This window comes from Mchenga conophoros, linkage group LG5 (genome assembly GCF_057382185.1).
Source record: "Mchenga conophoros isolate Kocher_MC1m ecotype Shallow Benthic linkage group LG5, M_conophoros_male_GT1.1, whole genome shotgun sequence".
In the NCBI taxonomy this organism is placed as follows: domain Eukaryota; kingdom Metazoa; phylum Chordata; class Actinopteri; order Cichliformes; family Cichlidae; genus Mchenga; species Mchenga conophoros.
This window is the reverse complement of record NC_140530.1, coordinates 340,890-412,978: the sequence shown is the minus strand read 5'-3', so window position 1 is coordinate 412,978 and position 72,089 is coordinate 340,890.

The following is a 72,089-nucleotide window of genomic DNA, read 5'->3' as shown; positions in this document are numbered from 1 at the left end:
GAACATTCCGGAACCTTGGTGCATTCCGGAACTCTGAATTCCGGAACCTTGGTGCAATCCGGAACTCTGAACATTCCGGAACATTGGTGCATTCCGGAACTCTGAACATTCCGGAACTCTTAACATTCCGGAACATTGGTGCATTCCGGAACCTTGGTGCATTCCGGAACTCTGAACATTCCGGAACCTTTGTGCATTCCGGAACCTTGGTGCATTCCGGAACTCTGAACATTCCGGAACCTTGGTGCATTCCGGAACTCCAAACATTCCGGAACTCTGAACATTCCGGAATTCCGAACATTCCGGAACCTTGGTGCATTCCGGAACTCTGAACATTCCGGAACCTTGGTGCATTCCGGAACTCTGAACATTCCGGAACTCTGAACATTCCGGAACCTTGGTGCATTCCGGAACCTTGGTGCATTCCGGAACTCTGAACATTCCGGAACTCTGAACATTCCGGAATTCTGAAAATTCTGGAACCTTGCTGCATTCCGGAACTCTGAATTCCGGAACCTTGGTGCATTCCGGAACTCCAAACATTCCGGAACTCTGAACATTCCGGAATTCCGAACATTCCGGAACCTTGGTGCATTCCGGAACTCTGAACATTCCGGAATTCCGAACATTCCGGAACCTTGGTGCATTCCGGAACTCTGAACATTCCGGAACCTTGGTGCATTCCGGAACTCTGAACATTCCGGAACCTTGGTACATTCCGGAACCTTGGTGCATTCCGGAACTCTGAACATTCCGGAATTCCGAACATTCCGGAACCTTGGTGCATTCCGGAACTCTGAACATTCCGGAACTCTGAACATTCCGGAACCTTGGTGCATTCCGGAACTCTGAACATTCCGGAACCTTGGTGCATTCCGGAACTCCAAACATTCCGGAACTCTGAACATTCCGGAATTCCGAACATTCCGGAACCTTGGTGCATTCCGGAACTCTGAACATTCCGGAATTCCGAACATTCCGGAACCTTGGTGCATTCCGGAACTCTGAACATTCCGGAACCTTGGTGCATTCCGGAACTCTGAACATTCCAGAACTCTGAACATTCCGGAATTCTGAAAATTCCGGAACCTTGCTGCATTCCGGAACTCTGAACATTCCAGAACCTTGGTGCATTCCGGAACTCTGAACATTCCGGAATTCCGAACATTCCGGAACCTTGGTGCATTCCGGAACTCTGAACATTCCGGAATTCCGAACATTCCGGAACCTTGGTGCATTCCGGAACTCTGAACATTCCGGAATTCCGAACATTCCGGAACCTTGGTGCATTCCGGAACTCTGAACATTCCGGAACCTTGGTGCATTCCGGAACTCTGAACATTCCGGAACTCTGAACATTCCGGAACCTTGGTGCATTCCGGAACTCTGAACATTCCGGAACCTTGGTACATTCCGGAACCTTGGTGCATTCCGGAACTCTGAACATTCCGGAATTCCGAACATTCCGGAACCTTGGTGCATTCCGGAACTCTGAACATTCCGGAACTCTGAACATTCCGGAACCTTGGTGCATTCCGGAACTCCAAACATTCCGGAACTCTGAACATTCCGGAATTCCGAACATTCCGGAACCTTGGTGCATTCCGGAACTCTGAACATTCCGGAACTCTGAACATTCCGGAACTCTGAACATTCCGGAATTCCGAACATTCCGGAACCTTTGTGCATTCCGGAACTCTGAACATTCCGGAATTCCGAACATTCCGGAACCTTGGTGCATTCCGGAACTCTGAACATTCCGGAACCTTGGTACATTCCGGAATTCCGAACATTCCGGAACCTTGGTGCATTCCGGAACTCTGAACATTCCGGAACTCTGAACATTCCGGAATTCTGAAAATTCCGGAACCTTGGTACATTCCGGAATTCCGAACATTCCGGAACCTTGGTGCATTCCGGAACCTTGGTGCATTCCGGAACTCTGAACATTCCTTAACCTTTGTGCATTCCGGAACCTTGGTGCATTCCGGAACTCTGAACATTCCGGAACCTTGGTGCATTCCGGAACTCCAAACATTCCGGAACTCTGAACATTCCGGAATTCCGAACATTCCGGAACCTTGGTGCATTCCGGAACTCTGAACATTCCGGAATTCCGAACATTCCGGAACCTTGGTGCATTCCGGAACTCTGAACATTCCGGAACCTTGGTGCATTCCGGAACTCTGAACATTCCGGAACTCTGAACATTCCGGAATTCTGAAAATTCCGGAACCTTGCTGCATTCCGGAACTCTGAACATTCCAGAACCTTGGTGCATTCCGGAACTCTGAACATTCCGGAATTCCGAACATTCCGGAACCTTGGTGCATTCCGGAACTCTGAACATTCCGGAATTCCGAACATTCCGGAACCTTGGTACATTCCGGAATTCCGAACATTCCGGAACCTTGGTGCATTCCGGAATTCCGAACATTCCGGAACCTTTGTGCATTCCGGAACTCTGAACATTCCGGAACTCTGAACATTCCGGAACCTTTGTGCATTCCGGAACCTTGGTGCATTCCGGAACTCTGAACATTCTGGAACCTTGGTGCATTCCGGAACTCTGAACATTCCGGAATTCCGAAAATTCCGGAACCTTGGTGCATTCCGGAACTCTGAACATTCCGGAATTCCGAACATTCCGGAACCTTGGTGCATTCCGGAACTCTGAACATTCCGGAATTCCGAACATTCCGGAACCTTGGTGCATTCCGGAACTCTGAACATTCCGGAACCTTGGTGCATTCCGGAACTCTGAACATTCCGGAACTCTGAACATTCCGGAACCTTGGTGCATTCCGGAACTCTGAACATTCCGGAACCTTGGTACATTCCGGAACCTTGGTGCATTCCGGAACTCTGAACATTCCGGAATTCCGAACATTCCGGAACCTTGGTGCATTCCGGAACTCTGAACATTCCGGAACTCTGAACATTCCGGAACCTTGGTACATTCCGGAATTCCGAACATTCCGGAACCTTGGTGCATTCCGGAATTCCGAACATTCCGGAACCTTGGTGCATTCCGGAACTCTGAACATTCCGGAACTCTGAACATTCCGGAACTCTGAACATTCCGGAATTCCGAACATTCCGGAACCTTTGTGCATTCCGGAACTCTGAATTCCGGAACCTTGGTGCAATCCGGAACTCTGAACATTCCGGAACCTTGGTGCATTCCGGAACTCTGAACATTCCGGAACCTTGGTGCATTCCGGAACTCTGAACATTCCGGAACTCTGAACATTCCGGAACTCTGAACATTCCGGAATTCCGAACATTCCGGAACCTTGGTGCATTCCGGAACTCTGAATTCCGGAACCTTGGTGCAATCCGGAACTCTGAACATTCCGGAACATTGGTGCATTCCGGAACTCTGAACATTCCGGAACTCTTAACATTCCGGAACATTGGTGCATTCCGGAACCTTGGTGCATTCCGGAACTCTGAACATTCCGGAACCTTTGTGCATTCCGGAACCTTGGTGCATTCCGGAACTCTGAACATTCCGGAACCTTGGTGCATTCCGGAACTCTGAACATTCCGGAACCTTGGTGCATTCCGGAACTCTGAACATTCCGGAACCTTGGTACATTCCGGAACCTTGGTGCATTCCGGAACTCTGAACATTCCGGAATTCCGAACATTCCGGAACCTTGGTGCATTCCGGAACTCTGAACATTCCGGAACTCTGAACATTCCGGAACCTTGGTACATTCCGGAATTCCGAAAATTCCGGAACCTTGGTGCATTCCGGAATTCCGAACATTCCGGAACCTTGGTGCATTCCGGAACTCTGAACATTCCGGAACTCTGAACATTCCGGAACTCTGAACATTCCGGAATTCCGAACATTCCGGAACCTTTGTGCATTCCGGAACTCTGAATTCCGGAACCTTGGTGCAATCCGGAACTCTGAACATTCCGGAACCTTGGTGCATTCCGGAACTCTGAACATTCCGGAACCTTGGTGCATTCCGGAACTCTGAACATTCCGGAACTCTGAACATTCCGGAACTCTGAACATTCCGGAATTCCGAACATTCCGGAACCTTGGTGCATTCCGGAACTCTGAATTCCGGAACCTTGGTGCAATCCGGAACTCTGAACATTCCGGAACATTGGTGCATTCCGGAACTCTGAACATTCCGGAACTCTTAACATTCCGGAACATTGGTGCATTCCGGAACCTTGGTGCATTCCGGAACTCTGAACATTCCGGAACCTTTGTGCATTCCGGAACCTTGGTGCATTCCGGAACTCTGAACATTCCGGAACCTTGGTGCATTCCGGAACTCCAAACATTCCGGAACTCTGAACATTCCGGAATTCCGAACATTCCGGAACCTTGGTGCATTCCGGAACTCTGAACATTCCGGAACCTTGGTGCATTCCGGAACTCTGAACATTCCGGAACTCTGAACATTCCGGAACCTTGGTGCATTCCGGAACTCTGAACATTCCGGAACCTTGGTGCATTCCGGAACTCTGAACATTCCGGAATTCCGAACATTCCGGAACCTTGGTGCATTCCGGAACTCTGAACATTCCGGAACCTTGGTGCATTCCGGAACTCTGAACATTCCGGAACTCTGAACATTCCGGAACCTTGGTGCATTCCGGAACTCTGAACATTCCGGAACCTTGGTGCATTCCGGAACTCTGAACATTCCGGAACTCTGAACATTCCGGAACCTTGGTGCATTCCGGAACTCTGAACATTCCGGAACCTTGGTACATTCCGGAACCTTGGTGCATTCCGGAACTCTGAACATTCCGGAATTCCGAACATTCCGGAACCTTGGTGCATTCCGGAACTCTGAACATTCCGGAACTCTGAACATTCCGGAACCTTGGTGCATTCCGGAACTCTGAACATTCCGGAACTCTGAACATTCCGGAACCTTGGTGCATTCCGGAACTCTGAACATTCCGGAACCTTTGTGCATTCCGGAACCTTGGTGCATTCCGGAACTCTGAACATTCCGGAACCTTGGTGCATTCCGGAACTCTGAATTCCGGAACCTTGGTGCATTCCGGAACTCCAAACATTCCGGAACTCTGAACATTCCGGAATTCCGAACATTCCGGAACCTTGGTGCATTCCGGAACTCTGAACATTCCGGAACTCTGAACATTCCGGAACTCTGAACATTCCGGAATTCCGAACATTCCGGAACCTTTGTGCATTCCGGAACTCTGAACATTCCGGAATTCCGAACATTCCGGAACCTTGGTGCATTCCGGAACTCTGAACATTCCGGAACCTTGGTACATTCCGGAATTCCGAACATTCCGGAACCTTGGTGCATTCCGGAACTCTGAACATTCCGGAACTCTGAACATTCCGGAATTCTGAAAATTCCGGAACCTTGGTACATTCCGGAAATCCGAACATTCCGGAACCTTGGTGCATTCCGGAACCTTGGTGCATTCCGGAACTCTGAACATTCCGGAACCTTTGTGCATTCCGGAACCTTGGTGCATTCCGGAACTCTGAACATTCCGGAACCTTGGTGCATTCCGAAACTCCAAACATTCCGGAACTCTGAACATTCCGGAATTCCGAACATTCCGGAACCTTGGTGCATTCCGGAACTCTGAACATTCCGGAACCTTGGTGCATTCCGGAACTCTGAACATTCCGGAACCTTGGTGCATTCCGGAACTCTGAACATTCCGGAACTCTGAACATTCCGGAATTCCGAACATTCCGGAACCTTGGTGCATTCCGGAACTCTGAACATTCCGGAATTCCGAACATTCCGGAACTTTGGTGCATTCCGGAACTCTGAACATTCCGGAACTCTGAACATTCCGGAACCTTGGTACATTCCGGAATTCCGAACATTCCGGAACCTTGGTGCATTCCGGAATTCCGAACATTCCGGAACCTTGGTGCATTCCGGAACTCTGAACATTCCGGAACTCTGAACATTCCGGAACTCTGAACATTCCGGAACCTTTGTGCATTCCGGAACCTTGGTGCATTCCGGAACTCTGAATTCCGGAACCTTGGTGCAATCCGGAACTCTGAACATTCCGGAACCTTGGTGCATTCCGGAACTCTGAACATTCCGGAACCTTGGTGCATTCCGGAACTCTGAACATTCCGGAACTCTGAACATTCCGGAATTCCGAACATTCCGGAACCTTGGTGCATTCCGGAACTCTGAATTCCGGAACCTTGGTGCAATCCGGAACTCTGAACATTCCGGAACATTGGTGCATTCCGGAACTCTGAACATTCCGGAACCTTGGTGCATTCCGGAACTCCAAACATTCCGGAACTCTGAACATTCCGGAATTCCGAACATTCCGGAACCTTGGTGCATTCCGGAACTCTGAACATTCCGGAATTCCGAACATTCCGGAACCTTGGTGCATTCCGGAACTCTGAACATTCCGGAACCTTGGTGCATTCCGGAACTCTGAACATTCCGGAACTCTGAACATTCCGGAATTCTGAAAATTCCGGAACCTTGCTGCATTCCGGAACTCTGAACATTCCAGAACCTTGGTGCATTCCGGAACTCTGAACATTCCGGAATTCCGAACATTCCGGAACCTTGGTGCATTCCGGAACTCTGAACATTCCGGAATTCCGAACATTCCGGAACCTTGGTACATTCCGGAATTCCGAACATTCCGGAACCTTGGTGCATTCCGGAATTCCGAACATTCCGGAACCTTTGTGCATTCCGGAACTCTGAACATTCCGGAACTCTGAACATTCCGGAACCTTTGTGCATTCCGGAACCTTGGTGCATTCCGGAACTCTGAACATTCTGGAACCTTGGTGCATTCCGGAACTCTGAACATTCCGGAATTCCGAAAATTCCGGAACCTTGGTGCATTCCGGAACTCTGAACATTCCGGAATTCCGAACATTCCGGAACCTTGGTGCATTCCGGAACTCTGAACATTCCGGAATTCCGAACATTCCGGAACCTTGGTGCATTCCGGAACTCTGAACATTCCGGAACCTTGGTGCATTCCGGAACTCTGAACATTCCGGAACTCTGAACATTCCGGAACCTTGGTGCATTCCGGAACTCTGAACATTCCGGAACCTTGGTACATTCCGGAACCTTGGTGCATTCCGGAACTCTGAACATTCCGGAATTCCGAACATTCCGGAACCTTGGTGCATTCCGGAACTCTGAACATTCCGGAACTCTGAACATTCCGGAACCTTGGTACATTCCGGAATTCCGAACATTCCGGAACCTTGGTGCATTCCGGAATTCCGAACATTCCGGAACCTTGGTGCATTCCGGAACTCTGAACATTCCGGAACTCTGAACATTCCGGAACTCTGAACATTCCGGAATTCCGAACATTCCGGAACCTTTGTGCATTCCGGAACTCTGAATTCCGGAACCTTGGTGCAATCCGGAACTCTGAACATTCCGGAACCTTGGTGCATTCCGGAACTCTGAACATTCCGGAACCTTGGTGCATTCCGGAACTCTGAACATTCCGGAACTCTGAACATTCCGGAACTCTGAACATTCCGGAATTCCGAACATTCCGGAACCTTGGTGCATTCCGGAACTCTGAATTCCGGAACCTTGGTGCAATCCGGAACTCTGAACATTCCGGAACATTGGTGCATTCCGGAACTCTGAACATTCCGGAACTCTTAACATTCCGGAACATTGGTGCATTCCGGAACCTTGGTGCATTCCGGAACTCTGAACATTCCGGAACCTTTGTGCATTCCGGAACCTTGGTGCATTCCGGAACTCTGAACATTCCGGAACCTTGGTGCATTCCGGAACTCCAAACATTCCGGAACTCTGAACATTCCGGAATTCCGAACATTCCGGAACCTTGGTGCATTCCGGAACTCTGAACATTCCGGAACCTTGGTGCATTCCGGAACTCTGAACATTCCGGAACTCTGAACATTCCGGAACCTTGGTGCATTCCGGAACTCTGAACATTCCGGAACCTTGGTGCATTCCGGAACTCTGAACATTCCGGAATTCCGAACATTCCGGAACCTTGGTGCATTCCGGAACTCTGAACATTCCGGAACCTTGGTGCATTCCGGAACTCTGAACATTCCGGAACTCTGAACATTCCGGAACCTTGGTGCATTCCGGAACTCTGAACATTCCGGAACCTTGGTGCATTCCGGAACTCTGAACATTCCGGAACTCTGAACATTCCGGAACCTTGGTGCATTCCGGAACTCTGAACATTCCGGAACCTTGGTACATTCCGGAACCTTGGTGCATTCCGGAACTCTGAACATTCCGGAATTCCGAACATTCCGGAACCTTGGTGCATTCCGGAACTCTGAACATTCCGGAACTCTGAACATTCCGGAACCTTGGTGCATTCCGGAACTCTGAACATTCCGGAACTCTGAACATTCCGGAACCTTGGTGCATTCCGGAACTCTGAACATTCCGGAACCTTTGTGCATTCCGGAACCTTGGTGCATTCCGGAACTCTGAACATTCCGGAACCTTGGTGCATTCCGGAACTCTGAATTCCGGAACCTTGGTGCATTCCGGAACTCCAAACATTCCGGAACTCTGAACATTCCGGAATTCCGAACATTCCGGAACCTTGGTGCATTCCGGAACTCTGAACATTCCGGAACTCTGAACATTCCGGAACTCTGAACATTCCGGAATTCCGAACATTCCGGAACCTTTGTGCATTCCGGAACTCTGAACATTCCGGAATTCCGAACATTCCGGAACCTTGGTGCATTCCGGAACTCTGAACATTCCGGAACCTTGGTACATTCCGGAATTCCGAACATTCCGGAACCTTGGTGCATTCCGGAACTCTGAACATTCCGGAACTCTGAACATTCCGGAATTCTGAAAATTCCGGAACCTTGGTACATTCCGGAAATCCGAACATTCCGGAACCTTGGTGCATTCCGGAACCTTGGTGCATTCCGGAACTCTGAACATTCCGGAACCTTTGTGCATTCCGGAACCTTGGTGCATTCCGGAACTCTGAACATTCCGGAACCTTGGTGCATTCCGAAACTCCAAACATTCCGGAACTCTGAACATTCCGGAATTCCGAACATTCCGGAACCTTGGTGCATTCCGGAACTCTGAACATTCCGGAACCTTGGTGCATTCCGGAACTCTGAACATTCCGGAACCTTGGTGCATTCCGGAACTCTGAACATTCCGGAACTCTTAACATTCCGGAATTCCGAACATTCCGGAACCTTGGTGCATTCCGGAACTCTGAACATTCCGGAATTCCGAACATTCCGGAACTTTGGTGCATTCCGGAACTCTGAACATTCCGGAACTCTGAACATTCCGGAACCTTGGTACATTCCGGAATTCCGAACATTCCGGAACCTTGGTGCATTCCGGAATTCCGAACATTCCGGAACCTTGGTGCATTCCGGAACTCTGAACATTCCGGAACTCTGAACATTCCGGAACTCTGAACATTCCGGAACCTTTGTGCATTCCGGAACCTTGGTGCATTCCGGAACTCTGAACATTCTGGAACCTTGGTGCATTCCGGAACTCTTAACATTCCGGAACCTTGGTGCATTCCGGAACTCTGAATTCCGGAACCTTGGTGCAATCCGGAACTCTGAACATTCCGGAACCTTGGTGCATTCCGGAACTCTGAACATTCCGGAACCTTGGTGCATTCCGGAACTCTGAACATTCCGGAACTCTGAACATTCCGGAATTCCGAACATTCCGGAACCTTGGTGCATTCCGGAACTCTGAATTCCGGAACCTTGGTGCAATCCGGAACTCTGAACATTCCGGAACATTGGTGCATTCCGGAACTCTGAACATTCCGGAATTCTGAACATTCCGGAACCTTGGTGCATTCCGGAACTCTTAACATTCCGGAACCTTGGTGCATTCCGGAACTCTGAACATTCCGGAATTCCGAACATTCCGGAACCTTGGTGCATTCCGGAACTCTGAACATTCTGGAACTCTGAACATTCCGGAATTCCGAACATTCCGGAACCTTGGTGCATTCTGGAACCTTGGTGCATTCCGGAACTCCGAACATTCCGGAACCTTGGTGCATTCCGGAACTCTGAACATTCCGGAATTCCGAACATTCCGGAACCTTGGTGCATTCCGGAATTCTGAACATTCCGGAACCTTGGTGCATTCCGGAACTCTGAACATTCCGGAAATCTTAACATTCCGGAACATTGGTGCATTCCGGAACCTTGGTGCATTCCGGAACTCTGAACATTCCGGAACCTTTGTGCATTCCGGAACCTTGGTGCATTCCGGAACTCTGAACATTCCGGAACCTTGGTGCATTCCGGAACTCCAAACATTCCGGAACTCTGAACATTCCGGAATTCCGAACATTCCGGAACCTTGGTGCATTCCGGAACTCTGAACATTCCGGAATTCCGAACATTCCGGAACCTTGGTGCATTCCGGAACTCTGAACATTCCGGAACCTTGGTGCATTCCGGAACTCTGAACATTCCGGAACTCTGAACATTCCGGAACCTTGGTGCATTCCGGAACTCTGAACATTCCGGAACCTTGGTGCATTCCGGAACTCTGAACATTCCGGAACCTTGGTGCATTCCGGAACTCTGAACATTCCGGAACTCTGAACATTCCGGAACCTTGGTGCATTCCGGAACTCTGAACATTCCGGAACCTTGGTACATTCCGGAACCTTGGTGCATTCCGGAACTCTGAACATTCCGGAATTCCGAACATTCCGGAACCTTGGTGCATTCCGGAACTCTGAACATTCCGGAACTCTGAACATTCCGGACCCTTGGTGCATTCCGGAACTCTGAACATTCCGGAACCTTGGTGCATTCCGGAACTCTGAACATTCCGGAACTCTGAACATTCCGGAACCTTGGTGCATTCCGGAACTCTGAATTCCGGAACCTTGGTGCATTCCGGAACTCCAAACATTCCGGAACTCTGAACATTCCGGAACTCTGAACATTCCGGAACCTTGGTGCATTCCGGAACTCTGAACATTCCGGAACTCTGAACATTCCGGAACTCTGAACATTCCGGAATTCCGAACATTCCGGAACCTTTGTGCATTCCGGAACTCTGAACATTCCGGAATTCCGAACATTCCGGAACCTTGGTGCATTCCGGAACTCTGAACATTCCGGAACCTTGGTACATTCCGGAATTCCGAACATTCCGGAACCTTGGTGCATTCCGGAACTCTGAACATTCCGGAACTCTGAACATTCCGGAATTCTGAAAATTCCGGAACCTTGGTACATTCCGGAATTCCAAACATTCCGGAACCTTGGTGCATTCCGGAACCTTGGTGCATTCCGGAACTCTGAACATTCCGGAACCTTGGTGCATTCCGGAACTCTGAACATTCCGGAATTCCGAACATTCCGGAACCTTGGTGCATTCCGGAACTCTGAACATTCCGGAACTCTGAACATTCCGGAACCTTGGTGCATTCCGGAACTCTGAACATTCCGGAACTCTGAACATTCCGGAACCTTGGTGCATTCCGGAACTCTGAACATTCCGGAACCTTTGTGCATTCCGGAACCTTGGTGCATTCCGGAACTCTGAACATTCCGGAACCTTGGTGCATTCCGGAACTCTGAATTCCGGAACCTTGGTGCATTCCGGAACTCCAAACATTCCGGAACTCTGAACATTCCGGAATTCCGAACATTCCGGAACCTTGGTGCATTCCGGAACTCTGAACATTCCGGAACTCTGAACATTCCGGAACTCTGAACATTCCGGAATTCCGAACATTCCGGAACCTTTGTGCATTCCGGAACTCTGAACATTCCGGAATTCCGAACATTCCGGAACCTTGGTGCATTCCGGAACTCTGAACATTCCGGAACCTTGGTACATTCCGGAATTCCGAACATTCCGGAACCTTGGTGCATTCCGGAACCTTGGTGCATTCCGGAACTCTGAACATTCCGGAACCTTTGTGCATTCCGGAACCTTGGTGCATTCCGGAACTCTGAACATTCCGGAACCTTGGTGCATTCCGAAACTCCAAACATTCCGGAACTCTGAACATTCCGGAATTCCGAACATTCCGGAACCTTGGTGCATTCCGGAACTCTGAACATTCCGGAATTCCGAACATTCCGGAACCTTGGTGCATTCCGGAACTCTGAACATTCCGGAACCTTGGTGCATTCCGGAACTCTGAACATTCCGGAACTCTGAACATTCCGGAATTCCGAACATTCCGGAACCTTGGTGCATTCCGGAACTCTGAACATTCCGGAATTCCGAACATTCCGGAACTTTGGTGCATTCCGGAACTCTGAACATTCCGGAACTCTGAACATTCCGGAACCTTGGTACATTCCGGAATTCCGAACATTCCGGAACCTTGGTGCATTCCGGAATTCCGAACATTCCGGAACCTTGGTGCATTCCGGAACTCTGAACATTCCGGAACTCTGAACATTCCGGAACTCTGAACATTCCGGAACCTTTGTGCATTCCGGAACCTTGGTGCATTCCGGAACTCTGAACATTCTGGAACCTTGGTGCATTCCGGAACTCTTAACATTCCGGAACCTTGGTGCATTCCGGAACTCTGAACATTCCGGAACTCTGAACATTCCGGAATTCCGAACATTCCGGAACCTTTGTGCATTCCGGAACTCTGAATTCCGGAACCTTGGTGCAATCCGGAACTCTGAACATTCCGGAACCTTGGTGCATTCCGGAACTCTGAACATTCCGGAACCTTGGTGCATTCCGGAACTCTGAACATTCCGGAACTCTGAACATTCCGGAACTCTGAACATTCCGGAATTCCGAACATTCCGGAACCTTGGTGCATTCCGGAACTCTGAATTCCGGAACCTTGGTGCAATCCGGAACTCTGAACATTCCGGAACATTGGTGCATTCCGGAACTCTGAACATTCCGGAATTCCGAACATTCCGGAACCTTGGTGCATTCCGGAATTCTGAACATTCCGGAACCTTGGTGCATTCCGGAACTCTGAACATTCCGGAATTCCGAACATTCCGGAACCTTGGTGCATTCCGGAACTCTGAACATTCCGGAACCTTGGTACATTCCGGAATTCCGAACATTCCGGAACCTTGGTGCATTCCGGAACTCTGAACATTCCGGAACTCTGAACATTCCGAAATTCTGAAAATTCCGGAACCTTGGTACATTCCGGAATTCCGAACATTCCGGAACATTGGTGCATTCCGGAACCTTGGTGCATTCCGGAACTCTGAACATTCCGGAACCTTTGTGCATTCCGGAACTCCAAACATTCCGGAACTCTGAACATTCCGGAATTCCGAACATTCCGGAACCTTGGTGCATTCCGGAACTCTGAACATTCCGGAATTCCGAACATTCCGGAACCTTGGTGCATTCCGGAACTCTGAACATTCCGGAACCTTGGTGCATTCCGGAACTCTGAACATTCCGGAACCTTGGTGCATTCCGGAACTCTGAACATTCCGGAACTCTGAACATTCCGGAATTCTGAAAATTCTGGAACCTTGCTGCATTCCGGAACTCTGAATTCCGGAACCTTGGTGCATTCCGGAACTCCAAACATTCCGGAACTCTGAACATTTCGGAATTCCGAACATTCCGGAACCTTGGTGCATTCCGGAACTCTGAACATTCCGGAATTCCGAACATTCCGGAACCTTTGTGCATTCCGGAACTCCAAACATTCCGGAACTCTGAACATTCCGGAATTCCGAACATTCCGGAACCTTGGTGCATTCCGGAACTCTGAACATTCCGGAATTCCGAACATTCCGGAACCTTGGTGCATTCCGGAACTCTGAACATTCCGGAACCTTGGTGCATTCCGGAACTCTGAACATTCCGGAACCTTGGTGCATTCCGGAACTCTGAACATTCCGGAATTCCGAACATTCCGGAACCTTGGTGCATTCCGGAACCTTGGTGCATTCCGGAACTCCGAACATTCCGGAACCTTGGTGCATTCCGGAACTCTGAACATTCCGGAATTCCGAACATTCCGGAACCTTGGTGCATTCCGGAATTCTGAACATTCCGGAACCTTGGTGCATTCCGGAACTCTGAACATTCCGGAATTCCGAACATTCCGGAACCTTGGTGCATTCCGGAACTCTGAACATTCCGGAACCTTGGTACATTCCGGAATTCCGAACATTCCGGAACCTTGGTGCATTCCGGAACTCTGAACATTCCGGAACTCTGAACATTCCGAAATTCTGAAAATTCCGGAACCTTGGTACATTCCGGAATTCCGAACATTCCGGAACATTGGTGCATTCCGGAACCTTGGTGCATTCCGGAACTCTGAACATTCCGGAACCTTTGTGCATTCCGGAACTCCAAACATTCCGGAACTCTGAACATTCCGGAATTCCGAACATTCCGGAACCTTGGTGCATTCCGGAACTCTGAACATTCCGGAATTCCGAACATTCCGGAACCTTGGTGCATTCCGGAACTCTGAACATTCCGGAACCTTGGTGCATTCCGGAACTCTGAACATTCCGGAACCTTGGTGCATTCCGGAACTCTGAACATTCCGGAACTCTGAACATTCCGGAATTCTGAAAATTCTGGAACCTTGCTGCATTCCGGAACTCTGAATTCCGGAACCTTGGTGCATTCCGGAACTCCAAACATTCCGGAACTCTGAACATTTCGGAATTCCGAACATTCCGGAACCTTGGTGCATTCCGGAACTCTGAACATTCCGGAATTCCGAACATTCCGGAACCTTGGTGCATTCCGGAACTCTGAACATTCCGGAACCTTGGTGCATTCCGGAACTCTGAACATTCCGGAACTCTGAACATTCCGGAATTCTGGAAATTCTGGAACCTTGCTGCATTCCGGAACTCTGAATTCCGGAACCTTGGTGCATTCCGGAACTCTGAACATTCCGGAATTCCGAACATTCCGGAACCTTGGTGCATTCCGGAATTCTGAACATTCCGGAACCTTGGTGCATTCCGGAACTCTGAACATTCCGGAATTCCGAACATTCCGGAACCTTGGTGCATTCCGGAACTCTGAACATTCCGGAACCTTGGTACATTCCGGAATTCCGAACATTCCGGAACCTTGGTGCATTCCGGAACTCTGAACATTCCGGAACTCTGAACATTCCGAAATTCTGAAAATTCCGGAACCTTGGTACATTCCGGAATTCCGAACATTCCGGAACATTGGTGCATTCCGGAACCTTGGTGCATTCCGGAACTCTGAACATTCCGGAACCTTTGTGCATTCCGGAACTCCAAACATTCCGGAACTCTGAACATTCCGGAATTCCGAACATTCCGGAACCTTGGTGCATTCCGGAACTCTGAACATTCCGGAATTCCGAACATTCCGGAACCTTGGTGCATTCCGGAACTCTGAACATTCCGGAACCTTGGTGCATTCCGGAACTCTGAACATTCCGGAACCTTGGTGCATTCCGGAACTCTGAACATTCCGGAATTCCGAACATTCCGGAACCTTGGTGCATTCCGGAACTCTGAACATTCCGGAACTCTGAACATTCCGGAACCTTGGTGCATTCCGGAACTCTGAACATTCCGGAACCTTGGTACATTCCGGAACCTTGGTGCATTCCGGAACTCTGAACATTCCGGAACTCTGAACATTCCGGAACCTTGGTGCATTCCGGAACTCTGAACATTCCGGAACCTTGGTGCATTCCGGAATTCCGAACATTCCGGAACCTTGGTGCATTCCGGAACCTTGGTGCATTCCGGAACTCTGAACATTCCGGAACTCTGAACATTCCGGAACCTTTGTGCATTCCGGAACCTTGGTGCATTCCGGAACTCTGAACATTCCGGAACCTTGTTGCATTCCGGAACTCTGAATTCCGGAACCTTGGTGCATTCCGGAACTCCAAACATTCCGGAACTCTGAACATTCCGGAATTCCGAACATTCCGGAACCTTGGTGCATTCTGGAACTCTGAACATTCCGGAACTCTGAACATTCCGGAACTCTGAACATTCCGGAATTCCGAACATTCCGGAACCTTTGTGCATTCCGGACCTCTGAACATTCCGGAATTCCGAACATTCCGGAACCTTGGTGCATTCCGGAACTCCGAACATTCCGGAACCTTGGTACATTCCGGAATTCCGAACATTCCGGAACCTTGGTGCATTCCGGAACTCTGAACATTCCGGAACTCTGAACATTCCGGAATTCTGAAAATTCCGGAACCTTGGTACATTCCGGAATTCCGAACATTCCGGAACCTTGGTGCATTCCGGAACCTTGGTGCATTCCGGAACTCTGAACATTCCGGAACCTTTGTGCATTCCGGAACCTTGGTGCATTCCGGAACTCTGAACATTCCGGAACCTTGGTGCATTCCGGAACTCCAAACATTCCGGAACTCTGAACATTCCGGAATTCCGAACATTCCGGAACCTTGGTGCATTCCGGAACTCTGAACATTCCGGAATTCCGAACATTCCGGAACCTTGGTGCATTCCGGAACTCTGAACATTCCGGAACCTTGGTGTATTCCGGAACTCTGAACATTCCGGAACTCTGAACATTCCGGAACCTTGGTGCATTCCGGAACTCTGAACATTCCGGAACCTTGGTGCATTCCGGAACTCTGAACATTCCGGAACTCTGAACATTCCGGAATTCTGAAAATTCTGGAACCTTGCTGCATTCCGGAACTCTGAATTCCGGAACCTTGGTGCATTCCGGAACTCCAAACATTCCGGAACTCTGAACATTCCGGAACCTTTGTGCATTCCGGAACTCTGAATTCCGGAACCTTGGTGCAATCCGGAACTCTGAACATTCCGGAACCTTGGTGCATTCCGGAACTCTGAACATTCCGGAACCTTGGTGCATTCCGGAACTCTGAACATTCCGGAACTCTGAACATTCCGGAACTCTGAACATTCCGGAATTCCGAACATTCCGGAACCTTGGTGCATTCCGGAACTCTGAATTCCGGAACCTTGGTGCAATCCGGAACTCTGAACATTCCGGAACATTGGTGCATTCCGGAACTCTGAACATTCCGGAATTCTGAACATTCCGGAACCTTGGTGCATTCCGGAACTCTTAACATTCCGGAACCTTGGTGCATTCCGGAACTCTGAACATTCCGGAATTCCGAACATTCCGGAACCTTGGTGCATTCCGGAACTCTGAACATTCCGGAACTCTGAACATTCCGGAATTCCGAACATTCCGGAACCTTGGTGCATTCCGGAACCTTGGTGCATTCCGGAACTCCGAACATTCCGGAACCTTGGTGCATTCCGGAACTCTGAACATTCCGGAATTCCGAACATTCCGGAAACTTGGTGCATTCCGGAATTCTGAACATTCCGGAACCTTGGTGCATTCCGGAACTCTGAACATTCCGGAACCTTGGTGCATTCCGCAACTCTGAACATTCCGGAACTCTGAACATTCCGGAATTCCGAACATTCCGGAACCTTTGTGCATTCCGGAACTCTGAACATTCCGGAATTCCGAACATTCCGGAACCTTGGTGCATTCCGGAACTCTGAACATTCCGGAACCTTGGTACATTCCGGAATTCCGAACATTCCGGAACCTTGGTGCATTCCGGAACTCTGAACATTCCGGAACTCTGAACATTCCGAAATTCTGAAAATTCCGGAACCTTGGTACATTCCGGAATTCCGAACATTCCGGAACATTGGTGCATTCCGGAACCTTGGTGCATTCCGGAACTCTGAACATTCCGGAACCTTTGTGCATTCCGGAACTCCAAACATTCCGGAACTCTGAACATTCCGGAATTCCGAACATTCCGGAACCTTGGTGCATTCCGGAACTCTGAACATTCCGGAATTCCGAACATTCCGGAACCTTGGTGCATTCCGGAACTCTGAACATTCCGGAACCTTTGTGCATTCCGGAACTCCAAACATTCCGGAACTCTGAACATTCCGGAATTCCGAACATTCCGGAACCTTGGTGCATTCCGGAACTCTGAACATTCCGGAATTCCGAACATTCCGGAACCTTGGTGCATTCCGGAACTCTGAACATTCCGGAACCTTGGTGCATTCCGGAACTCTGAACATTCCGGAACCTTGGTGCATTCCGGAACTCTGAACATTCCGGAACTCTGAACATTCCGGAATTCTGAAAATTCTGGAACCTTGCTGCATTCCGGAACTCTGAATTCCGGAACCTTGGTGCATTCCGGAACTCCAAACATTCCGGAACTCTGAACATTCCGGAATTCCGAACATTCCGGAACCTTGGTGCATTCCGGAACTCTGAACATTCCGGAATTCCGAACATTCCGGAACCTTGGTGCATTCCGGAACTCTGAACATTCCGGAACCTTGGTGCATTCCGGAACTCTGAACATTCCGGAACTCTGAACATTCCGGAATTCTGAAAATTCTGGAACCTTGCTGCATTCCGGAACTCTGAATTCCGGAACCTTGGTGCATTCCAGAACTCCAAACATTCCGGAACTCTGAACATTTCGGAATTCCGAACATTCCGGAACCTTGGTGCATTCCGGAACTCTGAACATTCCGGAATTCCGAACATTCCGGAACCTTGGTGCATTCCGGAACTCTGAACATTCCGGAACCTTGGTGCATTACGGAACTCTGAACATTCCGGAACTCTGAACATTCCGGAACCTTGGTGCATTCCGGAACTCTGAACATTCCGGAACCTTGGTACATTCCGGAACCTTGGTGCATTCCGGAACTCTGAACATTCCGGAATTCCGAACATTCCGGAACCTTGGTGCATTCCGGAACTCTGAACATTCCGGAACTCTGAACATTCCGGAACCTTGGTGCATTCCGGAACTCTGAACATTCCGGAACCTTGGTGCATTCCGGAATTCCGAACATTCCGGAACCTTGGTGCATTCCGGAACCTTGGTGCATTCCGGAACTCTGAACATTCCGGAACTCTGAACATTCCGGAACCTTTGTGCATTCCGGAACCTTGGTGCATTCCGGAACTCTGAACATTCCGGAACCTTGTTGCATTCCGGAACTCTGAATTCCGGAACCTTGGTGCATTCCGGAACTCCAAACATTCCGGAACTCTGAACATTCCGGAATTCCGAACATTCCGGAACCTTGGTGCATTCCGGAACTCTGAACATTCCGGAACTCTGAACATTCCGGAACTCTGAACATTCCGGAATTCTGAAAATTCTGGAACCTTGCTGCATTCCGGAACTCTGAATTCCGGAACCTTGGTGCATTCCGGAACTCCAAACATTCCGGAACTCTGAACATTCTGGAATTCCGAACATTCCGGAACCTTGGTGCATTCCGGAACTCTGAACATTCCGGAACCTTGGTGCATTCCGGAACTCTGAACATTCCGGAACTCTGAACATTCCGGAACTCTGAACATTCCGGAATTCTGAAAATTCTGGAACCTTGCTGCATTCCGGAACTCTGAATTCCGGAACCTTGGTGCATTCCGGAACTCCAAACATTCCGGAACTCTGAACATTCTGGAATTCCGAACATTCCGGAACCTTGGTGCATTCCGGAACTCTGAACATTCCGGAACCTTGGTGCATTCGGGAACTCTGAACATTCCGGAACTCTGAACATTCCGGAACCTTGGTGCATTCCGGAACTCTGAACATTCCGGAACCTTGGTACATTCCGGAACCTTGGTGCATTCCGGAACTCTGAACATTCCGAAATTCCGAACATTCCGGAACCTTGGTGCATTCCGGAACTCTGAACATTCCGGAATTCCGAACATTCCGGAACCTTGGTGCATTCCGGAACTCTGAACATTCCGGAATGCACCAAGGTTCGGGAATGTTCAGAGTTCCGGAATGTTCAGAGTTCCGGAATGCACCAAGGTTCCGGAATGAACCAAGGTTCCAGAATGTTCGGAATTCCGGAATGTACCAAGGTTCCGGAATGCACAAAGGTTCCGGAATGTTCAGAGTTCCGGAATGTTCAGAGTTCCGGAATGCACCAAGGTTCCGGAATGTTTGGAATTCCGGAATGTTCAGAGTTCCGGAATGTTTAGAGTTCCGGAATGCACCAAGGTTCCGGAATGTTCAGAATTACGGAATGCACCAAGGTTCCGGAATGCACAAAGGTTCCGGAATGTTAAGAGTTCCGGAATGCACCAAGGTTCCGGAATGTTCGGAATTCCGGAATGTTCAGAGTTCCGGAATGCACCAAGGTTCCGGAATGTTCGGAATTCCGGAATGTTCAGAGTTCCGGAATGTTCAGAGTTCCGGAATGCACCAAGGTTCCGGAATGTTCAGAATTCCGGAATGCACAAAGGTTCCGGAATGTTCAGAGTTCCGGAATGCACCAAGGTTCCGGAATGCACAAAGGTTCCGGAATGTTCAGAGTTCCGGAATGTTCAGAGTTCCGGAATGCACCAAGGTTCCGGAATGTTCAGAGTTCCGGAATGCACCAAGGTTCCGGAACGTTCGGAATTCCGGAATGTTCAGAGTTCCAGAATGCACCAAGGTTCCGGAATGTTCGGATTTCCGGAATGTTCAGAGTTCCGGAATATTTGGAGTTCCGGAATGCACAAAGGTTCCGGAATGTTCAGAGTTCCGGAATGCACCAAGGTTCCGGAATGTTCGGAATTCCGGAATGTCCAGAGTTCCGGAATGCACCAAGGTTCGGGAATGTTCAGAGTTCCGGAATGCACCAAGGTTCCGGAACGTTCGGAATTCCGGAATGCACCAAGGTTCCGGAATGTTCGGAATTCCGGAATGCACCAAGGTTCCGGAATGCACCAAGGTTCCGGACTGTTCAGAGTTCCGGAATGTTCAGAGTTCCGGAATGCACCAAGGTTACGGAATGTTCGGAATTCCGGAATGTACCAAGGTTCCGGAATGTTCAGAGTTCCGGAATGTACCAAGGTTCCGGAATGTTCAGAGTTCCGGAATGCACCAAGGTTCCGGAATGCACAAAGGTTCCGGAATGTTAAGAGTTCCGGAATGCACCAAGGTTCCGGAATGTTCAGAATTCCGGAATGCACCAAGGTTCCGGAATGCACCAAGGTTCCGGAATGTTCGGAATTCCGGAATGCACCAAGGTTCCGGAACGTTCGGAATTCCGGAATGTTCAGAGTTCCAGAATGCACCAAGGTTCCGGAATGTTCAGAGTTCCGGAATGCACCAAGGTTCCGGAATGTTCGGAATTCCGGAATGTTCAGAGTTCCGGAATGTTTGGAGTTCCGGAATGCACCAAGGTTCCGGAATGTTCGGAATTCCGGAATGTACCAAGTTTCCGGAATGTTCAGAGTTCCGGAATGCACCAAGGTTCCGGAATGCACCAAGGTTCCGGAATGCGCAAAGGTTCCGGAATGTTCAGAATTCCGGAATGTTCAGAGTTCCGGAATGTTCAGAGTTCCGGAATGCACCAAGGTTCCGGAATGTTCAGAATTCCGGAATGCACAAAGGTTCCGGAATGTTCAGAGTTCCGGAATGCACCAAGGTTCCGGAATGCACAAAGGTTCCGGAATGCACCAAGGTTCCGGAATGTTCGGAATTCCGGAATGTTCAGAGTTCCGGAATGTTCAGAGTTCCGGAATGTACCAAGGTTCCGGAATGTTCGGAATTCCGGAATGTTAAGAGTTCCGGAATGCACCAAGGTTCCGGAATGTTCAGAGTTTCGGAATGCACCAAGGTTCCGGAATGTTCAGAATTCCGGAATGCACCAAGGTTCCGGAATGCACCAAGGTTTCGGAATGCACCAAGGTTCCGGAATGTTCGGAATTCCGGAATGTTCAGAGTTCCGGAATGTTTAGAGTTCCGGAATGCACCAAGGTTCCGGAATGTTCAGAATTCCGGAATGCACCAAGGTTCCGGAATGCACCAAGGTTCCGGAATGTTCGGAATTCCGGAATGTTCAGAGTTCCGGAATGTTCAGAGTTCCGGAATGCACCAAGGTTCCGGAACGTTCGGAATTCCGGAATGCACCAATGTTCCGGAATGTTCGGAATTCCGGAATGCACCAAGGTTCCGGAATGCACCAAGGTTCCGGAATGTTCGGAATTCCGGAATGTTCAGAGTTCCTGAATGCACCAAGGTTTCGGAATGTTCGGAATTCCGGAATGTTCAGAGTTCCGGAATGCACCAAGGTTCCGGAATGCACAAAGGTTCCGGAATGTTCAGAGTTCCGGAATGCACCAAGGTTCCAGAATGTTCAGAGTTCCGGAATGCACCTGTACATTTCTATTCTGTTGTTTTGATTCAAATTCCATTGTTTTTATTGAAAATCTGTTTTGTACATTCTACTTCCGTTTTTCATTCAAACTCTTTTCTGTATATTCTAATTCTGTTGTTTTCATTCAAAGTCTGTTCTGTACATTCTAATTCCGTTGTTTTCATTCAAACTTTGTTCTGTACATTCTAATTCCGTTGTTTTCATTCAAACTCTGTTTTGTACATTCTACTTCCGTTTTTCATTCAAACTCTGTTCTGTATATTCTAATTCTGTTGTTTTCATTCAAACTCTGTTCTGTATATTCTAATTCTGTTGTTTTCATTCAAACTCTGTTCTGTACATTCTAATTCCGTTGTTTTCATTCAAACTCTGTTCTGTACATTCTAATTCTCTTGTTCTCATTCTAATTCCATTTTTTTCATTCAAACTCTGTTCTGTATATTCTAATTCTGTTGTTTTCATTCAAAGTCTGTTCTGTACATTCTAATTCCGTTGTTTTCATTCAAACTCTGTTCTGTACATTCTAATTCCGTTGTTTTCATTCAAACTCTGTTCTGTACATTCTATTTCCGTTGTTTTCATTCAAACTCTGTTCTGTACATTCTAATTCCTTTGATATCATTCAAACTCTGTTCTGTACATTTTAATTCCGTTGTTTTCATTTAAAGTCGGTTCTGTACATTCTAATTCTCTTGTTTTCATTCAAATTCTGTTCTGTACATTCTAATTCCGTTGTTTTCATTCAAACTCTGTTCTCTACATTCTAATTCTGTTGTTTTCATTCAAATTCCATTGTTTTGATTCAAATTCAGTTCTGTTCATTCTGATTCTGTTGTTTTCATTCAAACTCTGTTCTGTACATTCTAATTCTGTTGTTTTGATTCAAATTCCATTGTTTTTCCATTGAACTGAATTTGAATCAAAACAATGGAATTTGAATGAAAACAACAGAATTAGAATGAAAACAATGGACTATTAATACATTCTAATTCCGTTGTTGTCATTCAAACTCTGTTCTGTACATTTCAATTCAGTTTTTTTTATTCTAATTCCATTGTTTTCATTCAAACTCTGTTTTGTACATTCTTATTCCGTTTTTTTCATTCAAACTCTGTTCTGTACATTTCTATTCTGTTGTTTTGATTCAAATTCCATTGTTTTTATTCAAACTCTGTTTTGTACATTCTACTTCCGTTTTTCATTCAAACTCTTTTCTGTATATTCTAATTCCGTTGTTTTCATTCAAACTCTGTTCTGTATATTCTAATTCCCTTGTTTTCATTCAAACTCTGTTCTGTACATTCTAATTCCGTTGTTTTCATTCAAAGTCTGTTCTGTACATTCTAATTCCGTTTTTTTTCATTCAAACTCTGTTCTGTATGTTCTAATTCCCTTGTTTTCATTCAAACTCTGTTCTGTACATTCTAATTCCGTTGTTTTCATTCAAATTCCATTGTTTTGATTCAAATTCAGTTCTGTTCATTCTAATTCTGTTGTTTTGATTCAAATTCCATTGTTTTTCCATTGAACTGAATTTGAATCAAAACAATGGAATTTGAATGAAATCAATGGACTATTAATACATTCTAATTCCGTTGTTGTCATTCAAACTCTGTTCTGTACGTTCTAATTCCGTTTTTTTCATTCAAACTCTGTTCTGTACATTTCTATTCTGTTGTTTTGATTCAAATTCCATTGTTTTTATTCAAACTCTGTTTTGTACATTCTACTTCCGTTTTTCATTCAAACTCTGTTCTGTATATTCTAATTCTGTTGTTTTCATTCAAAGTCTGTTCTGTACATTCTAATTCCGTTGTTTTCATTCAAACTCTGTTCTGTACATTCTAATTCCGTTGTTTTCATTCAAACTCTATTCTGTACATTCTAATTCCGTTGTTTTCATTCAAACTCTGTTCTGTATATTTCAATTCTGTTTTTTTTTATTCTAATTCCGTTGTTTTCATTCAAACTCTGTTTTGTACATTCTAATTCCGTTTTTTTCATTCAAACTCTGTTCTGTACATTTCTATTCTGTTGTTTTGATTCAAATTCCATTGTTTTTATTGAAACTCTGTTTTGTACATTCTACTTCCGTTTTTCATTCAAACTCTTTTCTGTATATTCTAATTCTGTTGTTTTCATTCAAAGTCTGTTCTGTACATTCTAATTCCGTTGTTTTCATTCAAACTCTGTTCTGTACATTCTAATTCCGTTGTTTTCATTCAAACTCTATTCTGTACATTCAAATTCTGTTGTTTACATTCAAACTCTGTTCTGTACATTCTAATTCCGTTGTTTTCATTCAAACTCTGTTCTGTACATTCTAATTCCGTTGTTTTCATTCAAAGTCTGTTTTGTACATTCTAATTCCGTTTTTTTCATTCAAACTCTTTTCTGTATATTCTAATTCTGTTGTTTTCATTCAAAGTCTGTTCTGTACATTCTAATTCCGTTGTTTTCATTCAAACTCTGTTCTGTACATTTCTATTCTGTTGTTTTGATTCAAATTCCATTGTTTTTATTCAAACTCTGCTTTGTACATTCTACTTCCGTTTTTCATTCAAACTCTTTTCTGTATATTCTAATTCTGTTGTTTTCATTCAAAGTCTGTTCTGTACATTCTAATTCCGTTGTTTTCATTCAAACTCTGTTCTGTACATTCTAATTCCGTTGTTTTCATTCAAACTCTATTCTGTACATTCTAATTCTGTTGTTTACATTCAAACTCTGTTCTGTACATTCTAATTCCGTTGTTTTCATTCAAACTCTGTTCTGTACATTTCAATTCTGTTTTTTTTTATTCTAATTCCGTTGTTTTCATTCAAACTCTGTTTTGTACATTCTAATTCCGTTTTTTTCATTCAAACTCTGTTCTGTATATTCTAATTCTGTTGTTTTCATTCAAAGTCTGTTCTGTACATTCTAATTCCGTTGTTTTCATTCAAACTCTGTTCTGTATATTCTAATTCCCTTGTTTTCATTCAAACTCTGTTCTGTACATTCTAATTCCGTTGTTTTCATTCAAACTCTGTTCTGTACATTCTAATTCCGTTTTTTTTCATTCAAACTCTGTTCTGTATGTTCTATTTCCCTTGTTTTAATTCAAACTCTGTTCTGTACATTCTAATTCTTTTGTTTTCATTCAAATTCCATTGTTTTGATTCAAATTCAGTTCTGTTCATTCTAATTCTGTTGTTTTGATTCAAATTTCATTGTTTTTCCATTGAACTGAATTTGAATCAAAACAATGGAATTTGAATGAAAACAATGGACTATTAATACATTCTAATTCCGTTGTTGTCATTCAAACTCTGTTCTGTACATTTCAATTCAGTTTTTTTTATTCTAATTCCATTGTTTTCATTCAAACTCTGTTCTGTACATTCTAATTCTGTTTTTTTCATTCAAACTCTGTTCTGTACATTCTTATTCCGTTTTTTTCATTCAAACTCTGTTCTGTACATTTCTATTCTGTTGTTTTGATTCAAATTCCATTGTTTTTATTCAAACTCTGTTTTGTACATTCTACTTCCGTTTTTCATTCAAACTCTTTTCTGTATATTCTAATTCTGTTGTTTTCATTCAAAGTCTGTTCTGTACATTCTAATTCCGTTGTTTTCATTCAAACTCTGTTCTGTACATTTCTATTCTGTTGTTTTGATTCAAATTCCATTGTTTTTATTCAAACTCTGTTTTGTACATTCTACTTCCGTTTGTCATTCAAACTCTTTTCTGTATATTCTAATTCTGTTGTTCTCATTCAAAGTCTGTTCTGTACATTCTAATTCCGTTGTTTTCATTCAAACTCTGTTCTGTACATTCTAATTCCGTTGTTTTCATTCAAACTCTATTCTGTACATTCAAATTCTGTTGTTTACATTCAAACTCTGTTCTGTACATTCTAATTCCGTTGTTTTCATTCAAACTCTGTTCTGTACATTCTAATTCCGTTGTTTTCATTCAAACTCTATTCTGTACATTCAAATTCTGTTGTTTTCATTCAAATTCCATTGTTTTGATTCAAATTCAGTTCTGTTCATTCTAATTCTGTTGTTTTGATTCAAATTCCATTGTTTTTCCATTGAACTGAATTTGAATCAAAACAATGGAATTTGAATGAAAACAACAGAATTAGAATGAAAACAATGGACTATTAATACATTCTAATTCCGTTGTTGTTATTCAAACATTGTTCTGTACATTTCAATTCAGTTTTTTTTATTCTAATTCCATTGTTTTCATTCAAACTCTGTTCTGTACATTCTAATTCTGTTTTTTTCATTCAAACTCTGTTCTGTACATTCTAATTCCGTTGTTTTCATTCAAACTCTGTTCTGTACATTCTAATTCCGTTGTTTTCATTCAAACTCTATTCTGTACATTCTAATTCCGTTGTTTTCATTCAAACTCTGTTCTGTACATTTCAATTCTGTTTTTTTTTATTCTAATTCCGTTTTTTTCATTCAAACTCTGTTCTGTACATTTCTATTCTGTTGTTTTGATTCAAATTCCATTGTTTTTATTGAAACTCTGTTTTGTACATTCTACTTCCGTTTTTCATTCAAACTCTTTTCTGTATATTCTAATTCTGTTGTTTTCATTCAAAGTCTGTTCTGTACATTCTAATTCCGTTGTTTTCATTCAACCTCTGTTCTGTACATTCTAATTCCGTTGTTTTCATTCAAACTCTATTCTGTACATTCTAATTCCGTTGTTTTCATTCAAACTCTGTTCTGTACATTTCAATTCTGTTTTTTTTATTCTAATTCCGTTGTTTTCATTCAAACTCTGTTTTGTACATTCTAATTCCGTTTTTTTCATTCAAACTCTGTTCTGTATATTCTAATTCTGTTGTTTTCATTCAAACTCTGTTCTGTACATTCTAATTCCGTTGTTTTCATTCAAACTCTATTCTGTACATTCAAATTCTGTTGTTTTCATTCAAATTCCATTGTTTTGATTCAAATTCAGTTCTGTTCATTCTAATTCTGTTGTTTTGATTCAAATTCCATTGTTTTTCCATTGAACTGAATTTGAATCAAAACAATGGAATTTGAATGAAAACAACAGAATTAGAATGAAAACAATGGACTATTAATACATTCTAATTCCGTTGTTGTTATTCAAACATTGTTCTGTACATTTCAATTCAGTTTTTTTTATTCTAATTCCATTGTTTTCATTCAAACTCTGTTCTGTACATTCTAATTCTGTTTTTTTCATTCAAACTCTGTTCTGTACATTCTAATTCCGTTGTTTTCATTCAAACTCTGTTCTGTACATTCTAATTCCGTTGTTTTCATTCAAACTCTATTCTGTACATTCTAATTCCGTTGTTTTCATTCAAACTCTGTTCTGTACATTTCAATTCTGTTTTTTTTTTATTCTAATTCCGTTGTTTTCATTCAAACTCTGTTTTGTACATTCTAATTCCGTTTTTTTCATTCAAACTCTGTTCTGTACATTTCTATTCTGTTGTTTTGATTCAAATTCCATTGTTTTTATTGAAACTCTGTTTTGTACATTCTACTTCCGTTTTTCATTCAAACTCTTTTCTGTATATTCTAATTCTGTTGTTTTCATTCAAAGTCTGTTCTGTACATTCTAATTCCGTTGTTTTCATTCAACCTCTGTTCTTTACATTCTAATTCCGTTGTTTTCATTCAAACTCTATTCTGTACATTCAAATTCTGTTGTTTACATTCAAACTCTGTTATGTACATTCTAATTCCGTTGTTTTCATTCAAACTCTGTTCTGTACATTTCAATTCTGTTTTTTTTATTCTAATTCCGTTGTTTTCATTCAAACGCTGTTTTGTACATTCTAATTCCGTTTTTTTCATTCAAACTCTGTTCTGTATATTCTAATTCTGTTGTTTTCATTCAAAGTCTGTTCTGTACATTCTAATTCCATTGTTTTCATTCAAACTCTGTTTTGTACATTCTTATTCCGTTTTTTTCATTCAAAGTCTGTTCTGTACATTTCTATTCTGTTGTTTTGATTCAAATTCCATTGTTTTTATTCAAACTCTGTTTTGTACATTCTACTTCCGTTTTTCATTCAAACTCTGTTCTGTATATTCTAATTCTGTTGTTTTCATTCAAAGTCTGTTCTGTACATTCTAATTCCATTGTTTTCATTCAAACTCTGTTCTGTACATTTCTATTCTGTTGTTTTGATTCAAATTCCATTGTTTTTATTGAAACTCTGTTTTGTACATTCTACTTCCGTTTTTCATTCAAACTCTTTTCTGTATATTCTAATTCTGTTGTTTTCATTCAAAGTCTGTTCTGTACATTCTAATTCCGTTGTTTTCATTCAACCTCTGTTCTGTACATTCTAATTCCGTTGTTTTCATTCAAACTCTATTCTGTACATTCAAATTCTGTTGTTTACATTCAAACTCTGTTCTGTACATTCTAATTCCGTTGTTTTCATTCAAACTCTGTTCTGTACATTTCAATTCTGTTTTTTTTATTCTAATTCCGTTGTTTTCATTCAAACGCTGTTTTGTACATTCTAATTCCGTTTTTTTCATTCAAACTCTGTTCTGTATATTCTAATTCTGTTGTTTTCATTCAAAGTCTGTTCTGTACATTCTAATTCCATTGTTTTCATTCAAACTCTGTTTTGTACATTCTTATTCCGTTTTTTTCATTCAAAGTCTGTTCTGTACATTTCTATTCTGTTGTTTTGATTCAAATTCCATTGTTTTTATTCAAACTCTGTTTTGTACATTCTACTTCCGTTTTTCATTCAAACTCTGTTCTGTATATTCTAATTCTGTTGTTTTCATTCAAAGTCTGTTCTGTACATTCTAATTCCATTGTTTTCATTCAAACTCTGTTCTGTACATTTCTATTCTGTTGTTTTGATTCAAATTCCATTGTTTTTATTCAAACTCTGTTTTGTACATTCTACTTCCGTTTTTCATTCAAACTCTTTTCTGTATATTCTAATTCTGTTGTTTTCATTCAAAGTCTGTTCTGTACATTCTAATTCCGTTGTTTTCATTCAACCTCTGTTCTGTACATTCTAATTCCGTTGTTTTCATTCAAACTCTATTCTGTACATTCAAATTCTGTTGTTTACATTCAAACTCTGTTCTGTACATTCTAATTCCGTTGTTTTCATTCAAACTCTGTTCTGTACATTTCAATTCTGTTTTTTTTTATTCTAATTCCGTTTTTTTCATTCAAACTCTGTTCTGTATATTCTAATTCTGTTGTTTTCATTCAAAGTCTGTTCTGTACATTCTAATTCCATTGTTTTCATTCAAACTCTGTTTTGTACATTCTTATTCCGTTTTTTTCATTCAAACTCTGTTCTGTACATTTCTATTCTGTTGTTTTGATTCAAATTCCATTGTTTTTATTCAAACTCTGTTTTGTACATTCTACTTCCGTTTTTCATTCAAACTCTGTTCTGTATATTCTAATTCTGTTGTTTTCATTCAAAGTCTGTTCTGTACATTCTAATTCCATTGTTTTCATTCAAACTCTGTTCTGTACATTTCTATTCTGTTGTTTTGATTCAAATTCCATTGTTTTTATTCAAACTCTGTTTTGTACATTCTACTTCCGTTTTTCATTCAAACTCTTTTCTGTATATTCTAATTCTGTTGTTTTCATTCAAACTCTGTTCTGTATATTCTAATTCCCTTGTTTTCATTCAAACTCTGTTCTGTACATTCTAATTCCGTTGTTTTCATTCAAACTCTGTTCTGTACATTCTAATTCCGTTTTTTTTCATTCAAACTCTGTTCTGTATGTTCTATTTCCCTTGTTTTAATTCAAACTCTGTTCTGTACATTCTAATTCTGTTGTTTTCATTCAAATTCCATTGTTTTGATTCAAATTCAGTTCTGTTCATTCTAATTCTGTTGTTTTGATTCAAATTCCATTGTTTTTCCATTGAACTGAATTTGAATCAAAACAATGGAATTTGAATGAAAACAACAGAATTAGAATGAAAACAATGGACTATTAATACATTCTAATTCCGTTGTTGTCATTCAAACTCTATTCTGTACATTTCAATTCAGTTTTTTTTATTCAAACTCTGTTCTGTACATTCTAATTCTGTTTTTTTCATTCAAACTCTGTTCTGTACATTCTAATTCCGTTTTTTTCATTCAAACTCTGTTCTGTACATTTCTATTCTGTTGTTTTGATTCAAATTCCATTGTTTTTATTCAAACTCTGTTTTGTACATTCTACTTCAGTTTTTCATTCAAACCCTGTTCTCTATATTCCAGTTCTGTTGTTTTCATTCAAAGTCTGTTCTGTACATTCTAATTCCGTTGTTTTCATTCAAACTCTATTCTGTACATTCTAATTCCGTTGTTTTCATTCAAATTCTGTTCTGTACATTCTAATTCCGTTGTTTTCGTTCAAATTCCATTGTTTTGATTCAAATTCAGTTCTGTTCATTCTAATTCTGTTGTTTTGATTCAAATTCCATTGTTTTTCCATTGAACTGAATTTGAATCAAAACAATGGAATTTGAATGAAAACAATGGACTATTAATACATTCTAATTCCGTTGTTGTCATTCAAACTCTGTTCTGTACATTTCAATTCAGTTTTTTTTATTCTAATTCCATTGTTTTCATTCAAACTCTGTTCTGTACATTCTAATTCTGTTTTTTTCATTCAAACTCTGTTCTGTACATTCTTATTCCGTTTTTTTCATTCAAACTCTGTTCTGTACATTCTAATTCCGTTGTTTTCATTCAAACTCTATTCTGTACATTCAAATTCTGTTGTTTTCATTCAAACTCTGTTCTGTACATTCAAATTCTGTTGTTTTCATTCAAACTCTGTTCTGTACATTCTAATTCTGTTTTTTTCATTCAAACTCTGTTCTGTATATTCTAATTCTGTTGTTTTCATTCAAAGTCTGTTCTGTACATTCTAATTCCATTGTTTTCATTCAAACTCTGTTCTGTACATTCTAATTCTCTTGTTCTCATTCTAATTCCATTTTTTTCATTCAAACTCTGTTCTGTATATTCTAATTCTGTTGTTTTCATTCAAACTCTGTTCTGTACTTTCTAATACCGTTGTTTTCATTCAAACTCTGTTCTGTACATTCTAATTCTCTTGTTCTCATTCTAATTCCATTTTTTTCATTCAAACTCTGTTCTGTATATTCTAATTCTGTTGTTTTCATTCAAAGTCTGTTCTGTACATTCTAATTCCGTTGTTTTCATTCAAACTCTGTTCTGTACATTCTAATTCCGTTGTTTTCATTCAAACTCTGTTCTGTACATTCTATTTCCGTTGTTTTCATTCAAACTCTGTTCTGTACATTCTAATTCATTTGATATCATTCAAACTCTGTTCTGTACATTTTAATTCCGTTGTTTTCATTTAAAGTCGGTTCTGTACATTCTAATTCTCTTGTTTTCATTCAAATTCTGTTCTGTACATTCTAATTCCGTTGTTTTCATTCAAACTCTGTTCTCTACATTCTAATTCTGTTGTTTTCATTCAAATTCCATTGTTTTGATTCAAATTCAGTTCTGTTCATTCTGATTCTGTTGTTTTCATTCAAACTCTGTTCTGTACATTCTAATTCTGTTGTTTTGATTCAAATTCCATTGTTTTTCCATTGAACTGAATTTGAATCAAAACAATGGATTTTGAATGAAAACAACAGAATTAGAATGAAAACAATGGACTATTAATACATTCTAATTCCGTTGTTGTCATTCAAACTCTGTTCTGTACATTCTAATTCCGTTTTTTTCATTCAAACTCTGTTCTGTACATTTCTATTCTGTTGTTTTGATTCAAATTCCATTGTTTTTATTCAAACTCTGTTTTGTACATTCTACTTCCGTTTTTCATTCAAACTCTGTTCTGTATATTCTAATTCTGTTGTTTTCATTCAAAGTCTGTTCTGTACATTCTAATTCCGTTGTTTTCATTCAAACTCTGTTCTGTACATTCTAATTCCGTTGTTTTCATTCAAACTCTATTCTGTACATTCTAATTCCGTTGTTTTCATTCAAACTCTGTTCTGTATATTTCAATTCTGTTTTTTTTATTCTAATTCCGTTGTTTTCATTCAAACTCTGTTTTGTACATTCTAATTCCGTTTTTTTCATTCAAACTCTGTTCTGTACATTTCTATTCTGTTGTTTTGATTCAAATTCCATTGTTTTTATTGAAACTCTGTTTTGTACATTCTACTTCCGTTTTTCATTCAAACTCTTTTCTGTATATTCTAATTCTGTTGTTTTCATTCAAAGTCTGTTCTGTACATTCTAATTCCGTTGTTTTCATTCAAACTCTGTTCTGTACATTCTAATTCCGTTGTTTTCATTCAAACTCTATTCTGTACATTCAAATTCTGTTGTTTACATTCAAACTCTGTTCTGTACATTCTAATTCCGTTGTTTTCATTCAAACTCTGTTCTGTACATTCTAATTCCGTTGTTTTCATTCAAAGTCTGTTTTGTACATTCTAATTCCGTTTTTTTCATTCAAACTCTTTTCTGTATATTCTAATTCTGTTGTTTTCATTCAAAGTCTGTTCTGTACATTCTAATTCCGTTGTTTTCATTCAAACTCTGTTCTGTACATTTCTATTCTGTTGTTTTGATTCAAATTCCATTGTTTTTATTCAAACTCTGTTTTGTACATTCTACTTCCGTTTTTCATTCAAACTCTTTTCTGTATATTCTAATTCTGTTGTTTTCATTCAAAGTCTGTTCTGTACATTCTAATTCCGTTGTTTTCATTCAAACTCTGTTCTGTACATTCTAATTCCGTTGTTTTCATTCAAACTCTATTCTGTACATTCTAATTCTGTTTTTTACATTCAAACTCTGTTCTGTACATTCTAATTCCGTTGTTTTCATTCAAACTCTGTTCTGTACATTTCAATTCTGTTTTTTTTTATTCTAATTCCGTTGTTTTCATTCAAACTCTGTTTTGTACATTCTAATTCCGTTTTTTTCATTCAAACTCTGTTCTGTACATTTCTATTCTGTTGTTTTGATTCAAATTCCATTGTTTTTATTCAAACTCTGTTCTGTATATTCTAATTCTGTTGTTTTCATTCAAAGTCTGTTCTGTACATTCTTATTCCGTTTTTTTCATTCAAACTCTGTTCTGTACATTTCTATTCTGTTGTTTTGATTCAAATTCCATTGTTTTTATTCAAACTCTGTTTTGTACATTCTACTTCCGTTTTTCATTCAAACTCTTTTCTGTATATTCTAATTCTGTTGTTTTCATTCAAAGTCTGTTCTGTACATTCTAATTCCGTTGTTTTCATTCAAACTCTGTTCTGTATATTCTAATTCCCTTGTTTTCATTCAAACTCTGTTCTGTACATTCTAATTCCGTTGTTTTCATTCAAACTCTGTTCTGTACATTCTAATTCCGTTTTTTTTCATTCAAACTCTGTTCTGTATGTTCTATTTCCCTTGTTTTAATTCAAACTCTGTTCTGTACATTCTAATTCTTTTGTTTTCATTCAAATTCCATTGTTTTGATTCAAATTCTGTTCTGTTCATTCTAATTCTGTTGTTTTGATTCAAATTCCATTGTTTTTCCATTGAACTGAATTTGAATCAAAACAATGGAATTTGAATGAAAACAACAGAATTAGAATGAAAACAATGGACTATTAATACATTCTAATTCCGTTGTTGTTATTCAAACATTGTTCTGTACATTTCAATTCAGTTTTTTTTATTCTAATTCCATTGTTTTCATTCAAACTCTGTTCTGTACATTCTAATTCTGTTTTTTTCATTCAAACTCTGTTCTGTACATTCTAATTCCGTTGTTTTCATTCAAACTCTGTTCTGTACATTCTAATTCCGTTGTTTTCATTCAAACTCTATTCTGTACATTCTAATTCCGTTGTTTTCATTCAAACTCTGTTCTGTACATTTCAATTCTGTTTTTTTTTTATTCTAATTCCGTTGTTTTCATTCAAACTCTGTTTTGTACATTCTACTTCCGTTTTTCATTCAAACTCTTTTCTGTATATTCTAATTCTGTTGTTTTCATTCAAAGTCTGTTCTGTACATTCTAATTCCGTTGTTTACATTCAAACTCTGTTCTGTACATTCTAATTCCGTTGTTTTCATTCAAACTCTGTTCTGTACATTTCAATTCTGTTTTTTTTTATTCTAATTCCGTTGTTTTCATTCAAACTCTGTTTTGTACATTCTAATTCCGTTTTTTTCATTCAAACTCTGTTCTGTATATTCTAATTCTGTTGTTTTCATTCAAAGTCTGTTCTGTACATTCTAATTCCATTGTTTTCATTCAAACTCTGTTTTGTACATTCTTATTCCGTTTTTTTCATTCAAACTCTGTTCTGTACATTTCTATTCTGTTGTTTTGATTCAAATTCCATTGTTTTTATTCAAACTCTGTTTTGTACATTCTACTTCCGTTTTTCATTCAAACTCTGTTCTGTATATTCTAATTCTGTTGTTTTCATTCAAAGTCTGTTCTGTACATTCTAATTCCATTGTTTTCATTCAAACTCTGTTCTGTACATTTCTATTCTGTTGTTTTGATTCAAATTCCATTGTTTTTATTCAAACTCTGTTTTGTACATTCTACTTCCGTTTTTCATTCAAACTCTTTTCTGTATATTCTAATTCTGTTGTTTTCATTCAAAGTCTGTTCTGTACATTCTAATTCCGTTGTTTTCATTCAAACTCTGTTCTGTATATTCTAATTCCCTTGTTTTCATTCAAAGTCTGTTCTGTACATTCTAATTCCGTTGTTTTCATTCAAACTCTGTTCTGTACATTCTAATTCCGTTTTTTTTCATTCAAACTCTGTTCTGTATGTTCTATTTCCCTTGTTTTAATTCAAACTCTGTTCTGTACATTCTAATTCTGTTGTTTTCATTCAAATTCCATTGTTTTGATTCAAATTCAGTTCTGTTCATTCTAATTCTGTTGTTTTGATTCAAATTCCATTGTTTTTCCATTGAACTGAATTTGAATCAAAACAATGGAATTTGAATGAAAACAATGGACTATTAATACATTCTAATTCCGTTGTTGTCATTCAAACTCTGTTCTGTACATTTCAATTCAGTTTTTTTTATTCTAATTCCATTGTTTTCATTCAAACTCTGTTCTGTATATTCTAATTCCCTTGTTTTCATTCAAACTCTGTTCTGTATATTCTAATTCTGTTGTTTTCATTCAAAGTCTGTTCTGTACATTCTAATTCCGTAGTTTTCATTCAAACTCTGTTCTGTATATTCTAATTCCCTTGTTTTCATTCAAACTCTGTTCTGTACATTCTAATTCCGTTGTTTTCATTCAAACTCTGTTCTGTATATTCTAATTCCCTTGTTTTCATTCAAACTCTGTTCTGTACATTCTAATTCCGTTTTTTTTCATTCAAACTCTGTTCTGTATGTTCTATTTCCCTTGTTTTAATTCAAACTCTGTTCTGTACATTCTAATTCTGTTGTTTTCATTCAAATTCCATTGTTTTGATTCAAATTCAGTTCTGTTCATTCTAATTCTGTTGTTTTGATTCAAATTCCATTGTTTTTCCATTGAACTGAATTTGAATCAAAACAATGGAATTTGAATGAAAACAATGGACTATTAATACATTCTAATTCCGTTGTTGTCATTCAAACTCTGTTCTGTACATTTCAATTCAGTTTTTTTTATTCTAATTCCATTGTTTTCATTCAAACTCTGTTCTGTATATTCTAATTCCCTTGTTTTCATTCAAACTCTGTTCTGTATATTCTAATTCTGTTGTTTTCATTCAAAGTCTGTTCTGTACATTCTAATTCCGTAGTTTTCATTCAAATTCTGTTCTGTATATTCTAATTCCCTTGTTTTCATTCAAACTCTGTTCTGTACATTCTAATTCCGTTGTTTTCATTCAAACTCTGTTCTGTATATTCTAATTCCCTTGTTTTCATTCAAACTCTGTTCTGTACATTCTAATTCCGTTGTTTTCATTCAAACTCTGTTCTGTACATTCTAATTCCGTTTTTTTTTCATTCAAACTCTGTTCTGTATGTTCTATTTCCCTTGTTTTAATTCAAACTCTGTTCTGTACATTCTAATTCTGTTGTTTTCATTCAAATTCCATTGTTTTGATTCAAATTCAGTTCTGTTCATTCTAATTCTGTTGTTTTGATTCAAATTCCATTGTTTTTCCATTGAACTGAATTTGAATCAAAACAATGGAATTTGAATGAAAACAACAGAATTAGAATGAAAACAATGGACTATTAATACATTCTAATTCCGTTGTTGTCATTCAAACTCTATTCTGTACATTTCAATTCAGTTTTTTTTATTCAAATTCCATTGTTTTCATTCAAACTCTGTTCTGTACATTCTAATTCTGTTTTTTTCATTCAAACTCTGTTCTGTACATTCTAATTCCGTTTTTTTCATTCAAACTCTGTTCTGTACATTTCTATTCTGTTGTTTTGATTCAAATTCCATTGTTTTTATTCAAACTCTGTTTTGTACATTCTACTTCAGTTTTTCATTCAAACCCTGTTCTCTATATTCCAGTTCTGTTGTTTTCATTCAAAGTCTGTTCTGTACATTCTAATTCCGTTGTTTTCATTCAAACTCTATTCTGTACATTCTAATTCCGTTGTTTTCATTCAAATTCTGTTCTGTACATTCTAATTCCGTTGTTTTCGTTCAAATTCCATTGTTTTGATTCAAATTCAGTTCTGTTCATTCTAATTCTGTTGTTTTGATTCAAATTCCATTGTTTTTCCATTGAACTGAATTTGAATCAAAACAATGGAATTTGAATGAAAACAACAGAATTAGAATGAAAACAATGGACTATTAATACATTCTAATTCCGTTGTTGTTATTCAAACATTGTTCTGTACATTTCAATTCAGTTTTTTTTATTCTAATTCCATTGTTTTCATTCAAACTCTGTTCTGTACATTCTAATTCTGTTTTTTTCATTCAAACTCTGTTCTGTACATTCTAATTCCGTTGTTTTCATTCAAACTCTGTTCTGTACATTCTAATTCCGTTGTTTTCATTCAAACTCTATTCTGTACATTCTAATTCCGTTGTTTTCATTCAAACTCTGTTCTGTACATTTCAATTCTGTTTTTTTTTTATTCTAATTCCGTTGTTTTCATTCAAACTCTGTTTTGTACATTCTAATTCCGTTTTTTTCATTCAAACTCTGTTCTGTATATTCTAATTCTGTTGTTTTCATTCAAAGTCTGTTCTGTACATTCTAATTCCATTGTTTTCATTCAAACTCTGTTTTGTACATTCTTATTCCGTTTTTTTCATTCAAACTCTGTTCTGTACATTTCTATTCTGTTGTTTTGATTCAAATTCCATTGTTTTTATTCAAACTCTGTTTTGTACATTCTACTTCCGTTTTTCATTCAAACTCTGTTCTGTATATTCTAATTCTGTTGTTTTCATTCAAAGTCTGTTCTGTACATTCTAATTCCATTGTTTTCATTCAAACTCTGTTCTGTACATTTCTATTCTGTTGTTTTGATTCAAATTCCATTGTTTTTATTCAAACTCTGTTTTGTACATTCTACTTCCGTTTTTCATTCAAACTCTTTTCTGTATATTCTAATTCTGTTGTTTTCATTCAAAGTCTGTTCTGTACATTCTAATTCCGTTGTTTTCATTCAAACTCTGTTCTGTATATTCTAATTCCCTTGTTTTCATTCAAACTCTGTTCTGTACATTCTAATTCCGTTGTTTTCATTCAAACTCTGTTCTGTACATTCTAATTCTGTTTTTTTCATTCAAACTCTGTTCTGTACATTCTAATTCCGTTTTTTTCATTCAAACTCTGTTCTGTACATTTCTATTCTGTTGTTTTGATTCAAATTCCATTGTTTTTATTCAAACTCTGTTTTGTACATTCTACTTCAGTTTTTCATTCAAACCCTGTTCTCTATATTCCAGTTCTGTTGTTTTCATTCAAAGTCTGTTCTGTACATTCTAATTCCGTTGTTTTCATTCAAACTCTATTCTGTACATTCTAATTCCGTTGTTTTCATTCAAATTCTGTTCTGTACATTCTAATTCCGTTGTTTTCGTTCAAATTCCATTGTTTTTCCATTGAACTGAATTTGAATCAAAACAATGGAATTTGAATGAAAACAACAGAATTAGAATGAAAACAATGGACTATTAATACATTCTAATTCCGTTGTTGTTATTCAAACATTGTTCTGTACATTTCAATTCAGTTTTTTTTATTCTAATTCCATTGTTTTCATTCAAACTCTGTTCTGTACATTCTAATTCTGTTTTTTTCATTCAAACTCTGTTCTGTACATTCTAATTCCGTTGTTTTCATTCAAACTCTGTTCTGTACATTCTAATTCCGTTGTTTTCATTCAAACTCTATTCTGTACATTCTAATTCCGTTGTTTTCATTCAAACTCTGTTCTGTACATTTCAATTCTGTTTTTTTTTTTATTCTAATTCCGTTGTTTTCATTCAAACTCTGTTTTGTACATTCTAATTCCGTTTTTTTCATTCAAACTCTGTTCTGTATATTCTAATTCTGTTGTTTTCATTCAAAGTCTGTTCTGTACATTCTAATTCCATTGTTTTCATTCAAACTCTGTTTTGTACATTCTTATTCCGTTTTTTTCATTCAAACTCTGTTCTGTACATTTCTATTCTGTTGTTTTGATTCAAATTCCATTGTTTTTATTCAAACTCTGTTTTGTACATTCTACTTCCGTTTTTCATTCAAACTCTGTTCTGTATATTCTAATTCTGTTGTTTTCATTCAAAGTCTGTTCTGTACATTCTAATTCCGTTGTTTTCATTCAAACTCTGTTCTGTATATTCTAATTCCCTTGTTTTCATTCAAACTCTGTTCTGTACATTCTAATTCCGTTGTTTTCATTCAAACTCTGTTCTGTACATTCTAATTCCGTTTTTTTTCATTCAAACTCTGTTCTGTATGTTCTATTTCCCTTGTTTTAATTAAAACTCTGTTCTGTACATTCTAATTCTGTTGTTTTCATTCAAATTCCATTGTTTTGATTCAAATTCAGTTCTGTTCATTCTAATTCTGTTGTTTTGATTCAAATTCCATTGTTTTTCCATTGAACTGAATTTGAATCAAAACAATGGAATTTGAATGAAAACAATGGACTATTAATACATTCTAATTCCGTTGTTGTCATTCAAACTCTGTTCTGTACATTTCAATTCAGTTTTTTTTATTCTAATTCCATTGTTTTCATTCAAACTCTGTTCTGTACATTCTAATTCTGTTTTTTTCATTCAAACTCTGTTCTGTACATTCTAATTCCGTTTTTTTCATTCAAACTCTGTTCTGTACATTTCTATTCTGTTGTTTTGATTCAAATTCCATTGTTTTTATTCAAACTCTGTTTTGTACATTCTACTTCAGTTTTTCATTCAAACTCTGTTCTCTATATTCTAATTCTGTTGTTTTCATTCAAAGTCTGTTCTGTACATTCTAATTCCGTTGTTTTGATTCAAACTCTATTCTGTACATTCTAATTCCGTTGTTTTCATTCAAATTCTGTTCTGTACATTCTAATTCCGTTGTTTTCATTCAAATTCCATTGTTTTGATTCAAATTCAGTTCTGTTCATTCTAATTCTGTTGTTTTGATTCAAATTCCATTGTTTTTCCATTGAACTGAATTTGAATCAAAACAATGGAATTTGAATGAAAACAACAGAATTAGAATGAAAACAATGGACTATTAATACATTCTAATTCCGTTGTTGTTATTCAAACTCTGTTCTGTACATTTCAATTCAGTTTTTTTTATTCTAATTCCATTGTTTTCATTCAAACTCTGTTCTGTACATTCTAATTCTGTTGTTTTCATTCAAAGTCTGTTCTGTACATTCTAATTCCGTTGTTTTCATTCAAACTCTGTTCTGTACATTCTAATTCCGTTGTTTTCATTCAAACTCTATTCTGTACATTCTAATTCCGTTGTTTTCATTCAAACTCTGTTCTGTACATTTCAATTCTGTTTTTTTTTTATTCTAATTCCGTTGTTTTCATTCAAACTCTGTTTTGTACATTCTAATTCCGTTGTTTACATTCAAACTCTGTTCTGTACATTTCTATTCTGTTGTTTTGATTCAAATTCCATTGTTTTTATTCAAACTCTGTTTTGTACATTCTACTTCAGTTTTTCATTCAAACTCTGTTCTGTATATTCTAATTCCATTGTTTTCATTCAAACTCTGTTCTGTACATTCTAATTCCGTTTTTTTCATTCAAACTCTGTTCTGTACATTTCTATTCTGTTGTTTTGATTCAAATTCCATTGTTTTTATTCAAACTCTGTTTTGTACATTCTACTTCCGTTTTTCATTCAAACTCTTTTCTGTATATTCTAATTCTGTTGTTTTCATTCAAAGTCTGTTCTGTACATTCTAATTCCGTTGTTTTCATTCAAACTCTGTTCTGTATATTCTAATTCCCTTGTTTTCATTCAAACTCTGTTCTGTACATTCTAATTCCGTTGTTTTCATTCAAAGTCTGTTCTGTACATTCTAATTCCGTTTTTTTTCATTCAAACTCTGTTCTGTATGTTCTAATTCCCTTGTTTTCATTCAAAGTCTGTTCTGTACATTCTAATTCCGTTGTTTTCATTCAAATTCCATTGTTTTGATTCAAATTCAGTTCTGTACATTCTAATTCCGTTGTTTTCATTCAAATTCCATTGTTTTGATTCAAATTCAGTTCAATGGAAAAACAATGGAATTTGAATCAAAACAACAGAATTAGAATGAACAGAACTGAATTTGAATCAAAACAATGGAATTTGAATGAAAACAAAAGAATTAGAATGTACAGAACAGAGTTTGAATTAAAACAAGGGAAATAGAACATACAGAACAGAGTTTGAATGAAAAAAAACGGAATTAGAATGTACAGAACAGAGTTTGAATGAAAACAACGGAATTAGAATGTACAGAACAGAGTTTGAATGAAAACAAGGGAATTAGAATATACAGAACAGAGTTTGAATGAAAACAACGGAATTAGAATGTACAGAACAGACTTTGAATGAAAACAACGGAATTAGAATGTAGAGAACAGAATTTGAAAGAAAACAATGGAATTTGAATCAAAACAACAGAATTGAAATGTATAGAACAGAGTTTGAATGAAAAAAACGGAATTAGAATGAGAACAAGAGAATTTGAATGTACAGAATAGAGTTTGAATGAAAACAACGGAATTAGAATGTACAGAACAGAGTTTGAATGAAAACAACAGAATTAGAATATACAGAACAGAGTTTGAATGAAAAAAAACGGAATTAGAATGTACAAAACAGAGTTTGAATGAAAACAACGGAATTAGAATAAAAAAAAACAGAATTGAAATGTACAGAACAGAGTTTGAATGAAAACAACGGAATTAGAATGTACAGAACAGAGTTTGAATGTAAACAACAGAATTTGAATGTACAGAATAGAGTTTGAATGAAAACAACGGAATTAGAATGTACAGAACAGAGTTTGAATGAAAACAACGGAATTAGAATGTACAGAACAGACTTTGAATGAAAACAACAGAATTAGAATATACAGAAAAGAGTTTGAATGAAAAACGGAAGTAGAATGTACAAAACAGAGTTTGAATAAAAACAATGGAATTTGAATCAAAACAACAGAATAGAAATGTACAGAACAGAGTTTGAATGAAAAAAACGGAATTAGAATGTACAAAACAGAGTTTGAATGAAAACAACGGAATTAGAATAAAAAAAAACAGAATTGAAATGTACAGAACAGAGTTTGAATGAAAACAACGGAATTAGAATGTACAGAATAGAGTTTGAATGAAAACAACGGAATTAGAATGTACAGAACAGAGTTTGAATGAAAACAACGGAATTAGAATGTACAGAACAGACTTTGAATGAAAACAACAGAATTAGAATGTACAGAACAGAGTTTGAATGAAAACAATGGAATTAGAATAAAAAAAACTGAATTGAAATGTACAGAACAGAGTTTGAATAACAACAACGGAATTAGAATGTATTAATAGTCCATTGTTTTCATTCTAATTCTGTTGTTTTCATTCAAATTCCATTGTTTTGATTTAAATTCAGTTCAATGGAAAAACAATGGAATTTGAATCAAAACAACAGAATTAGAATGAACAGAACTGAATTTGAATCAAAACAATGGAATTTGAATGAAAACAACGGAATTAGAATGTACAGAACAGAATTTGAATGAAAACAACGGAATTAGAATGTACAGAATAGAGTTTGAATCAAAACAACGGAATTAGAATGTACAGAACAGACTTTGAATGAAAACAACAGAATTAGAATATAGAGAACAGAGTTTGAATGAAAAACTGAAGTAGAATGTACAAAACAGAGTTTGAATAAAAACAATGGAATTTGAATCAAAACAACAGAATAGAAATGTACAGAACAGAGTTTGAATGAAAAAAACCGAATTAGGATGTACAGAACAGAGTTTGAATGAAAAAAACAGAATTAGAATGTACAGAACAGAGTTTGAATGAAAACAATGGAATTAGAATAAAAAAAAACTGAATTGAAATGTACAGAACAGAGTTTGAATGACAACAACGGAATTAGAATGTATTAATAGTCCATTGTTTTCATTCAAATTCCATTGTTTTGATTCAAATTCAGTTCAATGGAAAAACAATGGAATTTGAATCAAAACAACAGAATTAGAATGAACAGAACTGAATTTGAATCAAAACAATGGAATTTGAATGAAAACAACAGAATTAGAATGTACAGAACAGAGTTTTAATTAAAACAAGGGAAATAGAACATACAGAACAGAGTTTGAATGAAAAAAAACGGAATTAGAATGTACAGAACAGAGTTTGAATGAAAACAACGGAATTAGAATGTACAGAACAGAGTTTGAATGAAAACAAGGGAATTAGAATATACAGAACAGAGTTTGAATGAAAACAACGGAATTAGAATGTACAGAACAGACTTTGAATGAAAACAACAGAATTAGAATATACAGAAAAGAGTTTGAATGAAAAACGGAAGTAGAATGTACAAAACAGAGTTTGAATAAAAACAATGGAATTTGAATCAAAACAACAGAATAGAAATGTACAGAACAGAGTTTGAATGAAAACAATGGAATTAGAATGTACAGAACAGACTTTGAATGAAAACAACAGAATTAGAATGTACAGAACAGAGTTTGAATGAAAAACGGAAGTAGAATGTACAAAACAGAGTTTGAATAAAAACAATGGAATTTGAATCAAAACAACAGAATACAAATGTACAGAACAGAGTTTGAATGAAAAAAACAGAATAAGAATGTACAAAACAGAGTTTGAATGAAAACAATGGAATTAGAATGTACAGAACAGACTTTGAATGAAAACAACAGAATTAGAATATACAGAACAGAGTTTGAATGAAAAAAACGGAATTAGAATGTACAAAACAGAGTTTGAATAAAAACAATGGAATTTGAATCAAAACAACAGAATAGAAATGTACAGAATAGAGTTTGAATGACAACAACGGAATTAGAATGTATTAATAGTCCATTGTTTTCATTCTAATTCTGTTGTTTTCATTCAAATTCCATTGTTTTGATTCAAATTCAGTTCAATGGAAAAACAATGGAATTTGAATCAAAACAACAGAATTAGAATGAACAGAACTGAATTTGAATCAAAACAATGGAATTTGAATGAAAACAACAGAATTAGAATGTACAGAACAGAGTTTGAATTAAAACAAGGAAAATAGAACATACAGAACAGAGTTTGAATGAAAAAAAACGGAATTAGAATGTACAGAACAGAGTTTGAATGAAAACAACGGAATTAGAATGTACAGAACAGAGTTTGAATGAAAACAAGGGAATTAGAATCAAAACAACAGAATTAGAATATACAGAACAGAGTTTGAATGAAAAACGGAAGTAGAATGTACAAAACAGAGTTTGAATGAAAACAACGGAATTAGAATGTACAGAACAGAGTTTGAATAAAAACAATGGAATTTGAATCAAAACAACAGAATTAGAATATACAGAACAGAGTTTGAATGAAAAACGGAAGTAGAATGTACAAAACAGAGTTTGAATAAAAACAATGGAATTTGAATCAAAACAACAGAATAGAAATGTACAGAACAGAGTTTGAATGAAAAAAACGGAATTAGAATGTACAAAACAGAGTTTGAATGAAAACAACGGAATTAGAATAAAAAAAAACAGAATTGAAATGTACAGAACAGAGTTTGAATGAAAACAACGGAATTAGAATGTACAGAATAGAGTTTGAATGAAAACAACGGAATTAGAATGTACAGAACAGAGTTTGAATGAAAACAACGGAATTAGAATGTACAGAACAGAGTTTGAATGAAAAAAACAGAATTAGAATGTACAGAACAGAGTTTGAATGAAAACAATGGAATTAGAATAAAAAAAACTGAATTGAAATGTACAGAACAATGTTTGAATAACAACAACGGAATTAGAATGTATTAATAGTCCATTGTTTTCATTCTAATTCTGTTGTTTTCATTCAAATTCCATTGTTTTGATTCAAATTCAGTTCAATGGAAAAACAATGGAATTTGAATCAAAACAACAGAATTAGAATGAACAGAACTGAATTTGAATCAAAACAATGGAATTTGAACGAAAACAACGGAATTAGAATGTACAGAACAGAATTTGAATGAAAACAACGGAATTAGAATGTACAGAATAGAGTTTGAATGAAAACAACGGAATTAGAATGTACAGAACAGACTTTGAATGAAAACAACAGAACTGGAATATAGAGAACAGGGTTTGAATGAAAAACGGAAGTAGAATGTACAAAACAGAGTTTGAATAAAAACAATGGAATTTGAATCAAAACAACAGAATAGAAATGTACAGAACAGAGTTTGAATGAAAACAATGGAATTAGAATGAGAACAAGAGAATTTGAATGTACAGAATAGAGTTTGAATGAAAACAACGGAATTAGAATGTACAGAAAAGAGTTTGAATGAAAAACGGAAGTAGAATGTACAAAACAGAGTTTGAATAAAAACAATGGAATTTGAATCAAAACAACAGAATAGAAATGTACAGAACAGAGTTTGAATGAAAACAATGGAATTAGAATGTACAGAACAGACTTTGAATGAAAACAACAGAATTAGAATGTACAGAATAGAGTTTGAATGAAAACAACGGAATTAGAATGTACAGAACAGAGTTTGAATGAAAACAACGGAATTAGAATGTACAGAACAGAGTTTGAATGAAAAAAACAGAATTAGAATGTACAGAACAGAGTTTGAATGAAAACAATGGAATTAGAATAAAAAAAACTGAATTGAAATGTACAGAACAATGTTTGAATAACAACAACGGAATTAGAATGTATTAATAGTCCATTGTTTTCATTCTAATTCTGTTGTTTTCATTCAAATTCCATTGTTTTGATTCAAATTCAGTTCAATGGAAAAACAATGGAATTTGAATCAAAACAACAGAATTAGAATGAACAGAACTGAATTTGAATCAAAACAATGGAATTTGAATGAAAACAAAAGAATTAGAATGTACAGAACAGAGTTTGAATTAAAACAAGGGAAATAGAACATACAGAACAGAGTTTGAATGAAAAAAAACGGAATTAGAATGTACAGAACAGAGTTTGAATGAAAACAACGGAATTAGAATGTACAGAACAGAGTTTGAATGAAAACAACGGAATTAGAATGTACAGAACAGACTTTGAATGAAAACAACAGAATTAGAATATACAGAAAAGAGTTTGAATGAAAAACTGAAGTAGAATGTACAAAACAGAGTTTGAATAAAAACAATGGAATTTGAATCAAAACAACAGAATAGAAATGTACAGAACAGAGTTTGAATGAAAACAACGGAATTAGAATGTACAGAACAGACTTTGAATGAAAACAACAGAATTAGAATATACAGAAAAGAGTTTGAATGAAAAACTGAAGTAGAATGTACAAAACAGAGTTTGAATAAAAACAATGGAATTTGAATCAAAACAAAAGAATAGAAATGTACAGAACAGAGTTTGAATGAAAACAACGGAATTAGAATGTACAGAACAGACTTTGAATGAAAACAACAGAATTAGAATATACAGAAAAGAGTTTGAATGAAAAACGGAAGTAGAATGTACAAAACAGAGTTTGAATAAAAACAATGGAATTTGAATCAAAACAACAGAATAGAAATGTACAGAACAGAGTTTGAATGAAAAAAACGGAATAAGAATGTACAAAACAGAGTTTGAATGAAAACAATGGAATTAGAATAAAAAAAAACTGAATTGAAATGTACAGAACAGAGTTTGAATGACAACAACGGAATTAGAATGTATTAATAGTCCATTGTTTTCATTCTAATTCTGTTGTTTTCATTCAAATTCCATTGTTTTGATTCAAATTCAGTTCAATGGAAAAACAATGGAATTTGAATCAAAACAACAGAATTAGAATGTACAGAACAGAGTTTGAATGAAAACAACAGAATCAGAATGAACAGAACTGAATTTGAATCAAAACAATGGAATTTGAATGAAAACAACAGAATTAGAATGTAGAGAACAGAGTTTGAATGAAAACAAGAGAATTAGAATGTACAGAACCGACTTTAAATGAAAACAACGGAATTAAAATGTACAGAACAGAGTTTGAATGAAAACAACGGAATTAGAATGTACAGAACAGAGTTTGAATGAAAACAACGGAATTAGAATGTACAGAACAGACTTTGAATGAAAACAACAGAATTAGAATATACAGAACAGAGTTTGAATGAAAAAAATGGAATTAGAATGAGAACAAGAGAATTAGAATGTACAGAACAGAGTTTGAATGAAAACAACGGAATTAGAATGTACAGAACAGAGTTTGAATGAAAACAACAGAATTAGAATATACAGAACAGAGTTTGAATGAAAAAAATGGAATTAGAATGAGAAAAAGAGAATTAGAATGTACAGAACAGAGTTTGAATGAAAACAATGGAATTAGAATGTACAGAACAGACTTTGAATGAAAACAACAGAATTAGAATATACAGAACAGAGTTTGAATGAAAAAAACGGAATTAGAATGTACAAAACAGAGTTTGAATGAAAACAACGGAATTAGAATAAAAAAAAAACAGAATTGAAATGTACAGAACAGAGTTTGAATGAAAACAACGGAATTAGAATGTACAGAACAGAGTTTGAATGTAAACAACAGAATTTGAATGTACAGAACAGAATTTGAATGAAAACAAGAGAATTAGAATGTACAGAACCGACTTTAAATGAAAACAACGTAATTAAAATGTACAGAACAGAGTTTGAATGATATCAAAGGAATTAGAATGTACAGAACAGAGTTTGAATGAAAACAACGGAATTAGAATGTACAGAACAGAGTTTGAATGAAAACAACGGAATTAGAATGTACAGAACAGACTTTGAATGAAAACAACAGAATTAGAATATACAGAACAGAGTTTGAATGAAAAAAATGGAATTAGAATGAGAACAAGAGAATTAGAATGTACAGAACAGAGTTTGAATGAAAACAACGGAATTAGAATGTACAGAACAGAGTTTGAATGAAAACAACAGAATTAGAATATACAGAACAGAGTTTGAATGAAAAAAATGGAATTAGAATGAGAAAAAGAGAATTAGAATGTACAGAACAGAGTTTGAATGAAAACAATGGAATTAGAATGTACAGAACAGACTTTGAATGAAAACAACAGAATTAGAATATACAGAACAGAGTTTGAATGAAAAAAACGGAATTAGAATGTACAAAACAGAGTTTGAATGAAAACAACGGAATTAGAATAAAAAAAAAACAGAATTGAAATGTACAGAACAGAGTTTGAATGAAAACAACGGAATTAGAATGTACAGAACAGAGTTTGAATGTAAACAACAGAATTTGAATGTACAGAATAGAGTTTGAATGAAAACAACAGAATTAGAATGTACAGAACAGAGTTTGAATGAAAACAATGGAATTAGAATAAAAAAAACTGAATTGAAATGTACAGAACAGAGTTTGAATGACAACAACGGAATTAGAATGTATTAATAGTCCATTGTTTTCATTCAAATTCCATTGTTTTGATTCAAATTCAGTTCAATGGAAAAACAATGGAATTTGAATCAAAACAACAGAATTAGAATGAACAGAACTGAATTTGAATCAAAACAATGGAATTTGAACGAAAACAACGGAATTAGAATGTACAGAACAGAATTTGAATGAAAACAACGGAATTAGAATGTACAGAATAGAGTTTGAATGAAAACAACGGAATTAGAATGTACAGAACAGACTTTGAATGAAAACAACAGAACTGGAATATAGAGAACAGGGTTTGAATGAAAAACTGAAGTAGAATGTACAAAACAGAGTTTGAATAAAAACAATGGAATTTGAATCAAAACAACAGAATAGAAATGTACAGAACAGAGTTTGAATGAAAAAAACGGAATTAGAATGTACAGAACAGAGTTTGAATGAAAAAAACAGAATTAGAATGTACAGAACAGAGTTTGAATGAAAACAATGGAATTTGAATAAAAAAAACTGAATTGAAATGTACAGAATAGAGTTTGAATGACAACAACGGAATTAGAATGTATTAATAGTCCATTGTTTTCATTCTAATTCTGTTGTTTTCATTCAAATTCCATTGTTTTGATTCAAATTCAGTTCAATGGAAAAACAATGGAATTTGAATCAAAACAACAGAATTAGAATGAACAGAACTGAATTTGAATCAAAACAATGGAATTTGAATGAAAACAACAGAATTAGAATGTACAGAACAGAGTTTGAATTAAAACAAGGGAAATAGAACATACAGAACAGAGTTTGAATGAAAAAAAACGGAATTAGAATGTACAGAACAGAGTTTGAATGAAAACAATGGAATTAGAATGTACAGAACAGAGTTTGAATGAAAACAAGGGAATTAGAATATACAGAACAGAGTTTGAATGAAAACAACGGAATTAGAATGTACAGAACAGACTTTGAATGAAAACAACAGAATTAGAATATACAGAAAAGAGTTTGAATGAAAAACGGAAGTAGAATGTACAAAACAGAGTTTGAATAAAAACAATGGAATTTGAATAAAAAAAAAACAGAATTGAAATGTACAGAACAGAGTTTGAATGAAAACAACGGAATTAGAATGTACAGAACAGAGTTTGAATGTAAACAACAGAATTTGAATGTACAGAATAGAGTTTGAATGAAAACAACGGAATTAGAATGTACAGAACAGAGGTTGAATGAAAAAAACGGAATTAGAATGTACAGAACAGACTTTGAATGAAAACAACAGAATTAGAATGTACAGAACAGAGTTTGAATTAAAACAAGGGAAATAGAACATACAGAACAGAGTTTGAATGAAAAAAAACGGAATTAGAATGTACAGAACAGAGTTTGAATGAAAACAATGGAATTAGAATGTACAGAACAGAGTTTGAATGAAAACAAGGGAATTAGAATATACAGAACAGAGTTTGAATGAAAACAACGGAATTAGAATGTACAGAACAGACTTTGAATGAAAACAACAGAATTAGAATATACAGAAAAGAGTTTGAATGAAAAACGGAAGTAGAATGTACAAAACAGAGTTTGAATAAAAACAATGGAATTTGAATAAAAAAAAAACAGAATTGAAATGTACAGAACAGAGTTTGAATGAAAACAACGGAATTAGAATGTACAGAACAGAGTTTGAATGTAAACAACAGAATTTGAATGTACAGAATAGAGTTTGAATGAAAACAACGGAATTAGAATGTACAGAACAGAGGTTGAATGAAAAAAACGGAATTAGAATGTACAGAACAGACTTTGAATGAAAACAACAGAATTAGAATATACAGAAAAGAGTTTGAATGAAAAACGGAAGTAGAATGTACAAAACAGAGTTTCAATAAAAACAATGGAATTTGAATCAAAACAACAGAATAGAAATGTACAGAACAGAGTTTGAATGAAAACAACGGAATTAGAATGTACAGAACAGAGTTTGAATGAAAACAAGGGAATTAGAATATACAGAACAGAGTTTGAATGAAAACAACGGAATTAGAATGTACAGAACAGACTTTGAATGAAAACAACGGAATTAGAATGTACAGAACAGAGTTTGAATGAAAACAACGGAATTAGAATGTACAGAACAGAGTTTGAATGTAAACAACAGAATTTGAATGTACAGAATAGAGTTTGAATGAAAACAACGGAATTAGAATGTACAGAACAGAGTTTCAATAAAAACAATGGAATTTGAATCAAAACAACAGAATAGAAATGTACAGAACAGAGTTTGAATGAAAAAAAAGGAATTAGAATGTACAAAACAGAGTTTGAATGAAAACAACGGAATTAGAATAAAAAAAACAGAATTGAAATATACAGAACAGAGTTTGAATGAAAACAACGGAATTAGAATGTACAGAATAGAGTTTGAATGAAAACAACGGAATTAGAATATACAGAACAGAGTTTGAATGAAAACAACGGAATTAGAATGTACAGAACAGACTTTGAATGAAAACAACAGAATTAGAATATACAGAACAGAGTTTGAATGAAAAACGGAAGTAGAATGTACAAAACAGAGTTTGAATAAAAACAATGGAATTTGAATCAAAACAACAGAATAGAAATGTACAGAACAGAGTTTGAATGAAAAAAACGGAATTAGAATGTACAGAACAGAGTTTGAATGACAACAACGGAATTAGAATGTATTAATAGTCCATTGATTTCATTCAAATTCCATTGTTTTGATTCAAATTCAGTTCAATGGAAAAACAATGGAATTTGAATCAAAACAACAGAATTAGAATGAACAGAACTGAATTTGAATCAAAACAATGGAATTTGAATGAAAACAACGGAATTAGAATGTACAGAACAGAGTTTGAATGAAAACAAGGGAATTAGAACATACAGAACAGAGTTTGAATGAAAAAAAACGGAATTAGAATGTACAGAACAGACTTTGAATGAAAACAACGGAATTAGAATGTACAGAACAGAGTTTGAATGAAAACAACGGAATTAGAATGTACAGAACAGACTTTGAATGAAAACAACAGAATTAGAATGTACAGAACAGAGTTTGAATGAAAACAATGGAATTAGAATAAAAAAAACTGAATTGAAATGTACAGAACAGAGTTTGAATAACAACAACGGAATTAGAATGTATTAATAGTCCATTGTTTTCATTCTAATTCTGTTGTTTTCATTCAAATTCCATTGTTTTGATTCAAATTCAGTTCAATGGAAAAACAATGGAATTTGAATCAAAACAACAGAATTAGAATGAACAGAACTGAATTTGAATCAAAACAATGGAATTTGAATGAAAACAACGGAATTAGAATGTACAGAACAGAATTTGAATGAAAACAACGGAATTAGAATGTACAGAATAGAGTTTGAATCAAAACAACGGAATTAGAATGTACAGAACAGACTTTGAATGAAAACAACAGAATTAGAATATAGAGAACAGAGTTTGAATGAAAAACTGAAGTAGAATGTACAAAACAGAGTTTGAATAAAAACAATGGAATTTGAATCAAAACAACAGAATAGAAATGTACAGAACAGAGTTTGAATGAAAAAAACCGAATTAGAATGTACAGAACAGAGTTTGAATGAAAACAAGGGAATTAAAATATACAGAACAGAGTTTGAATGAAAACAATGGAATTAGAATAAAAAAAACTGAATTGAAATGTACAGAACAGAGTTTGAATGACAACAACGGAATTAGAATGTATTAATAGTCCATTGTTTTCATTCAAATTCCATTGTTTTGATTCAAATTCAGTTCAATGGAAAAACAATGGAATTTGAATCAAAACAACAGAATAGAAATGTACAGAACAGACTTTGAATGAAAACAACAGAATTAGAATATAGAGAACAGAGTTTGAATGAAAACAACGGAATTAGAATGTACAGAACAGAGTTTGAATTAAAACAAGGGAAATAGAACATACAGAACAGAGTTTGAATGAAAAAAAACGGAATTAGAATGTACAGAACAGAGTTTGAATGAAAACAACGGAATTAGAATATAGAGAACAGAGTTTGAATGAAAACAACAGAATTAGAATGTACAGAACAGAGTTTGAATTAAAACAAGGGAAATAGAACATACAGAACAGAGTTTGAATGAAAAAAAACGGAATTAGAATGTACAGAACAGAGTTTGAATGAAAACAACGGAATTAGAATGTACAGAACAGAGTTTGAATGAAAACAAGGGAATTAGAATATACAGAACAGAGTTTGAATGAAAACAACGGAATTAGAATGTACAGAACAGACTTTGAATGAAAACAACAGAATTAGAATATACAGAACAGAGTTTGAATGAAAAAAATGGAATTAGAATGAGAAAAAGAGAATTAGAATGTACAGAACAGAGTTTGAATGAAAACAATGGAATTAGAATGTACAGAACAGACTTTGAATGAAAACAACAGAATTAGAATATACAGAACAGAGTTTGAATGAAAAAAACGGAATTAGAATGTACAAAACAGAGTTTGAATGAAAACAACGGAATTAGAATAAAAAAAAAACAGAATTGAAATGTACAGAACAGAGTTTGAATGAAAACAACGGAATTAGAATGTACAGAACAGAGTTTGAATGTAAACAACAGAATTTGAATGTACAGAATAGAGTTTGAATGAAAACAACAGAATTAGAATGTACAGAACAGAGTTTGAATGAAAACAATGGAATTAGAATAAAAAAAACTGAATTGAAATGTACAGAACAGAGTTTGAATGACAACAACGGAATTAGAATGTATTAATAGTCCATTGTTTTCATTCAAATTCCATTGTTTTGATTCAAATTCAGTTCAATGGAAAAACAATGGAATTTGAATCAAAACAACAGAATTAGAATGAACAGAACTGAATTTGAATCAAAACAATGGAATTTGAACGAAAACAACGGAATTAGAATGTACAGAACAGAATTTGAATGAAAACAACGGAATTAGAATGTACAGAATAGAGTTTGAATGAAAACAACGGAATTAGAATGTACAGAACAGACTTTGAATGAAAACAACAGAACTGGAATATAGAGAACAGGGTTTGAATGAAAAACTGAAGTAGAATGTACAAAACAGAGTTTGAATAAAAACAATGGAATTTGAATCAAAACAACAGAATAGAAATGTACAGAACAGAGTTTGAATGAAAAAAACGGAATTAGAATGTACAGAACAGAGTTTGAATGAAAAAAACAGAATTAGAATGTACAGAACAGAGTTTGAATGAAAACAATGGAATTTGAATAAAAAAAACTGAATTGAAATGTACAGAATAGAGTTTGAATGACAACAACGGAATTAGAATGTATTAATAGTCCATTGTTTTCATTCTAATTCTGTTGTTTTCATTCAAATTCCATTGTTTTGATTCAAATTCAGTTCAATGGAAAAACAATGGAATTTGAATCAAAACAACAGAATTAGAATGAACAGAACTGAATTTGAATCAAAACAATGGAATTTGAATGAAAACAACAGAATTAGAATGTACAGAACAGAGTTTGAATTAAAACAAGGGAAATAGAACATACAGAACAGAGTTTGAATGAAAAAAAACGGAATTAGAATGTACAGAACAGAGTTTGAATGAAAACAATGGAATTAGAATGTACAGAACAGAGTTTGAATGAAAACAAGGGAATTAGAATATACAGAACAGAGTTTGAATGAAAACAACGGAATTAGAATGTACAGAACAGACTTTGAATGAAAACAACAGAATTAGAATATACAGAAAAGAGTTTGAATGAAAAACGGAAGTAGAATGTACAAAACAGAGTTTGAATAAAAACAATGGAATTTGAATAAAAAAAAAACAGAATTGAAATGTACAGAACAGAGTTTGAATGAAAACAACGGAATTAGAATGTACAGAACAGAGTTTGAATGTAAACAACAGAATTTGAATGTACAGAATAGAGTTTGAATGAAAACAACGGAATTAGAATGTACAGAACAGAGGTTGAATGAAAAAAACGGAATTAGAATGTACAGAACAGACTTTGAATGAAAACAACAGAATTAGAATGTACAGAACAGAGTTTGAATTAAAACAAGGGAAATAGAACATACAGAACAGAGTTTGAATGAAAAAAAACGGAATTAGAATGTACAGAACAGAGTTTGAATGAAAACAATGGAATTAGAATGTACAGAACAGAGTTTGAATGAAAACAAGGGAATTAGAATATACAGAACAGAGTTTGAATGAAAACAACGGAATTAGAATGTACAGAACAGACTTTGAATGAAAACAACAGAATTAGAATATACAGAAAAGAGTTTGAATGAAAAACGGAAGTAGAATGTACAAAACAGAGTTTGAATAAAAACAATGGAATTTGAATAAAAAAAAAACAGAATTGAAATGTACAGAACAGAGTTTGAATGAAAACAACGGAATTAGAATGTACAGAACAGAGTTTGAATGTAAACAACAGAATTTGAATGTACAGAATAGAGTTTGAATGAAAACAACGGAATTAGAATGTACAGAACAGAGGTTGAATGAAAAAAACGGAATTAGAATGTACAGAACAGACTTTGAATGAAAACAACAGAATTAGAATATACAGAAAAGAGTTTGAATGAAAAACGGAAGTAGAATGTACAAAACAGAGTTTCAATAAAAACAATGGAATTTGAATCAAAACAACAGAATAGAAATGTACAGAACAGAGTTTGAATGAAAACAACGGAATTAGAATGTACAGAACAGAGTTTGAATGAAAACAAGGGAATTAGAATATACAGAACAGAGTTTGAATGAAAACAACGGAATTAGAATGTACAGAACAGACTTTGAATGAAAACAACGGAATTAGAATGTACAGAACAGAGTTTGAATGAAAACAACGGAATTAGAATGTACAGAACAGAGTTTGAATGTAAACAACAGAATTTGAATGTACAGAATAGAGTTTGAATGAAAACAACGGAATTAGAATGTACAGAACAGAGTTTCAATAAAAACAATGGAATTTGAATCAAAACAACAGAATAGAAATGTACAGAACAGAGTTTGAATGAAAAAAAAGGAATTAGAATGTACAAAACAGAGTTTGAATGAAAACAACGGAATTAGAATAAAAAAAACAGAATTGAAATATACAGAACAGAGTTTGAATGAAAACAACGGAATTAGAATGTACAGAATAGAGTTTGAATGAAAACAACGGAATTAGAATATACAGAACAGAGTTTGAATGAAAACAACGGAATTAGAATGTACAGAACAGACTTTGAATGAAAACAACAGAATTAGAATATACAGAACAGAGTTTGAATGAAAAACGGAAGTAGAATGTACAAAACAGAGTTTGAATAAAAACAATGGAATTTGAATCAAAACAACAGAATAGAAATGTACAGAACAGAGTTTGAATGAAAAAAACGGAATTAGAATGTACAGAACAGAGTTTGAATGACAACAACGGAATTAGAATGTATTAATAGTCCATTGATTTCATTCAAATTCCATTGTTTTGATTCAAATTCAGTTCAATGGAAAAACAATGGAATTTGAATCAAAACAACAGAATTAGAATGAACAGAACTGAATTTGAATCAAAACAATGGAATTTGAATGAAAACAACGGAATTAGAATGTACAGAACAGAGTTTGAATGAAAACAAGGGAATTAGAACATACAGAACAGAGTTTGAATGAAAAAAAACGGAATTAGAATGTACAGAACAGACTTTGAATGAAAACAACGGAATTAGAATGTACAGAACAGAGTTTGAATGAAAACAACGGAATTAGAATGTACAGAACAGACTTTGAATGAAAACAACAGAATTAGAATGTACAGAACAGAGTTTGAATGAAAACAATGGAATTAGAATAAAAAAAACTGAATTGAAATGTACAGAACAGAGTTTGAATAACAACAACGGAATTAGAATGTATTAATAGTCCATTGTTTTCATTCTAATTCTGTTGTTTTCATTCAAATTCCATTGTTTTGATTCAAATTCAGTTCAATGGAAAAACAATGGAATTTGAATCAAAACAACAGAATTAGAATGAACAGAACTGAATTTGAATCAAAACAATGGAATTTGAATGAAAACAACGGAATTAGAATGTACAGAACAGAATTTGAATGAAAACAACGGAATTAGAATGTACAGAATAGAGTTTGAATCAAAACAACGGAATTAGAATGTACAGAACAGACTTTGAATGAAAACAACAGAATTAGAATATAGAGAACAGAGTTTGAATGAAAAACTGAAGTAGAATGTACAAAACAGAGTTTGAATAAAAACAATGGAATTTGAATCAAAACAACAGAATAGAAATGTACAGAACAGAGTTTGAATGAAAAAAACCGAATTAGAATGTACAGAACAGAGTTTGAATGAAAACAAGGGAATTAAAATATACAGAACAGAGTTTGAATGAAAACAATGGAATTAGAATAAAAAAAACTGAATTGAAATGTACAGAACAGAGTTTGAATGACAACAACGGAATTAGAATGTATTAATAGTCCATTGTTTTCATTCAAATTCCATTGTTTTGATTCAAATTCAGTTCAATGGAAAAACAATGGAATTTGAATCAAAACAACAGAATAGAAATGTACAGAACAGACTTTGAATGAAAACAACAGAATTAGAATATAGAGAACAGAGTTTGAATGAAAACAACGGAATTAGAATGTACAGAACAGAGTTTGAATTAAAACAAGGGAAATAGAACATACAGAACAGAGTTTGAATGAAAAAAAACGGAATTAGAATGTACAGAACAGAGTTTGAATGAAAACAACGGAATTAGAATATAGAGAACAGAGTTTGAATGAAAACAACAGAATTAGAATGTACAGAACAGAGTTTGAATTAAAACAAGGGAAATAGAACATACAGAACAGAGTTTGAATGAAAAAAAACGGAATTAGAATGTACAGAACAGAGTTTGAATGAAAACAACGGAATTAGAATGTACAGAACAGAGTTTGAATGAAAACAAGGGAATTAGAATATACAGAACAGAGTTTGAATGAAAACAACGGAATTAGAATGTACAGAACAGACTTTGAATGAAAACAACAGAATTAGAATATACAGAAAAGAGTTTGAATGAAAAACGGAAGTAGAATGTACAAAACAGAGTTTGAATAAAAACAATGGAATTTGAATCAAAACAACAGAATAGAAATGTACAGAACAGAGTTTGAATGAAAACAATGGAATTAGAATGTACAGAACAGACTTTGAATGAAAACAACAGAATTAGAATATACAGAACAGAGTTTGAATGAAAAACGGAAGTAGAATGTACAAAACAGAGTTTGAATAAAAACAATGGAATTTGAATCAAAACAACAGAATAGAAATGTACAGAACAGAGTTTGAATGAAAAAAACGGAATAAGAATGTACAAAACAGAGTTTGAATGAAAACAATGGAATTAGAATGTACAGAACAGACTTTGAATGAAAACAACAGAATTAGAATATACAGAACAGAGTTTGAATGAAAAAAACGGAATTAGAATGTACAGAATAGATTTTGAATGAAAACAACGGAATTAGAATGTACAGAACAGAGTTTGAATGAAAACAACGGAATTAGAATGTACAGAACAGAGTTTGAATGAAAAAAACAGAATTAGAATGTACAGAACAGAGTTTGAATGAAAACAATGGAATTAGAATAAAAAAAACTGAATTGAAATGTACAGAACAATGTTTGAATAACAACAACGGAATTAGAATGTATTAATAGTCCATTGTTTTCATTCTAATTCTGTTGTTTTGATTCAAATTCCATTGTTTTGATTCAAATTCAGTTCAATGGAAAAACAATGGAATTTGAATCAAAACAACAGAATTAGAATGAACAGAACTGAATTTGAATCAAAACAATGGAATTTGAACGAAAACAACGGAATTAGAATGTACAGAACAGAATTTGAATGAAAACAACGGAATTAGAATGTACAGAATAGAGTTTGAATGAAAACAACGGAATTAGAATGTACAGAACAGACTTTGAATGAAAACAACAGAACTGGAATATAGAGAACAGGGTTTGAATGAAAAACTGAAGTAGAATGTACAAAACAGAGTTTGAATAAAAACAATGGAATTTGAATCAAAACAACAGAATAGAAATGTACAGAACAGAGTTTGAATGAAAAAAACGGAATTAGAATGTACAGAACAGAGTTTGAATGAAAAAAACAGAATTAGAATGTACAGAACAGAGTTTGAATGAAAACAATGGAATTTGAATAAAAAAAACTGAATTGAAATGTACAGAATAGAGTTTGAATGACAACAACGGAAATAGAACATACAGAAAAGAGTTTGAATGAAAAAAAAAGGAATTAGAATGTACAGAACAGAGTTTGAATGAAAACAAGGGAATTAGAATATACAGAACAGAGTTTGAATGAAAACTACGGAAATAGAATGTACAGAACAGACTTTGAATGAAAACAACTGAATTAGAATATACAGAAAAGAGTTTGAATGAAAAACGGAAGTAGAATGTACAAAACAGAGTTTGAATAAAAACAATGGAATTTGAATCAAAACAACAGAATTAGAATATACAGAACAGAGTTTGAATGAAAAACGGAAGTAGAATGTACAAAACAGAGTTTGAATAAAAACAATGGAATTTGAATCAAAACAACAGAATAGAAATGTACAGAACAGAGTTTGAATGAAAAAAACGGAATTAGAATGTACAAAACAGAGTTTGAATGAAAACAACGGAATTAGAATAAAAAAAAACAGAATTGAAATGTACAGAACAGAGTTTGAATGAAAACAACGGAATTAGAATGTACAGAATAGAGTTTGAATGAAAACAACAGAATTTTAATGTACAGAATAGAGTTTGAATGAAAACAACGGAATTAGAATGTACAGAACAGAGTTTGAATGAAAACAACGGAATTAGAATGTACAGAACAGAGTTTGAATGTAAACAACAGAATTTGAATGTACAGAATAGAGTTTGAATGAAAACAACGGAATTAGAATGTACAGAACAGAGTTTGAATGAAAACAACGGAATTAGAATGTACAGAACAGAGTTTGAATGAAAACAAGGGAATTAGAATATACAGAACAGAGTTTGAATGAAAACAATGGAATTAGAATAAAAAAAACTGAATTGAAATGTACAGAACAGAGTTTGAATGACAACAACGGAATTAGAATGTATTAATAGTCCATTGTTTTCATTCAAATTCCATTGTTTTGATTCAAATTCAGTTCAATGGAAAAACAATGGAATTTGAATCAAAACAACAGAATTAGAATGAACAGAACTGAATTTGAATCAAAACAATGGAATTTGAATGAAAACAACAGAATTAGAATGTACAGAACAGAGTTTGAATTAAAACAAGGGAAATAGAACATACAGAACAGAGTTTGAATGAAAAAAAACGGAATTAGAATGTACAGAACAGACTTTGAATGAAAACAACAGAATTAGAATATACAGAAAAGAGTTTGAATGAAAAACGGAAGTAGAATGTACAAAACAGAGTTTGAATAAAAACAATGGAATTTGAATCAAAACAACAGAATAGAAATGTACAGAACAGAGTTTGAATGAAAACAATGGAATTAGAATGTACAGAACAGACTTTGAATGAAAACAACAGAATTAGAATATACAGAACAGAGTTTGAATGAAAAACGGAAGTAGAATGTACAAAACAGAGTTTGAATAAAAACAATGGAATTTGAATCAAAACAACAGAATAGAAATGTACAGAACAGAGTTTGAATGAAAAAAACGGAATAAGAATGTACAAAACAGAGTTTGAATGAAAACAATGGAATTAGAATGTACAGAACAGACTTTGAATGAAAACAACAGAATTAGAATATACAGAACAGAGTTTGAATGAAAAAAACGGAATTAGAATGTACAAAACAGAGTTTGAATGAAAACAACGGAATTAGAATAAAAAAAAAACAGAATTGAAATGTACAGAACAGAGTTTGAATGAAAACAACGGAATTAGAATGTACAGAACAGAGTTTGAATGTAAACAACAGAATTTGAATGTACAGAATAGAGTTTGAATGAAAACAACGGAATTAGAATGTACAGAACAGAGGTTGAATGAAAACAACGGAATTAGAATGTACAGAACAGACTTTGAATGAAAACAACAGAATTAGAATATACAGAAAAGAGTTTGAATGAAAAACGGAAGTAGAATGTACAAAACAGAGTTTCAATAAAAACAATGGAATTTGAATCAAAACAACAGAATAGAAATGTACAGAACAGAGTTTGAATGAAAAAAACGGAATTAGAATGTACAAAACAGAGTTTGAATGAAAACAACGGAATTAGAATGTACAGAACAGAGTTTGAATGAAAACAACGGAATTAGAATGTACAGAACAGAGTTTGAATGAAAAAAACAGAATTAGAATGTACAGAACAGAGTTTGAATGAAAACAATGGAATTAGAATAAAAAAAACTGAATTGAAATGTACAGAACAATGTTTGAATAACAACAACGGAATTAGAATGTATTAATAGTCCATTGTTTTCATTCTAATTCTGTTGTTTTCATTCAAATTCCATTGTTTTGATTCAAATTCAGTTCAATGGAAAAACAATGGAATTTGAATCAAAACAACAGAATTAGAATGAACAGAACTGAATTTGAATCAAAACAATGGAATTTGAACGAAAACAACGGAATTAGAATGTACAGAACAGAATTTGAATGAAAACAACGGAATTAGAATGTACAGAATAGAGTTTGAATGAAAACAACGGAATTAGAATGTACAGAACAGACTTTGAATGAAAACAACAGAACTGGAATATAGAGAACAGGGTTTGAATGAAAAACTGAAGTAGAATGTACAAAACAGAGTTTGAATAAAAACAATGGAATTTGAATCAAAACAACAGAATAGAAATGTACAGAACAGAGTTTGAATGAAAAAAACGGAATTAGAATGTACAGAACAGAGTTTGAATGAAAAAAACAGAATTAGAATGTACAGAACAGAGTTTGAATGAAAACAATGGAATTTGAATAAAAAAAACTGAATTGAAATGTACAGAATAGAGTTTGAATGACAACAACGGAAATAGAACATACAGAACAGAGTTTGAATGAAAAAAAACGGAATTAGAATGTACAGAACAGAGTTTGAATGTAAACAACAGAATTAGAATGTACAAAACAGAGTTTGAATGAAAACAACGGAATTAGAATAAAAAAAAAACAGAATTGAAATGTACAGAACAGAGTTTGAATGAAAACAACGGAATTAGAATGTACAGAACAGAGTTTGAATGTAAACAACAGAATTTGAATGTACAGAATAGAGTTTGAATGAAAACAACGGAATTAGAATGTACAGAACAGAGGTTGAATGAAAACAACGGAATTAGAATGTACAGAACAGACTTTGAATGAAAACAACAGAATTAGAATATACAGAAAAGAGTTTGAATGAAAAACGGAAGTAGAATGTACAAAACAGAGTTTCAATAAAAACAATGGAATTTGAATCAAAACAACAGAATAGAAATGTACAGAACAGAGTTTGAATGAAAAAAACGGAATTAGAATGTACAAAACAGAGTTTGAATGAAAACAACGGAATTAGAATGTACAGAACAGAGTTTGAATGAAAACAACGGAATTAGAATGTACAGAACAGAGTTTGAATGAAAAAAACAGAATTAGAATGTACAGAACAGAGTTTGAATGAAAACAATGGAATTAGAATAAAAAAAACTGAATTGAAATGTACAGAACAATGTTTGAATAACAACAACGGAATTAGAATGTATTAATAGTCCATTGTTTTCATTCTAATTCTGTTGTTTTCATTCAAATTCCATTGTTTTGATTCAAATTCAGTTCAATGGAAAAACAATGGAATTTGAATCAAAACAACAGAATTAGAATGAACAGAACTGAATTTGAATCAAAACAATGGAATTTGAATGAAAACAACAGAATTTGAATGTACAGAATAGAGTTTGAATGAAAACAACGGAATTAGAATGTACAGAACAGAGTTTGAATGAAAACAACGGAATTAGAATGTACAGAACAGAGTTTGAATGTAAACAACAGAATTTGAATGTACAGAATAGAGTTTGAATGAAAACAACGGAATTAGAATGTACAGAACAGAGTTTGAATGAAAACAACGGAATTAGAATGTACAGAACAGACTTTGAATGAGAACAACAGAATTAGAATATACAGAAAAGAGTTTGAATGACAAACGGAAGTAGAATGTACAAAACAGAGTTTGAATAAAAACAATGGAATTTGAATCAAAACAACAGAATAGAAATGTACAGAACAGAGTTTGAATGAAAACAACGGAATTAGAATGTACAGAACAGACTTTGAATGAAAACAACAGAATTAGAATATACAGAAAAGAGTTTGAATGAAAAACGGAAGTAGAATGTACAGAACAGAGTTTGAATGAAAAAAACAGAATTAGAATGTACAGAACAGAGTTTGAATGAAAACAATGGAATTAGAATAAAAAAAACTGAATTGAAATGTACAGAACAGAGTTTGAATGAAAACAACGGAATTAGAATGTACAGAATAGAGTTTGAATGAAAACAACGGAATTAGAATGTACAGAACAGAGTTTGAATGAAAACAACGGAATTAGAATGTACAGAACAGACTTTGAATGAAAACAACAGAATTAGAATGTACAGAACAGAGTTTGAATGAAAACAATGGAATTAGAATAAAAAAAACTGAATTGAAATGTACAGAACAGAGTTTGAATAACAACAACGGAATTAGAATGTATTAATAGTCCATTGTTTTCATTCTAATTCTGTTGTTTTCATTCAAATTCCATTGTTTTGATTTAAATTCAGTTCAATGGAAAAACAATGGAATTTGAATCAAAACAACAGAATTAGAATGAACAGAACTGAATTTGAATCAAAACAATGGAATTTGAATGAAAACAACGGAATTAGAATGTACAGAACAGAATTTGAATGAAAACAACGGAATTAGAATGTACAGAATAGAGTTTGAATCAAAACAACGGAATTAGAATGTACAGAACAGACTTTGAATGAAAACAACAGAATTAGAATATAGAGAACAGAGTTTGAATGAAAAACTGAAGTAGAATGTACAAAACAGAGTTTGAATAAAAACAATGGAATTTGAATCAAAACAACAGAATAGAAATGTACAGAACAGAGTTTGAATGAAAAAAACCGAATTAGGATGTACAGAACAGAGTTTGAATGAAAAAAACAGAATTAGAATGTATTAATAGTCCATTGTTTTCATTCAAATTCCATTGTTTTGATTCAAATTCAGTTCAATGGAAAAACAATGGAATTTGAATCAAAACAACAGAATTAGAATGAACAGAACTGAATTTGAATCAAAACAATGGAATTTGAATGAAAACAACAGAATTAGAATGTACAGAACAGAGTTTTAATTAAAACAAGGGAAATAGAACATACAGAACAGAGTTTGAATGAAAAAAAACGGAATTAGAATGTACAGAACAGAGTTTGAATGAAAACAACGGAATTAGAATGTACAGAACAGAGTTTGAATGAAAACAAGGGAATTAGAATATACAGAACAGAGTTTGAATGAAAACAACGGAATTAGAATGTACAGAACAGACTTTGAATGAAAACAACAGAATTAGAATATACAGAAAAGAGTTTGAATGAAAAACGGAAGTAGAATGTACAAAACAGAGTTTGAATAAAAACAATGGAATTTGAATCAAAACAACAGAATAGAAATGTACAGAACAGAGTTTGAATGAAAACAATGGAATTAGAATGTACAGAACAGACTTTGAATGAAAACAACAGAATTAGAATGTACAGAACAGAGTTTGAATGAAAAACGGAAGTAGAATGTACAAAACAGAGTTTGAATAAAAACAATGGAATTTGAATCAAAACAACAGAATACAAATGTACAGAACAGAGTTTGAATGAAAAAAACAGAATAAGAATGTACAAAACAGAGTTTGAATGAAAACAATGGAATTAGAATGTACAGAACAGACTTTGAATGAAAACAACAGAATTAGAATATACAGAACAGAGTTTGAATGAAAAAAACGGAATTAGAATGTACAAAACAGAGTTTGAATAAAAACAATGGAATTTGAATCAAAACAACAGAATAGAAATGTACAGAATAGAGTTTGAATGACAACAACGGAATTAGAATGTATTAATAGTCCATTGTTTTCATTCTAATTCTGTTGTTTTCATTCAAATTCCATTGTTTTGATTCAAATTCAGTTCAATGGAAAAACAATGGAATTTGAATCAAAACAACAGAATTAGAATGAACAGAACTGAATTTGAATCAAAACAATGGAATTTGAATGAAAACAACAGAATTAGAATGTACAGAACAGAGTTTGAATTAAAACAAGGAAAATAGAACATACAGAACAGAGGTTGAATGAAAAAAAACGGAATTAGAATGTACAGAACAGAGTTTGAATGAAAACAACGGAATTAGAATGTACAGAACAGAGTTTGAATGAAAACAAGGGAATTAGAATCAAAACAACAGAATTAGAATATACAGAACAGAGTTTGAATGAAAAACGGAAGTAGAATGTACAAAACAGAGTTTGAATGAAAACAACGGAATTAGAATGTACAGAACAGAGTTTGAATAAAAACAATGGAATTTGAATCAAAACAACAGAATTAGAATATACAGAACAGAGTTTGAATGAAAAACGGAAGTAGAATGTACAAAACAGAGTTTGAATAAAAACAATGGAATTTGAATCAAAACAACAGAATAGAAATGTACAGAACAGAGTTTGAATGAAAAAAACGGAATTAGAATGTACAAAACAGAGTTTGAATGAAAACAACGGAATTAGAATAAAAAAAAACAGAATTGAAATGTACAGAACAGAGTTTGAATGAAAACAACGGAATTAGAATGTACAGAATAGAGTTTGAATGAAAACAACGGAATTAGAATGTACAGAACAGAGTTTGAATGAAAACAACGGAATTAGAATGTACAGAACAGAGTTTGAATGAAAAAAACAGAATTAGAATGTACAGAACAGAGTTTGAATGAAAACAATGGAATTAGAATAAAAAAAACTGAATTGAAATGTACAGAACAATGTTTGAATAACAACAACGGAATTAGAATGTATTAATAGTCCATTGTTTTCATTCTAATTCTGTTGTTTTCATTCAAATTCCATTGTTTTGATTCAAATTCAGTTCAATGGAAAAACAATGGAATTTGAATCAAAACAACAGAATTAGAATGAACAGAACTGAATTTGAATCAAAACAATGGAATTTGAACGAAAACAACGGAATTAGAATGTACAGAACAGAATTTGAATGAAAACAACGGAATTAGAATGTACAGAATAGAGTTTGAATGAAAACAACGGAATTAGAATGTACAGAACAGACTTTGAATGAAAACAACAGAACTGGAATATAGAGAACAGGGTTTGAATGAAAAACGGAAGTAGAATGTACAAAACAGAGTTTGAATAAAAACAATGGAATTTGAATCAAAACAACAGAATAGAAATGTACAGAACAGAGTTTGAATGAAAACAATGGAATTAGAATGAGAACAAGAGAATTTGAATGTACAGAATAGAGTTTGAATGAAAACAACGGAATTAGAATGTACAGAAAAGAGTTTGAATGAAAAACGGAAGTAGAATGTACAAAACAGAGTTTGAATAAAAACAATGGAATTTGAATCAAAACAACAGAATAGAAATGTACAGAACAGAGTTTGAATGAAAACAATGGAATTAGAATGTACAGAACAGACTTTGAATGAAAACAACAGAATTAGAATGTACAGAATAGAGTTTGAATGAAAACAACGGAATTAGAATGTACAGAACAGAGTTTGAATGAAAACAACGGAATTAGAATGTACAGAACAGAGTTTGAATGAAAAAAACAGAATTAGAATGTACAGAACAGAGTTTGAATGAAAACAATGGAATTAGAATAAAAAAAACTGAATTGAAATGTACAGAACAATGTTTGAATAACAACAACGGAATTAGAATGTATTAATAGTCCATTGTTTTCATTCTAATTCTGTTGTTTTCATTCAAATTCCATTGTTTTGATTCAAATTCAGTTCAATGGAAAAACAATGGAATTTGAATCAAAACAACAGAATTAGAATGAACAGAACTGAATTTGAATCAAAACAATGGAATTTGAATGAAAACAAAAGAATTAGAATGTACAGAACAGAGTTTGAATTAAAACAAGGGAAATAGAACATACAGAACAGAGTTTGAATGAAAAAAAACGGAATTAGAATGTACAGAACAGAGTTTGAATGAAAACAACGGAATTAGAATGTACAGAACAGAGTTTGAATGAAAACAACGGAATTAGAATGTACAGAACAGACTTTGAATGAAAACAACAGAATTAGAATATACAGAAAAGAGTTTGAATGAAAAACTGAAGTAGAATGTACAAAACAGAGTTTGAATAAAAACAATGGAATTTGAATCAAAACAACAGAATAGAAATGTACAGAACAGAGTTTGAATGAAAACAACGGAATTAGAATGTACAGAACAGACTTTGAATGAAAACAACAGAATTAGAATATACAGAAAAGAGTTTGAATGAAAAACTGAAGTAGAATGTACAAAACAGAGTTTGAATAAAAACAATGGAATTTGAATCAAAACAAAAGAATAGAAATGTACAGAACAGAGTTTGAATGAAAACAACGGAATTAGAATGTACAGAACAGACTTTGAATGAAAACAACAGAATTAGAATATACAGAAAAGAGTTTGAATGAAAAACGGAAGTAGAATGTACAAAACAGAGTTTGAATAAAAACAATGGAATTTGAATCAAAACAACAGAATAGAAATGTACAGAACAGAGTTTGAATGAAAAAAACGGAATAAGAATGTACAAAACAGAGTTTGAATGAAAACAATGGAATTAGAATAAAAAAAAACTGAATTGAAATGTACAGAACAGAGTTTGAATGACAACAACGGAATTAGAATGTATTAATAGTCCATTGTTTTCATTCTAATTCTGTTGTTTTCATTCAAATTCCATTGTTTTGATTCAAATTCAGTTCAATGGAAAAACAATGGAATTTGAATCAAAACAACAGAATTAGAATGTACAGAACAGAGTTTGAATGAAAACAACAGAATCAGAATGAACAGAACTGAATTTGAATCAAAACAATGGAATTTGAATGAAAACAACAGAATTAGAATGTAGAGAACAGAGTTTGAATGAAAACAAGAGAATTAGAATGTACAGAACCGACTTTAAATGAAAACAACGGAATTAAAATGTACAGAACAGAGTTTGAATGAAAACAACGGAATTAGAATGTACAGAACAGAGTTTGAATGAAAACAACGGAATTAGAATGTACAGAACAGACTTTGAATGAAAACAACAGAATTAGAATATACAGAACAGAGTTTGAATGAAAAAAATGGAATTAGAATGAGAACAAGAGAATTAGAATGTACAGAACAGAGTTTGAATGAAAACAACGGAATTAGAATGTACAGAACAGAGTTTGAATGAAAACAACAGAATTAGAATATACAGAACAGAGTTTGAATGAAAAAAATGGAATTAGAATGAGAAAAAGAGAATTAGAATGTACAGAACAGAGTTTGAATGAAAACAATGGAATTAGAATGTACAGAACAGACTTTGAATGAAAACAACAGAATTAGAATATACAGAACAGAGTTTGAATGAAAAAAACGGAATTAGAATGTACAAAACAGAGTTTGAATGAAAACAACGGAATTAGAATAAAAAAAAAACAGAATTGAAATGTACAGAACAGAGTTTGAATGAAAACAACGGAATTAGAATGTACAGAACAGAGTTTGAATGTAAACAACAGAATTTGAATGTACAGAACAGAATTTGAATGAAAACAAGAGAATTAGAATGTACAGAACCGACTTTAAATGAAAACAACGTAATTAAAATGTACAGAACAGAGTTTGAATGATATCAAAGGAATTAGAATGTACAGAACAGAGTTTGAATGAAAACAACGGAATTAGAATGTACAGAACAGAGTTTGAATGAAAACAACGGAATTAGAATGTACAGAACAGACTTTGAATGAAAACAACAGAATTAGAATATACAGAACAGAGTTTGAATGAAAAAAATGGAATTAGAATGAGAACAAGAGAATTAGAATGTACAGAACAGAGTTTGAATGAAAACAACGGAATTAGAATGTACAGAACAGAGTTTGAATGAAAACAACAGAATTAGAATATACAGAACAGAGTTTGAATGAAAAAAATGGAATTAGAATGAGAAAAAGAGAATTAGAATGTACAGAACAGAGTTTGAATGAAAACAATGGAATTAGAATGTACAGAACAGACTTTGAATGAAAACAACAGAATTAGAATATACAGAACAGAGTTTGAATGAAAAAAACGGAATTAGAATGTACAAAACAGAGTTTGAATGAAAACAACGGAATTAGAATAAAAAAAAAACAGAATTGAAATGTACAGAACAGAGTTTGAATGAAAACAACGGAATTAGAATGTACAGAACAGAGTTTGAATGTAAACAACAGAATTTGAATGTACAGAATAGAGTTTGAATGAAAACAACAGAATTAGAATGTACAGAACAGAGTTTGAATGAAAACAATGGAATTAGAATAAAAAAAACTGAATTGAAATGTACAGAACAGAGTTTGAATGACAACAACGGAATTAGAATGTATTAATAGTCCATTGTTTTCATTCAAATTCCATTGTTTTGATTCAAATTCAGTTCAATGGAAAAACAATGGAATTTGAATCAAAACAACAGAATTAGAATGAACAGAACTGAATTTGAATCAAAACAATGGAATTTGAACGAAAACAACGGAATTAGAATGTACAGAACAGAATTTGAATGAAAACAACGGAATTAGAATGTACAGAATAGAGTTTGAATGAAAACAACGGAATTAGAATGTACAGAACAGACTTTGAATGAAAACAACAGAACTGGAATATAGAGAACAGGGTTTGAATGAAAAACTGAAGTAGAATGTACAAAACAGAGTTTGAATAAAAACAATGGAATTTGAATCAAAACAACAGAATAGAAATGTACAGAACAGAGTTTGAATGAAAAAAACGGAATTAGAATGTACAGAACAGAGTTTGAATGAAAAAAACAGAATTAGAATGTACAGAACAGAGTTTGAATGAAAACAATGGAATTTGAATAAAAAAAACTGAATTGAAATGTACAGAATAGAGTTTGAATGACAACAACGGAATTAGAATGTATTAATAGTCCATTGTTTTCATTCTAATTCTGTTGTTTTCATTCAAATTCCATTGTTTTGATTCAAATTCAGTTCAATGGAAAAACAATGGAATTTGAATCAAAACAACAGAATTAGAATGAACAGAACTGAATTTGAATCAAAACAATGGAATTTGAATGAAAACAACAGAATTAGAATGTACAGAACAGAGTTTGAATTAAAACAAGGGAAATAGAACATACAGAACAGAGTTTGAATGAAAAAAAACGGAATTAGAATGTACAGAACAGAGTTTGAATGAAAACAATGGAATTAGAATGTACAGAACAGAGTTTGAATGAAAACAAGGGAATTAGAATATACAGAACAGAGTTTGAATGAAAACAACGGAATTAGAATGTACAGAACAGACTTTGAATGAAAACAACAGAATTAGAATATACAGAAAAGAGTTTGAATGAAAAACGGAAGTAGAATGTACAAAACAGAGTTTGAATAAAAACAATGGAATTTGAATAAAAAAAAAACAGAATTGAAATGTACAGAACAGAGTTTGAATGAAAACAACGGAATTAGAATGTACAGAACAGAGTTTGAATGTAAACAACAGAATTTGAATGTACAGAATAGAGTTTGAATGAAAACAACGGAATTAGAATGTACAGAACAGAGGTTGAATGAAAAAAACGGAATTAGAATGTACAGAACAGACTTTGAATGAAAACAACAGAATTAGAATGTACAGAACAGAGTTTGAATTAAAACAAGGGAAATAGAACATACAGAACAGAGTTTGAATGAAAAAAAACGGAATTAGAATGTACAGAACAGAGTTTGAATGAAAACAATGGAATTAGAATGTACAGAACAGAGTTTGAATGAAAACAAGGGAATTAGAATATACAGAACAGAGTTTGAATGAAAACAACGGAATTAGAATGTACAGAACAGACTTTGAATGAAAACAACAGAATTAGAATATACAGAAAAGAGTTTGAATGAAAAACGGAAGTAGAATGTACAAAACAGAGTTTGAATAAAAACAATGGAATTTGAATAAAAAAAAAACAGAATTGAAATGTACAGAACAGAGTTTGAATGAAAACAACGGAATTAGAATGTACAGAACAGAGTTTGAATGTAAACAACAGAATTTGAATGTACAGAATAGAGTTTGAATGAAAACAACGGAATTAGAATGTACAGAACAGAGGTTGAATGAAAAAAACGGAATTAGAATGTACAGAACAGACTTTGAATGAAAACAACAGAATTAGAATATACAGAAAAGAGTTTGAATGAAAAACGGAAGTAGAATGTACAAAACAGAGTTTCAATAAAAACAATGGAATTTGAATCAAAACAACAGAATAGAAATGTACAGAACAGAGTTTGAATGAAAACAACGGAATTAGAATGTACAGAACAGAGTTTGAATGAAAACAAGGGAATTAGAATATACAGAACAGAGTTTGAATGAAAACAACGGAATTAGAATGTACAGAACAGACTTTGAATGAAAACAACGGAATTAGAATGTACAGAACAGAGTTTGAATGAAAACAACGGAATTAGAATGTACAGAACAGAGTTTGAATGTAAACAACAGAATTTGAATGTACAGAATAGAGTTTGAATGAAAACAACGGAATTAGAATGTACAGAACAGAGTTTCAATAAAAACAATGGAATTTGAATCAAAACAACAGAATAGAAATGTACAGAACAGAGTTTGAATGAAAAAAAAGGAATTAGAATGTACAAAACAGAGTTTGAATGAAAACAACGGAATTAGAATAAAAAAAACAGAATTGAAATATACAGAACAGAGTTTGAATGAAAACAACGGAATTAGAATGTACAGAATAGAGTTTGAATGAAAACAACGGAATTAGAATATACAGAACAGAGTTTGAATGAAAACAACGGAATTAGAATGTACAGAACAGACTTTGAATGAAAACAACAGAATTAGAATATACAGAACAGAGTTTGAATGAAAAACGGAAGTAGAATGTACAAAACAGAGTTTGAATAAAAACAATGGAATTTGAATCAAAACAACAGAATAGAAATGTACAGAACAGAGTTTGAATGAAAAAAACGGAATTAGAATGTACAGAACAGAGTTTGAATGACAACAACGGAATTAGAATGTATTAATAGTCCATTGATTTCATTCAAATTCCATTGTTTTGATTCAAATTCAGTTCAATGGAAAAACAATGGAATTTGAATCAAAACAACAGAATTAGAATGAACAGAACTGAATTTGAATCAAAACAATGGAATTTGAATGAAAACAACGGAATTAGAATGTACAGAACAGAGTTTGAATGAAAACAAGGGAATTAGAACATACAGAACAGAGTTTGAATGAAAAAAAACGGAATTAGAATGTACAGAA